We start from the raw sequence: 72089 nt of genomic DNA on the forward strand, positions 1-72089 counted from the left end.
CTGCCGGGATGTGTCCGCCCCAGTAAACACATGCACTGGGAAGCTCCTGAGCCAACCCAAATAAACACTGAGGAACAGCCTGCAAAGTCCTGACCCATGGAAACTTCCTGGGTCCAAGGGTCTCTGCAGCTGGAGAGGACGTCCTCGCTCGCAGCTGCGGTGCCTGCTCCTTCCCAGAGGCAGCCCTTCCCTTTCCCTGCCCACCCTGACCCCATGTAAAGCCGCAGGGCTCTGGGAAGTGGCCTGGGAGACCCGGTGTGCCTCCTTCCCAGGGTCTAGTGCTGGGCTGCTCCACTTGCTGGCTGGAGTTCAGCAGGCAGAGCCTTCCCTGGAGCAGGGTTTCCAGCCGAGCCCACACACTTGCGCTGTGAGAAGAGCTGAGACCTCTGTGGTTGGTTCGTGTTTCAGAAGCCACTTGTGTGTGGAAGCCTCTTGGCTGGGCACTACTGGCTTTGCAAAAAACCCTTTTTTTTCTTTTTAATTTTTTCCTTCGTTGATCCTCTAACCAGGCCAAGAGGAACCCTGCGAGCCACCAGCCTGCTCAGGACTGAGCAGATCCTGACACCTTTTGTGCAGGGTGAGGATGAACAGAGTTAACAACTGAACCACCTTGGCTTGCCACATCAACTGGTTTGGAGATCTGGTTTGAGCCCCCATAAAAAGCCTCTGGCTTGTAAAAGAAAAGCCACAGGCAGTCCCTGAAGCTCAAACATTTCTCTGCTCCTCAGGTCCACAGCTTCTTTGGAACTACACCACCAGCCTTGGATAGAGGCAGGGCAGGGCAGCCACTTCTGCTCTGCCATCTTCACCCTGGTAACCCCCAGGGCAGCCTTTCCTTGGTGCCCCACTTTTGGCTGCATCACCCACCGTGGCCATGAGCTGGTGGAGAGGGGTTTTCCCGGAGCAGCCAAGGAGCAGTAGCCTGTTTTCCGTGGCAGGAACCTGCTGGCACGGCCGTGCCTGGGGTTAGACCGGATTACAGCCGCCCTTAAAACTCCCGCTTCATCCTCTGACTGCTCCTGGTCAGAATCTTTCATCTGTTTTGGGAAAGTTTGGTTAACTTTCATGTGGTTTCCAAAAAAGAAAATCATCCACCAGAATTTCCTGTTATGCCATCAGCCTCCAGCCCAGCCAAAAGGAGCCGTTTACTGTTGTTTACATAGCTGCAAAAATGTACTAGGACCTTCCCAGCCCAAGGTGCCTGCTTATTCTTAAAGCCTGGCCTCCCGAGGCTCCAAGTGCCATTTGCAGCTGTGTTTTGCTCTGCAGGCTCTCGTTTCTGGGGAGGGAATTTCTCCGAGGCAGGAAACCATGTCTTCACATGCCTCCACTCTGTGCCTCGTGCCAAGGGGCCCTGGTTCTGACGGGGGATGCAGGATGCTCCTGCAGTTGCAGATGTGTACCAGAGTAGGGAAACTGCTCTGAAAGCTCCTGCTGCCAGTGTGAGTGCTGTTAAATTGTGGCATCTCCTGGCTGGGCATGCAGAGAGGGGAATGGCTCGAGGTGCAGCAGCCAGGGCGGGTGGAGAGAGGAAACGCAAGGCAGGAGGAGGGAGAGCAGCAGGAAAGTGTGGAGCTTTCCAAGAAATCCTGCTGCTCTTTGGGGAATGATGCTGAGTCCTTGCCAGGCAGGAGCCAGGCTGGGACCCCATGTAAAAGACCTCTGAGATCTGTGGGAAGGTGAGCAAACAGCCTCTATCACAGGGGCTCTCTTGGAAGACATGTGGTCTTCTATATTTTTGTGTTAATTGGCCTCTTTTCCAGGTGCTGGGGTTTGGCATATGGAAAAGTGGTACTTGCAGAGGAAAATAAACCTGTTTTTTGAAGTAGGCCTGGAAGGATCTAGGGAGCACGGGGGAGGCTGTTAGACCCATCTGCTCCCTGCACCTCTGCCATGGGGCACCTCTGGAGTCCTTCAAACACCACGATGAAAAACAACCTCTCAGCAAATGCTGCATTAATTTTGAGCATTATACAAACCATCTGTCCTTGGGGTCTGCTGTGTGGGGAGACAGCTTTGGCAAAGCCTGGCTCTTGCTAATCACCCAAAAGCATACTGTGAGAATGTATCTATGGGGAAAACCCCAGCAGAGAAAATTGGGGGGTCAGTGGAGGAGAGGAACCATTTGAATTTGTACCTTCTAAGTGCTGTAGGTATCACTTAAGTGCTGAGTGGCCAATAACTCCAGTTAATTTCCCAGCTGTCTAATGATATGCAACCATGCATTTAATCAAGGGCTATGGAGATGCTCTGAGGGCTGGAGCCCCTCTGAAGCCAGGCTGGGAGAGCTGGGGGTGTCCACCTGGAGAAGAGAAGGCTCCAGGGAGAGCTCAGAGCCCCTTCCAGGGCCTGAAGGGGCTCCAGGAGAGCTGCAGAGGGACTGGGGACACGGACCTGGAATGACTGAACAAGGGGGAATGGCTTCCCACTGCTAGAGGACAGGGTTAGATGGGATATTGGGAAGGAATTTCTGGCTGGGAGGGTGGGGAGGCCCTGGCACAGGGTGCCCAGAGAAGCTGTGGCTGCCCCTGGATCCCTGGAAGTGTCCAAGGCCAGGCTGGACGGGGCTTGGGGCAGCCTGGGATAGTGAGAGGTGTTCCTGTCCATGGCAGGGGTGGAACAAGATTATCTCTATGTTCCCTTCCAACCCAAACCATTCTCTTGTTTATGTCTCTATTCCCATGATTTGTTTCCGCACTGAGACCTAAGGGATTCACTGCAGTGGGGTTATGCTCCTGTTTGTTGGCAGAGCAAAAAATGCTTAACAGAAAGCATCGAAACCTCCATATAGAGATGATATCTGAGTGATACCTGAGTGATTTCAAAGTGTCTGGTCTTTGAATACCTCTGACAGACCTGCCATGAAGATAACCCCATTTCCCACTGAGTTGCTTTCACCTGCAGGGTTTTCACTTCTCAGTAGAAAGAGCTGAATCACTGAGCTTCCCCCAGGGCACCGATCACAACCCATAAAGTGCACCGAGGTTTATGGAAGGAAAAGCCAAGTTATGTTGGTCACACATCCTATCTGAAGTTTATAAAGGGTTAATAAAAATTTAACAGGCAGTTTTGCAAATGGTTACTCACTTTGGTGCCTGATGTGGTCCTTCACAGCCATCATTTGCTCATTAAGATCAATCTGTAACACAGAACAGTCAGACCTGTGCTCTGCTTCTGGACAGAAATAATTTGGTTTCATTTTTCTGATGAGGAAGATATTGTAACAAAAACCACAGTTCTTTGAAATACACAAATTAAAGGCTTGAAATGGCCAGTTCTGTAAGGAACAAAGTAAACTTTTAAACATATATTTTGTTTTTATCAGAAAAAAATTTCAGTTTGTCTTATTTCCTCTCTTTTTCCTTTTGAAATAAGGAAAATAAACCCTGCAACCCTTTTCATAGTATACTCTTTTTTTTTTGCCACACTGACTTTAAAAAGCAATTCAAGAACAAACCCTTAACTAAGACCCTGTGCTTTTATGTTTATATAGCTATTGATTTACAGTATTTTTAAAATTAAACCTTTGTTTTTCCATTAATGGAAATTCACGTAAATAACGAATGAAAAAGAAGTCACTTTTGATCTAAGTAAACTTGTAAGATTTTTGCCCAGCTCAGAAGTGATGAGGATTTCAAAATATAGTCTTAGGAACATCTCTCTGCAAGGTAAAATAACTATGCAACCAGCAGAGGAAATGTTATTTTTTCAGAATATTTATCAGTTTTAAAAACCATTCTCCTGCATGTTTTTCAGTGGATTATAGAAAATGTTTCTCTTGCAGGAGCAGGGCAAGAAAAGTGGAGACTTGGGGTTGCCTCGTTAATGGAAACCAGCATCACATAATGCTTTCCAATAAAAGGAATGTTCTACCCGACTGGAGCTCCAGTCCTACAATAATCAGTCAGAATACAATTATCCATCCTGGAATTAGATCAGTAGAGCTGGTGAAAAAAAAGACACAAAACTTTTTTTTTTTTCTTTTTTGTTTCCCTAACTGAAAAGTTATTTTCAAAATTTGTTTAAATGGAAATATGCTTGCCTGAACATCAAACACTGGAAAAGACCTCTCATCGTAGAATTGTAGAATCATGGAATGGTTTGTGTTGGAAGGGATCTTTAGAGACCATCCAGTTCCACTCCCTGCCATGGGCAGGGACAGCTTCCACTATCCCAGGTTGCTCCAAGCCCCGTCCAGCCTGGCCTTGGACACTTCCAGGGATCCAGGGGCAGCCACAGCTTCTCTGGGCACCCTGTGCCAGGGCCTCCCCACCCTCCCAGCCAGGAGTTCCTTCCCCATATTCCCTATTAACCTCCCCTTTTATTTTAAAACCATTCCCCCTTGTCCTGTCCCTCCATCCCTTGTCCCCAGTCCCTCTGCAGCTCTCCTGGAGCCCCTTTAGGCCCTGGAAGGACTCTCAGGTCTCTCTGGAGCCTTCTCTTCTCCAGGCTGAACACTCCCAGCTCTCCCAGCCTGTCTCCAGAGCAGAGTGGCCCCAGCACTCTGATAATTTTTTGATAAAAATGATATTTTTTTTGCCCCCTTTCTCTAATTTAAATTTGGCAAAATAAAAATATTCCTATCAACATTTTTTATTCACTTTCTCCATGGGAAAAAAAAAATCTCTATTTCCTGACTTGGCTGGTGTTAACAACGAAGTTATACCCAACAGTGGATGCCCTGGGAAGGGAAATCCAACAGTTGCAGAAAAAATCCTGCACATTTATGTGTTGGTGGAGGGACAGACCCTCATCTTCTGCACAAGGGTGTAGGACCTTCAGTGGGAATGTGGTTGGGATGGTCTTGGGTTCCCTTTTCAGCTGCAAGGCTGCATTTTAGGCATGACATGTTCTGAACATGGTCCATTCAGCCCAGGTTCTGTCTCCAACAGCAAGAAGACACAAAGGCAGATGTGCATATGGTGTTTCTCCCAAATATCCCACTACCTCCACCTTGGAGAATTTCCATAGCCTGATGTGACCCGTTTTCCTAATGATTCCACTGGAGTGCTCCTCCAAGTAATTGTCCAGTCCCTCTGGGATCCCAGGTAAACTTTTCACACTCAGAGCTCCCATTAGCAAAGATTTTCAGTGGTCTCTTCCCCACGGTGGGGGAAATGCCTCCTTTTGTTTATTTGGAGCATGGCTCCTTTGCATGGAGCTGCTCCTTTCCCACATCCTGCACAGAAATCCAGCTTGGGGGGAAGGTTTCCCACATATGAATCATCTGCAATGCTCCCCAGAGCGTTTCTTGATGCCCTCTGCTCATGTTCAGTAACCAATAAATTTCAACAGCGTTCAGCTTGTGAGGGCTGATAAGCTCACACTGAGAAAGGGGACAGTGCCAAAAATATCCAGCTTTTTAAAGGATGTGCCACATAATGCTTTTAACATTTGGAGTCCCCGAGGCCAAGGGGATCATTAGATCATCTACTGTGACCTGTATAATGCAGGCTGGAGAGTTTTGCCTGCTTAGCCCCGTGCTGAACCTAGGAATAACTGGTGTTTAAGTGAATGGGTAACACTGAAGGTATTAAAAGCAACAGCACATGAAACTGTGGCTTCAGTGGCAAGGAAACGTAATGAATCTATCAACTGGAAGCCACTGCCCTGGGACTGGAGAAGGAAAAACTCATGCCTAAACTCACACAAGTGAGGTAAGGAGGGCAGGATGCTCATGGCCACCACATGCCCATTGTCTGACCTCATTTTTATGGAGGGTCTGAGAGCAGAGTTTGATGCAAGGGGGGAGTGGGAGCATGGGAGGGGGTGAAAATCACAAGTGGTTTTGTTAAGGACAGATTGTGTTGCTCTAACTCAATATATAATCATAGATATTCATTAAGATAACTGACTTCTCTGGCAAGGGGAACTCATGTTCCAAATCTGGGCCCCAGCAATTTAATATTGGGTTTGAATAAAAAATGAGTGGGGATTACACTAGAAACACCTTGTACCTTCAAGAGAGCAACAAGTCAAAGAAAAATGTTCTTTCTTTTTGGACACTGACCTGACACCTGAGGAACCTGTTCAAGGAATGAGAAATAAAAGTAACACAACTTTGGGTGATACTGTCAAACCTGAGCAATACCAAAGAGGCAGCCAAAGTAGTCTGGTGGAGTGGCAGACACTTGGCCACATGAATGCAAGGTCAAGTGCAAGCCAGAACCATTCCCTGGGCTGGACAGCAGTGGTTTGGAAGGAAGAAGATGGGACAGAAGGATACACTCCTTCTTTGTGGGCTGACCAGGGACCACCAGCATGAAAATAGCTGATATGTTGGTCACAGACATGTTTAGGCTGAAAACTGGGAGAAATTAGATCCTGAGAGACATAGGAGTCTGGATACCTCACCAAACTCAAGGCACGAAGAGCCCAGAGCTTCTTGTGTCACGCCAGTAGGCACAATCCTGGGACTGGAAATGAAAGCTTGTGGTATGATGAGCTGGGTGTCTGACTGTCTGGAATTTCCAAGGGGGATTAGAAGAACAGCTGATGCCCATGTTTGTCATAGAGCATTTACAGCACATTAAATTAATCACAGGCTTTGGAACTTCCTGGCTGTTGCAGGGGATGAGCATTATTTCCTCACCACAGCTCCTTTCCTGCTCCTTGTGCAATCTCACTCCTGGATTTGTTTTCTTGCCTTTCCCTAAAGCCTAGTGACTGGTCCCAGGCAGAGCTGGTGACCACAACACCAAGATGCTCCTCAGATGGGCCTTGCCCACTGCCTGTCATAAAAGCATCAGTAGATCTGTGCTCAAGCACAAATTTTCTTCCCACTTAATCAGTCAGTTATGGTTGGGACTCCTCCCACAGGATGTATCATGGGCCACTTCCATTTTCCCCTGGCACAATTTATACTCCGAGTTTGATGTCTCCTCTTTTCTTCCTGTGCCACACTACAGTTTTTGAGGCTTTTTGAACTCACGTCTGGAGAGCTCAGCTGTGAGGTTTTTCCCCTTCCCCTGGGCTGGAAGAAGTACCACACTGTATCACACTGTTGAGTCAGTAGATAAAAATTGCTCACCTGTCCACAAGGTAAGCCATGACTTGTGCACTTACTTTGGGTGATTTTTTGCTGCACTTGCTGCATTACTTAGAGGAGGAGTTTATTCACCTGTGTTCACTGTAGCAGCTGTGAGCGAAACAAAGCTCTAACAATGTCAAGGTATTGAACACTCTTTTTGATGAGGTGCTGTCAGTGAGAACAGGAGAAGAATAAGCCAGATAAACACACTCTTTCTCCCTCCCAGGAGATACCTTTGATTGATCCATTGGGTCAATGATTAATTGATCAACCCATTTTGGCAAAGATTCCTTCTCAGGATGTCAAAATAAAGGAACACAAGTGCTCCTTATCTTTCTCTACATGGCCATCTCTTTCATCTCCTGTTAACACCTTTTCTGCTGAGGCTGAGGGCTCCAGCTGCCACTCTGGAGCTGTGTTTTCACCCCAGGTCTAACTAGGTTCTTGCACAGACCTTTCAGATAGAGCCAATGTGAGTGTAGGGACAGGTGGGTGTCTCGGAGCACCTGCAGAACCACATGGCACAGCGTGACCACCACTGGTGAGTGTGGTCACCCTGCAGGGATGTGTCAGCCAGAGCCCACACTCGTGCTTGGCAATGGGAAGTGCTGTGCCCCATCCTACTACTCCTTCAGCCTAAAATAAGGCAGGAATGTGATGGGTTTCACCAGCCCTACAAATCAGGCTCAGTCCTTGTGTCGCCCTCCATAGAAGGAATGAGAAGAAAAGCATAGTTTGACATTCAGGGAGCTCTGGGCAGGCACCATTTGTCTGTAGGAGAGCTTGGTCAGGCCTGTTTCACCGCTGGGCACTGGGGACAGCAGCCTTCTCCCACCATCTGTGTATAATAAATGAAGAATTTGGGTCATAAAAATTTCTACCCTGTTTAAGATGCACGGTATTGCTTTGCTCAAGCTAACTGCCCCTGGCAGTTCCAGTTAATACTTCCGTTTGAAATAAAAACCTTAAAAGCCTTTTAAGTTGACATTTAAAGTAATTTGGGAAACAATGTGAAAACATAATCTCTCTTCCAGGGTCTTTTTTGCAAGGTATGGAGTGGAGCAGCTCTGCAAAGCCTTTGCCCATGGCAGACAGGCTCCGTGAAGCCTCGGGAAGGAATGTTTATCCAGGTTGTGCAGTATCATCCCTGGCTCCCAGCCTGGCCTTGCACTGCTGTGATCATTGCCAATGCATCTTTTCTCCAAGGGTTTGTACCAGCTCATGGGAAAGTCCTATTAAAAGAGTGCTGGAGCGGGTAAAGGTGCTTAAGGAAGCCTTGGCTCTCGCCAGGAGCGTGTGGCACATCCCAGCCTTCCTGAGTAGGCCGGACCCATCCATGCCTGGCAAGGGTGAGCAGAGCTGCCTGGCATGGCCTCATGGATCCTGTTCCACCATCTGCACAGGGCCTGACCCCAACATCCCACCCGCCTGCAGGGCAAGGGCCTGGATCTCCTCGTTTTCCCAAGGGAACCATGAGTCACCCCTTCCCAGACAAATCCCTCTGCACCTGCACCAACCCTTGGCAAAGGAAGTGGGAAGATGGTTTTGTGCAAAATACCCCAAATGTTTTCACTTTGCAAGGGCTGGTTGGGCCTGTTTTCCTGGCAATTATTTTTAGCCCTTTTTCCACAAACATTTTTTCCCTCAAAAATGCACAGAAGTTTTTGGGTTTGTTCTTTTTTTTTTTTTATTTTCAATTATCATGTGCTTGGAATCCTGTCTTTAGCAAGTGCATAGCTGAACAGCTGTCTGTGACATGGAGAATTACAAACATCATTTCAGCTCATGATTTTGTTTACATAGTTTGTGGAAAAATGGTAGAGTTTCAGAGATGTCTCAGTGATGTTAGAAATTTTTTTCTCAGGAATTTTGTTGTAGAAACAAGGCTTTTCTGGTGAAGGGAAATCTTTAAGTGCACCACACCAGACTCAGGCAACTTTGAACTTCAATAGTACTCAGAGTTTTACTGTAAAACAAATGAATAGAATTTCTAGAATTTCTCAAGGGAAACGTTTATCACCAAAAAAAAAAAGCCAGCATGGAGGGGGAATTGTTTTGAAATTGCTTCCAAATTTTCCTTTCTAGTTAATCTGCAGCTGTATGAGTGTTACTCCAAGACACTTCAGCTTTGGCCAGTCCCAAGAAGAACATGGTAAGAGATTTCCCAAGGGCACTAACCAGAGATATCATGGAGAGAAAGTAAAATATGTATGTACTGGAAGCACCAGGACAGAGTTCACCTGATGGTTCAACAAATCAAAGTCTCCATCTGAGCTACCCACCCTACATTCCTCTATAGGCAACAGAAGTCTGATCAATATGGGGTTTAGGCCACATGGATGGCCATGAGGAATATCCATCTTCCTCAACCTGAAGTAAATGCCTACATTTTGCCAGGAAAATCCCATGTGAAAGGTGATCTTTTTTCCCAGCCAATATAAAGAAAATCCTGGGATGAATTGCTCACGTGAAGATACCCATAGCATTGACAACAAAATGAAAAGATAACACTTCTTAAGTTGATCAAGTGCCTCCAGGGCAGAAGGACAGGTGGCTGTGAGTGCAGCAGTGACACCCCTTAATTAATTCCATCACTTCATGAGTTTTAAAAGATGATTCTGGAGTACCAACCACCAGGCATATGTTCAATACTGGCCAGGAGCAGGAATTTCTATTCTGCCAGGGCTTCCATTGTTTTGTAAAATGAGAATCATTCCCATTTAGAACTATAAGCTAAAAGTCACAATTGCCTCCAGGATAAAAATACTGAAAGAGGGCATGGGGATGTTTTGTTAGACTGTGTTGAAGGAGGTAATTTGTTTTGACTTTTACATTATATCAACTGTTAAGTGTAGCTGAACATGTAGAACTACATAATCTGCTCTAATAGAACAGGATTGTATTATGATAGAAAAGTCAAAATGTCACAAATTGGAACTACACTATCAAAATGTAATGTTTTGACTTGTTCCTGACCAAAGAGTGTCATTGACATTTGAACAAGCTCCTTCTTGATTTCAGAACAAACAGCATTTTCCAGTGGAAAACCTCTTGGTCAAAAATATTTTGACTGGCTGTGCCAAGGACGGAAATGGAGGGTGAGTGCAGGAGAAGGAACTGTTGTGGATTTCTGCTCGAGCCATTCTTCTCAGTCCTACTCCATCTATCTCAGGGTCTATGGGACTGAAGTGGAGCTGGGAATGGGACATGAACAGCCACACAGCCAGGAACACCCTCTTACAGAGTTACAGGGTCCCACTGACCTGCTCTGCTTTTCACTCTGCTGTGGGATTAACCCTGACAGGAACCCAGAGATTCTCTGGGATTATCCCACCTCTCTGGGAAAAGGAGTCCTGGTGGTCTCCTGCTCTGCTTGGCTTAGGGGCAGCAGATCTTGAACTCCAATGTGTCCCTGCCCATTTCATGTCCTATAGGAGAAATATTTAGGATCTGGCATGTTGACCAATAGATCAATGTTATCACCACAGCCAGAACATTGGGATTTAGCCAATAGTGATAAACAAATGACTCTTTCTCAAATTTTGGGGTTTTTTCCCATGAAAGTTCTGTGGAGCAAGAGGGGAAGTTTCCATTCTGTAGTTTTCACCCGAAAAATCCAAGGTTTTTTGACTCTTCGTTTTCTTGCCACCCAGTAGGTCCAGCACTGAACAGCCTCATTATCCCCAGAGATGAGTTATTGCTGATGGAAAACTGAGCAGCAGATATTGTCACCAAGGTCCCTTTTAGATCATGGCTCAGGGCAGTGTATCTTCTCAGCTTCACTGATGCCTGTCCCTGCAGAAGTAGATGAAGGCTGTGGTTGAACTGAGTCCCTGATATTTGGGAACTTCTGGTCTAGGAAAAAAAAAGTGATTTTTTAAAAATTCTGGTACTCTTGATGTACACAGAATTTCCAGAGTTTTCCTTCCATGGCACATTTTCAACAGCCTGACTTTCCATTTCAGGGCCCAACTCTCCTGAGTCCCAGCTCAGTGTTTAGTTGTTAACTTGGAGTAGCACTGTCCTGAAGACAGAAACTTCCCTTATTTAGAGCCTACAGAATTTACAGAGTAGATAAAATAACTCACTGTTGAGACCAAGAGGGCTCTTGGCCCAGGCAGTCTACAGTCAAAGCCTTGTTGCAGTGAGGACTCGTGGCCAATGTCTGACCTGTGGAGGCTCCACTGACGTGTGTTTCCAGCTCCTTAACACATGCTCTAGAACCACCAGAAATATGTTTTCCATCTAGGCCCTTCCTAAGCCATACTGAAAGTGATGGCCTGAGTAAAATTTTACGCCACACTTGAAGGTTTATGAGTTTGCAACGCGTAATTTACCCCTGGTGAGGGACGCAGTGGTGGTTTCGTGCTCTCTGTAATGCTCAGCCAACATTGGCCCTAAAGATAGATCATCAGTGTTTAAGTTGTGAAAAGAATGTTGATGACATTTTCTTTTCTTTACTCCGCTCTAGACAAGAGAGGTTCATGTAAAACATAAGCTCTGGCCCCTTTCCAAGGTTAATGCAATTTACTGCAAAAGTGCTCACTTTTTAAATTAAGCTGGAATGCTGCTACTCTTCCTAGGAATGCAAAGCCAATGGGTTACTGACAGAGGGAAGGGCTAATGACTGTGTCTACAATTAACTGAGCAGGGAAAGGCTTTGCCACCTCTGCTGGGCTTTGTTCAGGAGTAAAATTTACTCAAGGAGCAGCTTTGGGTCCTGGCAAGCAGAGAGGCTGTTCAACTGTCTGAGGAGTAATTCTGCAACCTCTTCCCTCTTCGGTGAAGTCACTGTGATCAAGTGGCTGGGATGTGAATTTCATAGGCTGATCTAGTTTCTGAATAAATAAAAGTCTGGAATTTTTATTTTTTTTTAACTTCAAATGGCTCAAAATGAAGAATCTACACTCCCTCCACATGTGTCCATAGAAAGCTGTTTATGAAAGGAGAGCATAAAATATTTGATCATGGTTTTGATCCAGAACATGCAAACATTTGTCCTCTTGTGCCGGCTTCACCTGGTGGCTTTCATTTTCTTCGACATAAAGACAGGGTGAAGCAAAGTAATAGAAAAATAGAAAACATCTTTGTCGAAAATGAGATTGCAGCTGTGTAACTGGAGCGCACAACCATAAATCAGAATGTCAAATCCAAAGCACATGACTTTTTGCGAGTTCTCCATGTGTGCTATAATGTGATTACAGCCTGGTTACTATTATGATTTAAAACAAAGTCTTTCATGCTAGAAACAAAATGCGGAATGTGAGCAGCCTGGGGGAGAGAGACAGGAGACTTAGCCCTGCCTGTCAGAGGTGGGCTAGAGGGTTTCAAGTGCTTCTCCGTCAGGTGTGAGGGAAGGACTCAACCCCAGCTTTGGCTTCAGTCTCAACATCAGGGACAAATTAGCCAGTGCTGCTCAGCTCTGTCTCACAATCCTCAGTTAGGGATGGGGTAGGTTTCTGTCTCCCCATGTCATAGAAAATCCTAAAGCCAAATACACAGATTACAGAAGTCATTCTTTTCTGTCTATCATATAAACAAATGGTCCAGCTGTTATTGCTAAGATTCCAGTTTGAAAACTTGGACTTTCTTGTATAAACTTCAATGTAATGGTATTTAAAGTGTCATAGACAATAAGCATCTAATCCTAGTCAATAAATTGCAGACTAGTTGCATGAGCTTCGAGAGCTGTTAAAGACAGCTGTGCTTTTTTTGTAATTCAAGTCATTTCCAAATCGGGCAGCCCTCCTGGTGTATTTTCAGACAAACACAGTGTGCTCAGAAAATGTGTTGTTTGGAGCAGCACGAGCATGAAGGCAAGGGCGTCACAATCACCCAGAGACAGAGGGGGGATCACATTCTCCATTTCTAAGAAGCTCAGGTTGACAAGGGGGAATTGTTGAGAAGTCTGTGAAATTAGTAAATGGCCCTGCAGATCTCCCGAGGGAAAAATGTGGCCCCTGTGGAGAAGAAGGGGAATATTCCTATTAACTTCAGTTGAGCCAGCAATATAAATGGGTCCGTAGAGACGCCCATTCCTTTCAGAGAGAGGGGAAAGAGGGCAAGCATTTTTTAACTATCACTCAGCTGTTTTGGAGAAACAGCAGCCTGCAAGGTCTGAAGAGAGTGGACAAAGCAATATTTTCCAGGAGTCAGCCTGCTGCCGTGCCCCTGAGGAAGGCTGGTTGGAGCCACATGGGCTCCACCAACATGAGGTGTCTGGGACACATCTCAATGCACATGACTTCTCCTGCTGGGATCAAACACGAGGGGTCAGAGCAGGGCTCCCTGGGTAGCGAATTTTGGGATCACGATCAGGGTTTTGCAGAAAGAGCGGCAACCACCAGCCCCTCTAATTCCTCTTGTTGACCTCAGTAGGAGATCAATGCTTCTGAAGACCAGACAGGTGCTTGCAATAAGCTTTCAGAGCCTCCCCACCAGGCTCAGGGTGGAAACCTTGGCTCAGATGTGTACTTGCAAGGTATTTCAAACGTTACAGTTGAAACCAGTTAGCACAGGGTCACTGCCCGGTATCGGGGGTGCCCTGCAGGATTTGGTGGAGTTGAAAGGTGTTGGCACACTTGCCACTGGGCTGTCACTCTCCCTCCGTGGCAGCTGCGGTGACAAACATCCAGTTGAGCTGTTTTAAGGGTATTTTTCCACATCTGTGAGCACCAGGCATATTAATCTATTTCTTTCCCTCCCACCCCCCCGTAAGTCGTTTTATGGCCATCAGAAGGTTTACACCTGAGGAGCAGCTCTGCCTCCTGCTCTGCGGTGCTCAACATCTGCCCCTCAGCACGGATCAAATATCCCTCTCCTTGTCAGCAGCATGAGTAAAACAGACAAGCTGGTGGAGAAAACATAAATCAAAAGCCTCCACTGCAGGGCAGGATTTTTCCGGACCTTTTCATGGGGCCAAGTCCTCGGCGCGCTCACCTGGGGGTGCATAAATCCCTCTGAGCACCTGCTGCAAGGGCATCCCGGTGCCGGGCTGGGTTTAAATATGTGCAGGCAAGGTGCTTTTGTCCAACCCATCTCCCTGTGTTGCCCCAGCACTGCGTGGGGAAGGGTCCCAGGATGGGCAGCCAAGCCCCGATCCTGGAGTCTGGAGCCTTGGGCTCAAGTTCCAGCTTGGCCACAGGCTTCCTGTGTGGTCTTGGGCAAATCATACAGTGCACGGCCCGCTCTCAGCGTGCTGATATTTTGAGAGAGCCGTGGTTTGGCAGGTGAACGAGGGGAGAGGAGGGTTTATTATTAGCGCTGGTCAAAGCTCAAGCGCCGGCTCCGTTGCAGTTTTGCAACTCTCTCGGAGCAGGGTTGGGAGGGGAAGTCTCATCCAAACTTGTTCCCCCCAGGGTTTCATCCCTGCCTTGTGTGCAAGTGGCAGCATCTCCGGGAAAGCAACCCTTGCTGCTCCAAGCAGCCGAGAAACCAGCCCACCATCACGTACGTCCTCAGGAATGTGCGCCTGTGTGGGTCTCTGTAGACAACCCTGATTCATCACCTCCAGAGCAATTAATAAAAACTCGGGCTGGCCCTTCCCCAATATATTGAAAATGATTTGCAATTTGAGAGTGAGAGTCAGTGTTGTTTTTCACATGGAATCAGTTTAATTAATCACACTGTTTGAACAGCTGGGTCCACCATGCACTTCTACTCAAGTTCAGCATTCCTAGAAAACTTGTCAAGTATGAATCAAAATAATACCATCTCCCTGCTTCCAGTGATTAATCGTATATCTCTCCTCCTCATTCACACCTAAACATCAGCTAAATCAAAAGCAGCCTCTTTCCCCACCATGGAGTTTGTGGCTACTCGCCAGTCTAGGATAAATTATCTAGAGAAGGCTTTGAAAAGCTGTTGGGTTACCCTCAAACTTTTGTTATCAATGTCTGTTGCAATTTCACATGTATTTGTAGTCTCTAGGAGCCAGGGACCGCACAGGAAAAGTGCACATTCCAAAATTAAGGATTTGTGGCACAGAATTAAAAAAATAAAATTAATTTCTTGCATCTGGAAGTCCAAGTGAGGTATTTGCGGGAGGTCTCCAAAGGGCGTCTGAACAAAGGGTCAGAGTTTTGAAGAATATGGCTCTGATTTCCAGCAAGGAGTCTGGTATGTCCTGCACATTTCTGTTTGCTTAAAACAAGGCTCTGACTCCGGCTTTGCGGCACTCTGCCGACGCAGATGGTGGATCCTGGTCACCAACACCATGTGTGAGCTGTGAGCTTGGGATATCAGTGATCAGGCATGGAATGGTGGCTCTGCAAGCCAGGATGAGCATGGAGGAGGTGGATACATGTGGGATTTGTCCAAAGTCTGAGGAACTTCTGGCAAGGGGGTACAAGTTACGGCCCCACTGGCCCAGCAAACAACAGATTTTGAGAGAAGTGAAGATGTTTGAGAAAACAAGGGAGAGCTTCAGGCAGACATGAGAATTTTGGCTTTTAGAGGGCAAAGAAGAGCCCTTGAGGCTGTTGGGATTGCCCACCTCAATGGAGTCACAGGTTAGCACAGGAGAGCAATTTTACTCACCAAATCCCCTCTGCAGAAATCTGCCCCCAGCCCTGGGAGGGGTGAAGGCTTGCTTTCCTCCTGCCATGACATCGGGCATGGGAAATCAAAAAGAGGGTAAGAAATAGCTGAGCCTTCCCCAAGGACCATCCAAGAGGAGCTAAATAAATACGGGGTTTGTTTAAGTAAAGTTGAGGTCAAAGAAGGAAGGAGATTAGAGCCAATAGGGAGCTAAAAGGTAACACCTGGTCCTTTTCAGGGATCACCAGTAGAAAGAGGCTTTCTCTGGGTAAAGAAAGTGTTCAGAGGAGCCTTTCCTTCAGCACAACTGGAGATGCAAGTGGGGAAGTGAGGTTTGGAGACATTGCTTTGATGCCTCCTTCTGGTCCCAGCATCTCCACACTGCAGGAGAAAGGCATCAGGCCTGAAGATGTGGCCTTGATCACCCTAGAGGACACTCAATCCATCTGTGCTCCACAGGGAAGTACCACATGGAGGCCCTTGAGCTGCCTTCAAGTGACAAAGTGCTGTCAAAAAGGGACAAATATTGTCCTGGTGCTGCCACAGCATTACAGGGCCAGGACAAGGCAGTGAGCCCAATCTCCAGGCAGCACAGTGACATCCAGGGATGGACACAGGAACAGAGAAGCTTGAAGCTGCTCTCCCACCCCCCTTCACAGCACTCAGCCTTGACGTTAGTGCCATTCCACCCATCCACTCCCCACGAGTGAGTCCTTCCTGTGCATTTCCATGGGAAACACGGTAAAAGATGAGTAGGCAGGGACGAGGAGAAGCTTTGTGTCCTGCTGGGATGGCTGTGGAAGGCCTGATGGGAGTCCATCAATCCGCCCTGTCACCAGGGGTGCCAATTAACCTGAGTAAAGTGCCTCTGGGAGATAAGCAAAGCCAATCGTTGACCTTCTGAGGGCTGAGCGATAGCAGGACAAGCCTTTAAGTTGACAGCTGAGTGGGCAGCACATGACATGTCCCTGGTTCTAGAGGCAAGCTGGCTTTTCCCAGAGGTTCCCTGTCTGCTTTTTAAGCCCGTGATCCTGTATTTTGGTGGTGATTTTGTGAATTCTTTAAGACAGGAAAAGGGCGGGTGTCGTTTTCTCAGGATCGTTGTATTTTTCCATCCCCGCCGTCCGCTGACCCATCTGCCAGAGCCCTGCCAGGATGTCTGGCAGATCCAATGTCCTGCAGGCTCCTCAAGAGTGACACACAAGTGTGTCTGCCAGAGGATGTGTGTCAGAGTGCCTGCCAGGGGTTTGTCCTTAAATGTGCTGGTGGTGACATCCCCTACTCTGCTGAGAATGTATAAAATACCAGACTGCTGCAAAAATCAGCCTTCGAAATGAATCACACCTCACTGTCCCGTTCAGAGTGTTCAGGCCGACCTGGTTTGCTCTGCAAACCCTTCAGGAGTTCCCTACCATGCTCTCCATCTCCCTGGGGTCATACATGGCAGCAAAGGGAGGGAATAATCTGTCCCTACATCCATCATTGACAGGAAAAACCATCCTGGATGTATCTTGCAGCAAACTCAAGGAACTTTCTAACAGGCAGGATAACAAAGTCAGGATGGGAGTACCTGGGGGAGATGTGGTGTCCCCATCACCAGGTCGAGCTGGTTCTGCCACGGGGCAGGAGGATGGAGGAGGAGACCTCTGGAGTGCTCCCAGCCCTGGGACCCACACATCTGTGCATGCAAAAGATGTGATGATGAAATAATTTTGCTGCTCCCTGAGGCTTCTCAGCCACAAATTCCCCTCATCAGATCCCACTTCTTCTGTATGATTCTGGCAAGAAAATGCATACTTTGAAAAACTAAAAAGAAAAAAAAAAAAAGAAAAGAAAAGAAAAGAAAAACCCTGGGTTTGCTCTCCATAATGATACCAGATATCCTGCCAACAAAAATACAAACCCTGAAATGGATCTAGTTCTTTTCCCACATTTTTCTAAATATAAGGTCTGAATAGCAGCTCCAAACTCTCACTTGGAAGGAAAACTGCAGCCCAGGGCTGGGGTTTAGCTCAGCAGGGGGATGATTGCCTCCGGCAGTGCCTCAGGATTGCATCCCGGATGGAGGGTTTCCTGGGAAGCTGAGCTGCTCCATCAGGGCTGAAGCACGTGGGCAACGGTGTGGGGCCAGCCCAGGCTTCCAGCAACACCTTTTGCTGCATCCAAGCTAGAGGGAGCCTTTTGTTGGGATAACAAATGGAGCAAAACAAGCCAGGAGCTGGGATCCTTGTCTGGGTGGACTGGGGCACCGAGGGGATTTGCAGCTAGGTGAGCAACTACTGCTGAGCTCAGATCCATCCTTGAGGGTTCCTCACCTGGCTGTATTTTGATCAGATCCCAAAGATGCCAACCTGCAATCCTTCTCAATTTTCTTCAAGACAGCTCTAAATCAGCAGTGAAGGGACCAGTGTTACTGCCTACATTGGGCATTTCTAGTTTCCTTTTCCACTGCTTGAATTGAAACAACAATTTAAAAAAAATTCATTAAAGACAGATGAAAAGTACAACCTTGAGAGCAGAAGTGGGTTTTTTTTCCCATTTGTCCACACACAGTTCCCCTCCCTCAGGTCTTGCCATAGGGTCCAGGATGGAAACCACAGGGATTACAGCCCAGCCGTGCACAGGTATCAGAAGAATATAAAGGTCTTGGTGAGTTCAGCAGCAGTTGGGGCCAGTGCAATTCAGTGAATGCTGTATGTGGCCAGGGTACACTCACTTCTGATTGCTTCAGCTCTCTCTGGACGCTGTGAAATTGCTTATGGCCTGCCTGGGATATGCTGGGGCAGGGATATCACTCACGGGAAGTACAGCTGAACCTGGGAGCATCACAGGCAAATTAAAGGCCAGGTGGGGAATCTACTGAAATAGCAGCCTTCTTAGTGGGTTGGGGTCCCCATTAAAATCTGAATATTTGTGTCTTTTCAGCTGGACTGTCCCATGGACTGCAAGGTCAGGTTTTCTTCCACTAACAATTTAATCATCAGATCCTTTTCAGGGTCTTTTCCAGGTCTTGGACTGCATTAGGTTTACAGGACCGTCCACCACCTCCCTTTCAGGTTGTTCCCATGGAGTAATTTTTGCTCCTTTCACCCTCCATTTTGCCTTGGCAAGAGCCGGGGATGTTGGAGATGCCAATGGAAACACAGACGGCCCTGGAGGACAAGGGTGCTCTGAGGAAGCCTGAAGGAATGCTGGAGGTGGGAGTGACCAACACCTGGGGACCCTGCTGGACCTTCCCCTAAGCCAGTGCCACCTTCCCAGCAGCTTTTTCAAGCCACACCTGTCAAACAAAGTATTCATTAAATTACCTTTTTTCCAAACAGCCTTTTGGAAAAGATCACTGTTTTGGAAACAGTGCTTTTTTGGTTTTTTTTTTTTCCTTCATAAGGACATCGGAAAACGCTGATTTTTACTTTATTTTTTCCCCTCCATTTTCATTTTTTCCTCTCATTCTCTCTCTTTTTTCTTTTCCATTTCCAAAGTCTGGATCCTCCAGTCCTCCTATTAAACGAAAATATTCCTTTGAGTGGGAAGCTGCAGGGATGTGTCTGGGTGAAGCCTCCTAGGGATGTCTGGCCCTGAGCTTGGTGGGAACGGGCGTTCATTCACTCAGAGCAGACTTTTTTTGTGTGGCAGTCTCTGAGCAGTCCCTGGTATCAGCCTGCACTGTTTCAAATGTAAGTCATTCAAAACATTCCCTGTGTTTTTTTGCTCATAAAACTGCTGAAGTACATCCTGTACAGTGAGCGAATTACTCAGCTTTAAGCAGATATTTATGCTAATTATCCATGGGAAACTCTTTCTGCCATTGTAGTTTTTCATCTGCTGGCATAATATTCCAAAGGTTTTATGTGGCGTTAACTATCAGCAGTAAAATCCCCCGAAAGTAACATGAGAAGGAAGAATCTGCTCTGCATACATTTATTTTCTTTAAATGTTCTTGATTTGCCATCTATGAGATGAAAGTGTTTACACTCAGCACTCCCTCCCCATCACTGCAGCAGCCTCCTCTCCCTGCCTGCTCTTACTTCAGTTTATTTACCGAAGAATATTCATATTTTGTAAATCCCAGGTATTTATTCCCTTGATTATTTTGGCATGGTGCATTTTGAGGATGTTTGCTTTGTTTTAAGCAAATCCTTTTTCTGCCTTTGAAAAGAGGAGCACTAGTAAAAACAAAGGCAACAGCAATATTTGTTAATGTAAGTCCACGCTCCTAAAATATTTATTCTTTTTTCATATGAAGAAGATTAAATGCTTGCAAAATTCTACAGACACATGCGCATATTTGACCCAGAAGGATGTCTCTTGGGATTTGTAACAGCAAATGTGTGTTGAACAAAACGTCTTGGCCCTGTACAAACTTACTTTGTGTTCTGAAAGCCAAAAACTTCATTTTAGCATGACCTTAGAAGAATAGTGATACTTTTAGTATTTCCTGGTATTTGGTGCAAGGAATGTTTTTATTTGAATGCAGATGTCATTTGGTTTACAGGAAGGATTTGGTAACATGTCCATGCCAGTACTGCACTTATCCCAAATTTCCTGCTATGGAGGAAGAACATATGTCAAAGCTCACTGTTTGTTAAATTGAAAAGATTCAGTACACCAGAAGCTTCTCTTCTAAACATTGTGACTTTGTGCAATTTACAGAATGTTCTATCTCCATTAAACAATAAACCCTTGACCCCTGGAGCTGGCTTTCAAGATCCTGCTATTTGAGAAGGTAGACATAATGGATGGCAATAATAAATGAAAAGTTCAAGAGGTTAAGAAAAACTGTTTAATTATTTCTCTAGAGCGTGGGCTGCAGAAGAACTGCATATCTGCCTTCTCTCCTGCAGGAACCCTGCAAGGAATGGCTGGGGCAGTGCAGCTCAGGCAGGGGATAAAGCAGGTTGCTGGCCCTCAGCTGTGTTTATGAACAAACAGTCTCTGGATACTCTTCCATCGCTGAACCTTTCAGCTTTCTGTGAGTTAACTCCCTGCCAGCAGCGAGCCTGTGCCAGCCCCACAAACCTCAGCATCTGTTTTGCAAGGCTCTTTTATTTGTTAGCATGTGAAAGCTATTGCTCATGTGTGCTTCCCAGCTGTGGTGTGCTTGGGCTTGGTATCTTTAAAGAAGTCTTTGCTTTATTCGCTTGTTAAACCCAGACACACACAAAGCAGAGAGTTCTCCCCTCCCTGTGTGAGCCAGTAATGCAACCTCTGCTGACAGGTCACCCTTCCCTGCCTTTCCTCTAAGAGAACCCAGGACAAACTTCACAACAAGAAAATCAGGAGGCTTTTCCTTCCTCCCTTGAACATGCAGCTCTCCTTTCTTACACTCCTGTTTGGTTTCTGTCACAGCACTTGCTGCATTCAATTACCATGGGCTGCATCATGGGACTGAGAGCCCTGAGCTAAAATCATCATCCTCCAGTTATGCAAGTCACTGTACAAACACCCAGCCAGGGAAAGGCTGCTCCAAAAACATCCACAGCAGGGCAAGGGGTGAGGGAGACACAGGGATCAGGAGTCATCGCATCCAAGCTCAAAGCACATCCAGGGCAGAGCCTCAGATAGGAGCCTGCTCGAGGTCTGGCCTGTGGCCACCTGCTGATGAATGTTTCCTTCTCTTGGACATACAGAATCATGGAATGGTTTGGTTTGGAAGGGACCTTGAAGATCACTTAATTCTAACCCCCTGCCATGGACAGGGACACCTTGCGCTATACCAGGTTGCTCCAAGCTTCATCCAACCTGGATTTAAACACTTCCAGGGATGGGGCAGCCGCAGCTTTTCTGGGCAACCTGTGCCAGGGCCTCCCCACCCTCACAGCCAAGAATTTTTTCTATGCCTTTTTTTGTGGTGTCTCTTGGGAGGTCTTCCATGCTGTGGCAGGACACAGGTATGGGTTGGATGCAGTGGTGGGGTCACCCAAGGAGGAGCTGGAGCATCTCTGTCACTGGGACACAGCCCTGTACTGCAATGGGAACACCCCAGTGAATCTCCACCATCTAATTCCGAGGGCAAATGCTCTGCTTTGGGATCACAGCTTGCTGTGCAAGACCTGGTTGCTGGCATGGTTTAGTGGTGGGCTTGGCAGTCCTTCTTTAAGTCTTCGGACTCAATGACCTCAAAGGTGTTTTTCCAACCTAAGTGATTCTACGAGTCCATGTTTGGCCCCCTTTTTTATGTGTCTTGCATAGCTCAAGGCTTCCTCTGTGGGTGCTGCGGGAAAGGAAATTCATCATTTAATGCTGGGGCCAGGAGATGGAGCAGACCCTCCTTTGGGGTAAATCAGCTTGTACATGTGACCTCCAAGACCCTAGATCACTCTGTGTTGGCTAGAATGTTGGCCAAGGGCTTTTCATGACTATTTTATTACAGGTTTTGAAAGGTTTTTAATAGCTTTTCACACTCACTTTCTCCATCTCAGTGCCTTGATCTGCAGCTTATACCATCAGGAGTCATTTTCCCAAGATGGGCCTGATGTACGAAGAATGGCTTGACTTTGCTCCTTCTAAATAACCCTCTTTCAATCAGCTTTCCCTCTCTCCCTACTGTGTGGGATGTGAAAGCATCCCAAACACAATCCCTCTGCTCTCCCCACAGCTCCATCAGGTGGGTGGGAAACACGACGTCACTTTGTGACCCTGGTGAGACTCTCTCTGTTTAAATAAACAGCCCAGGTTTCATGTAATGTTACACTCCAGCATGAGCCCTGGAACAATAACAGAGCAGGAACCACTCACATGACTCCTCTGGGATGGATTGACAAAACAGAAGGAGCGTTGGGCACTGGTGGCTCGTGCTGCAGGTTGGATGGGACTTGTCCTCAGCCTGCCACCAGATGAGCAAAAGGGCTTTCCACAGCCACCACCTGTGAAGCACCAAATAAAAGAGCTTTGCGTGGCCGAGTCTTCAGGCCCAAAGTAAGTTCTGAGAAAAGGTACAGGTGAACATTGTTTCCAAGCATGGATTTGAGGTAAAAGGGTCTAATGCTTGTTGCTAAGGCAATGGAGGGGGTCATCCCCAAAAAATGTGATTGCAAGCACTCTCCTTTTGCACCCCTGAGGTTGTGATGCAGCCTCCTGCCCAGGTTTGGTTTCTTTCCACAAGGGAGATGATTTTGGTCCATCAGCCATAGTGAGAGACTTCAGCCAAGGCCTGCAGGTGACGAGAAAAAAAAAGTCCAGAGAGTGGGAACACAATCTGTTTATGGGACATGGGAGCTCATCCTGGCAGAATCTCCAAAGCAGAGGGATTTCTCCTCTCTGTCCCAGTCCTGGAGTACGTGACATTTTCCTCACACTGGCTACTTCTACAACGAGAAAACCGTGGGATTTTGAGGTCAGTCTTCCTTGGTAAATTCCCCATCAGCTAATGACTAAAATAACGATTCCCCACCCTGTCCCCTCCCTTCCCCTCGTGGGTGTGGTGGGAGAACAGTCTCATTTCCACTCAAGAAGGTGCAAGGAGGAGCTTTGGCTCCTGGTAAAAGCTGTCCCCACTTGACCTGGCTGCCAGTGGTATCTGTCCCTTTGGCCTGGGGAGGTTCAAGGAGACCGAATGGGATCATGACCAGGTCCCTCCCTTGGATGCTGCTGGCCACACAACCTGGCAAGCCTCAGGCTGGGAAGCCTTCACTGCATCCCTCTCTGGGCACACTGAGTGTCCCTTGGCTCCACGCCACCGGGACAGCTCCACAGCCAACCGGAATCCCGGCAGCTCCCGTCCAACCGCAGCACAGAGCAGGCTTTGGGCCACGTTCAAACCACTCACTGCGGCCCCAGAGGGAGATTTAGGCACTTGGACTTGCAAATGACCCCAGGTTTTTCCACCTTTCCCTGTGGGTGATGTGTCCCATACCCTTGTTGCTCCCCTCCGGAGTGCCTTCAAGTGCTTCCATTTTTCTGGAGCCAAATGTGACCCTCTCATGCGTGGTTCCCCTTCTACCTAAACACAAAACCTCATCCAAAAAAGACTCTTTGCTCCTCATGGCAATGTCACCAACTGCAGGGTCTCTGTCTCCAGAGTTCCCCATTGCCAGAGGCCGACAGGTACGAGCAAAACCAAGGCAGACAAAGCCCTGAAGTCACCGGTCCACCCTGAAATCAAATGGAATATGGGCAGCCTCCTCTCGGGAGATTTTGGTTTTACCTTCTTTTGGGGGAGGGCACCCTGGAGCACACAAGACACATGGCTGAGGTGGGATATGATTAAATCCCAGGGGTTTTTTTGCTTCACATCACATGTCAGCAATGATTTCTCACTTCTTCAAAGCCACCCTTCAGCCCAGCCAGGACAGATACAGACCCACTATCATCTTGGTTTTCTTTTTTAAAGCAACTCAGGTATCATTGAGGGTCCCAGTTTCTAAGAAATAGGTGACACTGTGTCTTGGCAACTTGGTGATTGACCAAACCAACCACGATGGCAAATTTTCTGCTCCTGTTCCTTCATCCAGAGGAGACTGGCACTGCTGGAGTCCCCCCCCGCTCCTGGAAATGTCCCTCATCATCTTTGCACAGCAGCATCAGAGGGAGTTCCTCAGCTCTGCCAAAGGAGCAAGGGGAACCTCGTACAAATGTCTTAGGGACACCCTGGCCAGGGGAAAGCCAACGAAAATAATGACTCACTTGATCCCTCACAAGGAAGCCAGCACCCAAAACTTTTCCACACAGTGTTAAAAACACCATGCACTGGCCTCAAATCATGCTGGCCATGCCAGACTCCCACCTGTTTATGTGGAAAACTTTATGCACCCAAAGCATGAAGTTTTTCAACATAATGTGTTGGGTGGATCAAGGTTTCCATGTGCTCCAGTGCTGTCAAAAAGCAGTGTCTCGGCCAACACGGGACGATGCAAGGAGGGCACAGAAAGTTTGAGTCTTCAGGAATTCATTTGCAGCAGCTCCCTCATTCCTTAGGCACTCAGAGAGCTCTCACCTCCTGCCCTTTAATGCACAGAGCGCAGATTGAAGCCAGCTCTGGAGGATGAAAGAAAAGCCCCAGTCCTGTACTGCTTTGCAGCTGTGCCCTGGGAGAGGGCCTGGACAGAGGTACCCCCCAACAACAGCTAAAACTGGGAGGATGGTGGGTACAAAATGTGACAAAATAGAGAATGGGCTTAGGTAAAGCAGTGGGAGAGGCGGGGCCTAAAAGCAGAAGAGCGGATGATCAGAAAGCCTTGTTAGGAAAGGTGTGTGGACTCACATGGTGACTCTTGGACCATCCTATGCAGGGCTGAGAGTTGGACTCAATGATCCTTGTGGGTCCCTTCCAACTCAGAATATTCTCTCATTCTGTGACTCTGCACAAAACATTTGTGGCAAAGAGTGAAGTGCAAATATCCTCTCTCAGGAGAACTGCCCTTGTCCAGCAGCAGTGTCAGTGCTGGCTGGCCTTAATCTAGGATGAGGGACTTGTCTAAAAAACTGGGGAAGGTACCTGGACAAAGGCAACAGCACTCCCAGATTCTCTGGAGCCCATGAATGAGACATGGTGCAGCCTCCCAGCCAGGTCTCGGGCAAAGGTGTTGCAAAGTTCAGTTGTCCGTGCTACTTGAACACTTGCCCCATGTGTCGCCTCCTGGAAGTGTGGAGAACAGAGCGTTTTTCCTTCAGCCACGGAACTGCAACACTGTTGGTGCTGGGAGGGACTTGGCAGGTTTGGAGGTCAGGATCAGAACTAAAGTCAGATCAGTTTGCTCAGGGCTTTTCCAGTCACATCTAGAAAACCTCCAGTTTTTCACTCTCCAAACTCCTGACTGTCCCCTTATGAACTTCCACTTCCCAGGCTGAACAAGATCTGATCCTTCTGCACCTCCCTATAGGACCATCCAGCCCATCTTGGTGCCCATCTGCTAAACTCAGTCCAGTTTATTGGCATTTCACTTGTGCTGGTGACACAAACCTGGACACTGCATGCCAGACAAGATCTAATGGTCCCTAGGAAATGGGAATAACCACAACCTCTCATCTACTTGCTGGGCTCCTGCTGTACATTTCTCACATGTCACAATTTGCTATGGGTGTCTCAGCAAGCAGTTAGAAAAGCTCCTGGTTGGAATAATTTCCAATAGCAGAATGCAGTTGCATTTCTCAAACCCAGAGTGAGAAAACATCAAATAGCGATAATCAAAAGCAACGTTGTTTGACTGAAAAATACACAACCCAATTATTACAAATTCTGGCGATGATTTCTCTTGCTTCTTCCCTGGAGAAACCACGCTGCCAAGGGCTGGGTGTCCTGGGGACAGTCACACTGAGGCAATGCCATTCTCCCTTGCTGAGTTCTGCTCTTGGAGACTGATGAGTTGAACTCTGAGTTGATCGAGGTCCCAGGACTGCAGCGGTGAGTGACAGCTTTGTTAAGCTGTGATTGATGACTTTGCTACCAAATTCTGATTAATGTTTCCTTCCAAAGCCTCCTTGCCCTCGCAATATGCTGTCCATTAGCCCCTGCCAATATCTGCCTGGAATAACCTCCTGGCTGTGATGGGCGTTGTGTGATTATGGTTATCTAAATGTGTGAATAATTGGGAGGTTATGCCATATTACATGCTTCATCAAGTCCTCTATTCCAGTCTCAGGGAAACATTTGAAGTTCAACACTATGTCTCAATTATGCCTGAATTTCTGGCAAGGGGGAAAAAAAAAAGGGCCATTAACGAAGCTGTCAAAAACACATTCTGCTTTAAATTTCCTGGGACAATTGGACAATGAAACTTGCTCACTCAGTAAAGGGCTGCTTTCTTCTCACAGCATTAACAGACTCATGGATTTATTGGATTTCTTTCTTGCTTAGGCTCTGAAATGAGATCTTGATAAAAGGGAGTTGCACAGTAAATGAGTAAGCTCTGTAAACAATAAATTCTGTGATGAAACATTTATCTCCAGACAGTCTATATAGAAAGCAATGCTGTTCCGGTGGGATATGGAATGAGTTTGCACTGTGGTGATATTTGTAAATTATAAAAGAAATAAAATAGGTCTGTTGTTGCAGTTCTGGGACAACATTGTTACTGAAAGCAAGACTTTATTCTCATGTGTCTGGCCTGCAACTCTGCCCCAGGCAGGTTTACACTTCAGGACTTTAATGGGGAACAAACCTTTCAATACTCTGACAAATTCCTTTGAAATTTCAGGAGCAAAGAGCAAAATGCTATTGTAGAGTTACAGATGTCAGCGCTGGACATCGTGACAGGCTCTCCAAAGCAGAGCTGGGCTTCTAACTGGGAAGCCAGACCTCCAGCTGTTTGTTCTCCCAGTGCTCATGTTCTGTGTACTGGCAGCATGTTCTGCCAGGACAAGGGACATTGGTACAGACTGAGTTCAGTGTTAGCAGACACAGATCAAGAGGTGGCTGGAAAAGTCCAAGAGGTGTTCAAGAAGAGGTAGGAGAATAGCAATATCCATCACCTCTTCAGCTTGTTCTGCCACTGCTCCCAGTGTCAGACTGGTTTGGGACTGGGAGTCACCACTGAACTTGTTGCGGTAGAGGTAAGTGACATCATCAGAAAAAAACCTTTCTTTTTTTTTTTTTTAATACAGTATAAAGAGCTTTTTCCCTGCACATCTTCTCCATGGAGTGAAGCCCATCTGCATCTCGGCTTCCTGCTCAGTTGTCATTGTGTGGAGAGGAGGGATTGGTACAGGGACTGCACAAGGTACCACAGGGCAGTCAGTGGTGCCAGAGAAAGGCTGGGGATTATGCTTTATGCTCTGTGTGTGCTGAGCAGGGGCCACCAGCTGTGGCAGCTCCTTAGTTCATGGCCCTGGAGGGATAAGTCACCCATGAGATGATGACAAAGCCAGTCCCACACCTTGGCTTGTCCAGTGTGTCACCCATGGTACCTGGACTGGCATGACCAGGGACATCTCCTCACAGCTGTGATTTCCTTGTGGTGGGAAAGCAGCTGGCAGGCTCAGTGACAAAGCTACAATGACATGAAATCACCTTTAATAGGGACAGTATCCACGTAGGTGGTAGCTCTTCCCCACCTTCCCCCCCTCTTTGGGTCCTTCCCTTCCTCTCTTGGGGTGCTCCCTGCTGCAAATCCCACAGGGAACATCCTTTCCCCAGCAAGGGGCTGGCCACAGTGAGTTCATAGTGCATAGTTCATGCAACAATAGTTTATGATGAGGCAGTGAAAGGCTGCAGGAAAATCTCAGCAAGGTGAATGCTGAGACAGACCAAGCTGTGTTTATATTTCCCAAAATATTGCAAAAGACATCCAGCCTTGGCCTACAGTGAAAGCACAAGCAGTGGAGGAATCTAAAGCGTGCAGATGCATTGCATAGCAGCAGGAAAAGTGACAGCAAGACAGGGCCAAAGCAGGCCAACCACACTCCCTTGGGAGTCTAGGAAATAAGTGAATCAAACAGGGCTTGGGGCCAAAACAGGCCAAAAAAAAAGGATCCCTTTAGGAGTCCAGGAAATAAAATGAATTAAAGTGTGTTTGGGGCTGATACAGGCCAACCACAATCCCTCTGGAGTCCAGAAAATTAGTTTAAGTCATGTCCAGGCCAAGACAGGCAATTAAGCTTCCCCCCACAGCGACAAGTCAGTTGTGAACAGCAGAAAGTGGGGCCATTCTGCCTTGCCATGGTCAGGACCCCAGAGCACAGGTCAGCAGCCTCCTGCTCGCCCAGTTTCCCTTGGGAAGCCCCAGAGTCCTGGGATGCATGTCAGGTGCTTTGGGATAGAGTCACCTCCTGGCCATGACCTTCCCTCCTTAAATTCTCTTTGACTTTCCACAGTCCCTTTAATCCCAAAATACCAGAAGCACTGAGGCAGAAAAAGACCTCCAGGATCATCGAGTCCAACCTGTGCCTGATCCCCACCTCATCACCCAGCCCAGAGCACTGAGTGCAACATCCAGGCCTTCCTTGGACACCTCAAGGGACGGACACTCCACCACTGCCCTGGGCAGCTCCTTCCAATGCTTAACCACCCTTTCAGGGAAGAAATTCTTCCTGATATCCAACCTGAACCTCCCCTGGGACAACTTGAAGCCGTTTCCCCTTGTCCCATCCCTGTTCCCTGGAAGCAGAGCCTGATCTGCCCCCAGCTGCCCCCTCCTGTCAGGGAGTTGTGCAGATCCACAGGGTCCCCCCTGAGCCTCCTTTGCTCCAGCCTGAGCCCCTTTCCCAGCTCCCTCAGCCGCTCATGGGGCTTCAGAGCCTTCCCCAGCTCCGTTGTCTTCTCTGGACACGCTCCAGCCCCTCAAAGTCTCTCTTGCACTGAGGAGCCCAGAACCGGACACAGCACTTGGTGGCCTCACCAGTGCCCAGTACAGAAGGACAATCACTTCCCTGGTCCTGCGGCCACACTATTCCTCATCCAGGCCAGGTGCCATTGGCCTTCTTGCCCACTTGGGCACACACTGGGCTCATATTCAGCTGCTCCTCTGCAATCTCCCTGCATTTCCTGGGAGGCCCAGCTGCACATGCCCAGGGCTGAGAATTGTCCTGGCCTCTCCGCTCATGGAGGTCGTGCCTGTGGCACTGTTGAACGTCCTCATGGAAGTGCTGGGCATGTTTGCAGCAGCCTTGCCCAAATTCATGGTGGTGTTGCCCATGTTTGTGGCTTCCAAAAGGATCAGGAATAAGCTGCTTCCACCATTCTAGGCTGACGTGGTTCTGGGCCCACAGATGCTGGGTGAGAAGCATATTCTGCATTTGGGCATCTCCACATGGGGATTTTTAAATCTCTTTTTTTTTTTGGCAAATGGTCACAAACTATGGTGAACCTCAGCACCTTCTCTCCAAGGCTGTCACTGCTGTCACTGAGGGGTCACCGAGGGAGCAGAACTGGTGGCTGCTCCATTTTATCCCTGAAGCAAATGGTGGGTAAATGGGGAATAAATCAGAGGAGGTACTGACAGTCCACACTCAGACCTGGGGATTAACTGCTGCAGAAGGTTTATTAATAGAGCTGTGGATGCTGCAGGCCTGTCTGTGATGGGCTGTGGGATAATTTAATGATCAGCAAGGGCAGAAAGCTGAGATAAGGATAACTGTAGTGTCTGTATTAGCAGTGTTCCCTCTCTGTGCTGGCTTACCTCCCTCTGAAGGGGCAGGCAGAGATGAAGTAAATCAGGTCTCCCTGTCCTGTGCCCCTCCATTAAGGCAAATTGCTCTTTACTTACACACCAGCACCCACCTGAGGGTGGCAGGCAGTGAATTGCCCCCTCAGGCTGAAGAACAGAGGAGGACCATGGAGTTCCATCAGGACAAACATCTCAGCATGGTCTTCAGAGGGACAGATGGCACCAGCACAGAGCTGCAGCTCTGGAAGGGGGAGTGTAGAGAGACAAGCACATCCAGACAATATCTAAAATGGGATTTTTAAGTAAGTGACCCAGTCTTAGTCACCCCTGAACAGCACTGGCAATGTCATGAGGAGTCTACCATGTTGCTAAAAATGCTGCTATCACTCATGGCACTTCTGGTGACCTCCAGAGAATACAGAATTCTTGGCTTTGTGACATCCTTTACCTTCTTAAAATGAACTGAGAACTCAGAGTTGGCACCACTGGGGTTTCTCTCAGCTTTTTAGCTTTGGGTCAAATTGCTATTGAGCAGGGGAATTTCTGTAGTAGGGGGCAGAGATTGAGACAGCAGCACAAGTGTCCACTCTGTCCCCAGCTCAGTGTCTGTTCCTGAGGGACACACTTAAACAAAGTGCAAAAATAATTTCCTTCCCTGTCTCTGTGATGCTGGAGTAAGTGAACTGACCTGCAGCAACACAGCCTGTTAAAATAAGTTTCTGGAATTAAACTAATTTCCTGGATTAAAAATGCAAACCCATCAAATGCAGCAAAATCACTGCAAATTCCTTCTTATTTGGTTTAGTGGTGGACACTCCCTCAAGTCTTCCTGGGGAAAGTCAAAAACCATGTGTGTCTTGTAATTAGATCTAAATGATTATGAAATTTTGGGAAATTGGTGTTTATGACACCTGCTGAGGTGAACTTCCTCCTCCTGCTGAGAGATGACAACGCAGGAAAAAGACCAAGCCTAACTTGTCTGACCTCCCTCTGACCTACGACAAAATCACTCAAGACAATTTAACTTGAAAAAGTGATGGGCTCCCGGTTGTTTGTTGAACTGAAAAAAATCCCTTTCACTTCCAAGTACTAATTTCATTATTTTGCATCTTCCTTCGGGGGAAAATCCAGAGTTATTTTGAAACCACAGGTGATATGACCCATTAAAGCTGGGATTTAAGCATTGGTTTTATGCAGCAGATGGATAAACTATCAGTCACTCGCCTGTAGGTGGAAAAATCTTTGCTTAAGCCATTAACACTCCCCAGTGTAATACTACCTGTGTTCAGCAAAGGGAAATCTGTTTTCTTACTGCGATTTGATAGTGGGAAATAACAGGAGGAGATAAGCTTTATAACAGCACTGGAAATGTGTCTGTGGTAAGAAATGAGCCACGCAGCAAAACCATCTTTGGCATGAGCCTGGCTCTTCCACAGGGGGCAAGGCAGCCCTGGCAGAGGCTACAGACAGAAGGGACAGAAGAAGAAGAGCATTCTGCCCCATCCTGTGGGCTCCCAACATCCCTGCTGGCATGTGGAGGGATGCCCCAATGAATGCAGCGACAGCGATAATGGAATTCCGGCTGCAGCTCTCGCACAGCACCCGCAGGTGCTCTCCCCTATCGCTGCAAAGAGCTCTGCTCCACTGCCCAAATGCTGTCCTTAGCTGCTCCCGCTCATTTCCGCACACTCCAAGTGTCCAGATCCAAGAGGGGGATGGCTTCCAAGGCGAGGAAGCACAGATGTTGGGAAATCCAGGAAGGAGGCTCATCTAGAGTATTTAAATATGTAGCTGCTTAAGTGCACAGCTTCTCCCTGGAAACTTGTGCCTCTGACAGGCCCCATCCAACAGTCACTGGAGGCAGTGGAAAGGTGTCCCTGGAGTCAGGTGAGGTTAAGCTGCACTTGCAGGATCTGGTATTTATGCTCCTTTGAAATGCAGGTACTTAAAAAGCCATTGCCCATCCATTCATCACAAGACACTTGACTTCCACATTTTCCCCTGAGTTACTGGTTTTCCATGATCCAAACACGTGCCTGTTTCAATGCTACTGCCTGATCTCTTGCTGGACGGGATCTCTGGCTAGTAACTAAGAGAAGGTTGAAGGCTGTGTGTGTGTGTTCAGCTCATTGTACCTTTCTTCCCTCGTGATTCTCTCTGTGATGGTTCCCGAAGCCTCACACGTGGATGCAAACAGCACAAGTTTCCATGGATGATAATGAATCTGGCCAAGGTTTCAGTCCTTCCCACTGTATGAAAGCCAGTGTAGTCCTATCCTGGATATTTGATATGCTAAGTAGTCATTGGCTATTTTCTATCTTACTCCCAAGAAATGTAGGGTTCCTTTTTTCCTCTTCCATGCCACAGGGAGTGAAGGACACATTGCACACCTTTATTGTCCCTTGCCTCTTGACATGACTGTAGCAAGGACTGCAGAGGCCTGGAACAACTTCCCATAGAACCAGGAAGGGATTTAAAACATAATCCCATCCACAGACTTAACAAGATCCTTCTTCAAACTCAAGAGGAGTTTTTTGCAGGTCTGGATAATCCAACCCATCACTGAGCATGAGTGCCTGGATCCCACAGGACTTCCAGCATTTCACAGCGCAAGGAATGGCCCAGCTGAGAGATGCCGATGCTCTGTGTGATTAAACTCTCTCACTGCTCACCAAGCACTGGGGAAGATGTACTTACCTTAACGGGTACCTTATTTCCTAAATGAGAGTGTACTCCTGCATTCCCTTTCTTGCCTTTTGCTCTTTTGCTCTTTTTCAGCCATGAAGGCCAAATCCACAACAGACATAAATCAGACGTGCAGAGCCCAGGCCAGTTTGTCCCAGCTGAAGATCCTTGAAGAGAGATTTAGAATCTCTGCATCTCATTTATGCAGGTCCTCAAAGCTCCTGACACAAGCACACTTTCCCAGCCCTTTTCTGTGGAAGCCAGGTGAATCTTTGTTTTTGCATGTGATCTGTCTCTACCATCCTTTTCTCTGATGCCACAAGTTGTTTATAAGGTGGCTGTAGAGAACACCCTGACTCTCATCTCAGTGTGACTTACATGCTGTGCCTCTTGGTGGCTTTTCCTGAAACAGTCTACAAGTGTGAAGTTTTTTCTCTATTTCCCCACTTTCCTCTTTTCTTCCTCTACTCCTGTTTTCAATCACGGACTGCCCAGGCAGCGTAGTGGTCAGGCTTAAAGACTTGCTAGAACTGGATTCAAGATTTATGAGAACTAGATGTAACCAGGCCTCTCCCAGAGGTTTGGGAAGAACAGCTGGAGTCTGGCACTTTCCGTCATGACAAGGACTATTAAAAACTAAGAGTTGAACTGCAAAAAGCGGGGGGGGGGAAATGTTTAGGCTTGAAATGCAAAACAAGCGCCTGCAGTATCCAGTCCGTCTGCACAGGGGCCAATTCTGACAGCAAACGCCTTTCGCAGCTGCCCAGACTTGGGCTTATTTTAGAAACCACTTTAGAAACAAGAGGTTAAAAGACGAGAGGGAGGGAGGGAGGGAGGGGGATCGGAGGCCGGGAGCTGTCTGTGTGCGATCCCAGGATGCAGAGCCTGGACTGGCGGAGTGGGTCACATCCTGCGCTGTCTGGAGGCCGTTCCGGCCGGACCACCCCACCCAGGGCTGATGTAATGGCCCGGCCGGCTGTGTTTGTGGAGATCACCAAGGCGTGCGTGTGTCCGGCCATCCCAACTGTGTCCGGCCATCCCAAGCCAGGACGGCAAAGCTCCTCCACAGCAAAGAGGGAGGGGACGTCGGCTGTGCAGGGAAATTTGAAGGCTCTGAGCTGCTGCTTCCACGCTGCTTTTCCGTGGCATTCCGACCCACTCCTTGCCTTCCATGCTCTCTGTCCCTGTGGGGCCATCTCGGCACACAACCTGTCCCCTGCCCAAAGACTGCCAAGGGTCAGCCCCAGCTGGGGCTGGGGGACTCATGGGCCTTCAGCTGCTCTCACCTGGCTGCAACCAGAAGTAGGATGGGAGACCTGGAAAGGGAATGGTGTCACTGCTGGAAAACTGGGAGGAGACCACTGGTGTTAATTCTCCTGGGCAGGTGATTTGTGCCTTCACTGATGGAAAGATGGGGGATGTGCCAGCACAGTCGGGTAATTATTATCAGGTTATCATGGTAATTATTCATTCTCTAACCATATGACTGTTTCAGACCTGAACTACCCACTGGCTGAGGCGGCAGTGCTGATTCAGAAGGGATCCCACACTCCTGACTCCTGTGTCCCACTTAAATACCAACAGCTCTATGGGATGATTCCATACCGGGGTGCCAGCAAACAATCCAGTTGGACTTACCTGTATTTTTACCTGCCTTTGATCAAAGCTGCTCCATGCTGTTAAATAATATGGTTCTAATTCACGAGGAAAATAAAAAACCTCCCTTTACCTGCTTTGCCTCTCCTGCTCCACAGCTTCATCTGACAGCCACTGACAGTGTGACATCCCCATGTGGCCAAGATTAGGGGGTCTGTGCCTTCTTTTTCTCTGGGGATTTTGCCCCCCTTTTCAATGGGAATTCTGACTAGGGAAAAACCCACCTTCATCACTGGCTTTGCCTCATGCTAAAGCTCTCTGTTAGTCCCAGACAAAAGCCATGAACACCCAAAAGGCTTCACAGGCTGACCTCGGCATCTGTCTGGGTGTCCACACCATGGGCGGGGCATCCCTGTCCCTTGTCCTGCAGTACTCACTGAGGTCCCACACCACCTCCTTGGACCCTTTTTCCTAAAACAGAGGTACCATGAAGTCCTTGAAATTCTGGGGCTCCTGTTTAAGCAAGAATAAATGACCCATAAATCACCAACTCCCAACACCATATTAAAAAAGAGGGATAGCTGCACAGAAGACACCCTCAAGCAGGGGCTGGATGGAAAAAGAAAGGGAATTCAGCCGTCAAGTGCCAAATATATTAAAAAGACAAATAAAACTGCCACTCTCTAATGAGTGGCAAGACTGGCTCCCAGCTGGTCTTCGGATGAAGCCAGATTGCCTCGGGAAAGTCTGGTGGATCTTTTGTGCACAAAGACACCCATTTGACCCATCAAATGTCCAGACATGGTGGTGGCACAGGCCAGGCCTCCTCAGGGATGGCAGCACAGCTGCCTCTCAGCAGAGAGGTTATTTGGGATCCACATCTGGCAGCACAGGGTAGTCCAAGACTAGGCTTCTCCTAAAATTAAGCTGAACTTGTTCCAGTAGCTCTACTCAGGAAGGGTATCTCAGGTGAAAAGCACTTTCTCACCTCTCCAGGTGAAACTGAGAAAAACTGAAAATATCAGTTTAAAAGTTCAATTTCCATTTCCTGCCTTTGGCTGTTCCCATCATAGCAGTGCTGGCCCCAGAGACTGTGAGACTGTGACAGCATCTCCTAAAACAGGAAGAGAAAAATACACATACCCATATTTCTGAAATGTACCTTTTCCTTTAAGAAATTTCCCTGGTCTTGGGGAGTCTGTGATATCAGTTCAACATAGCTCTTCATAGGATGTAAAGTAAGGCACAGGCTGGCAAACAATGGGAATATAATTATTATGAGTTTTCCCTAAAAATGTTTGTTTCTGATTTTTTTCCTTCTTCTTTCGTAATGTTAAAAAACCAGCATCTTTCCTTCAATTTTTTTGTTGTCTCTTAGCAACTGAGCAGTTTTGATCACACACTGCTTGGGTAAGGAGATAGGAAGTGATTTGGCAAACACAACATTCCAGAAAGGTGACCTTTTTCTGCTCTGGGTTTTCAGTTTGGGAAAATCTCTTGGGAAAAATTACAGCCAGCACTAGCCCCAACTGCCCCATAACGCTTCCACATACTGGCAACAATGTCCCATTAAAAACCTCGTTGTATTTATTGTTTCTCCTCCTCTTTGGGGCTGCCCTCTGTGTGAGATGGAGCAGAAAGAGGGTCTCCCAGAGCTCGTAACATCTGCAGGAGGGTGGGCACAGGTGTGTTCCTGCTCCACACTTGTTCCTGCTCCCTGTGAGACACAACAGGCGGAATTTGGCCCCATGGAATTTTGCAGGAGTGGGATGTTATCATACCAGGACTGCAGGCTCATAGCCCTGCCAAGACACAATAAAAAAGAGCTGTTTCATGGTAGAGCAATATGAGGAGCACATGTTTGGTCAAGCTGGTGGGCAACGTTGTTCCTTCACCTCCCAAGGCTGGCTGGGCTCTGGAATGCCCATAAAAACACCCTCCACTTCCTCCCCTTGCTGCAGGGGCAACAGAAAACCTTGATTTCATCCCATGCAATTAAAACAAACGGTTGCCACATGTAAATATTTGTGTTGTTACCCATCTCGCTTCATCTGTGGGGCTCTGAAAAACAAACAGCAAAACACAGCCCTGGCCATTAGAGCAGGGCCTGGGATGTGCAGCAGCCAAGCCAGCAAGGCCAGGAGGGCAACTAGAGCCTAGGATGGGCCACTGGCTGGATTTTGGATCAACACAGAGCTCATGGAATGGTGCTGGTGCTGCCCTCGGGGATGTCCCTTTGAGAACACCCTTTTCTCACAGCCTTCCATCTTCCCTGAGTGTGATGTCAAAGGGACTGTCATGCACGTCCATGGAAAATTCATGTTCCAGAGGTGGAAAACCCATGTTTGGTCTCTGAAACATCCTCCCTGGTGATGTATCCAGAGCCCTGGTCCTCAGCACGTGTCTGCCACCAGCAGTGGGGAATGATCCCTGTGGGTCCCTTCCAGTTCAGGGTATGCTGTGATTCTGTGATCCCATACAGGGATCCCCACAGCCAAGGACAAATCCCTCACCCCTGATAAGCACCACATTATTTTAACGCAGTTTGCACCCACAGGATTGGGTCCAGAGAGAGGAAAAACACAGCTAAAACCAACCCTGGCTGCTTGTGCCTGTAACCTGTGTGACACCTATGCATGAGCTTGTGCACAACCCAGGTTTGGTTCAGCTCAGCACAAATATTACAAAATCAGGCCTTTGCCACGTTTGTCTCCACGGTTCTGCCTTTTGGCATTTGGGAGCGAGGTGGATAATTATGCAGGATTTTTCCTTCCCTTGAGAAAAGACAAGCAACCTGGATCATTTCTGGCTTTCCTTGGTGTCTGTCCAAGCAGAAGTTAAAGCTCTCACAGCAATTTTGAAAATCCCCTTTCAGATAACACAGCAGCCGGGTTTCAAGGTTATTCTCAAGGGTGTAATAGCAGTATTTCTTCTTTACTGCAATACCATGATCTTATGCACAGTTTCAAGAAGCTTTAGGACAACTTTAAAACTGGAAAGTGTTTTGTTAAAAAAAAAAAAAAAAAAGGGGAAAAGAGAAAAAAAAATCCAAACCACCCTGTTAATTCCAGTCTGCTTTCTTTGTGCTGTTTTGAATAAGTTAGAAAGCAAACTGGGAAAATTTAATTTACACCAGGAAAAAAAATAATACTGCATTCAAGAGAAAAAGAAAATCTACACTGATACTGTTCCACTTCAACAATTATTTGTAGCATATCCTATATATATGTACAGGGTATATATACACATATTTAGATATAGAAATGTTTTTCCCCTCGGGGTTTTCCTTTTAAAGATTTTTGCCTTTTCACATGTGAACTGTAAACAGACTGACAGATGGAATTCTTTTGTATAAACTGTTTCAGATACACTATTCTTCCATGCCTATGTCAGTTGTTTACAGTATCAAAAAGCCACAGATACGCCTAAAAGTAAGGAAAGTTGGAATTCCTGCCAAACATTTGGATACCATCCATCCTCAGAGGCTGTACCCTCAGTGCACCGGGTGGTGCTGAGGAACCTCTCACTTAGAGGCATCTCCACAAGATGTGTGTCAGCAGGAGGCTGGGGATCTTCAAAGCAAGGGCTGGGGAGGGAAGAGAGGGGCACTTTTGCAGACTGCAGGCCCCCAAATTCGCTGCTGCCAGTGTCTACGCTTGTTAACGAGCGTCTAATGGGCTGGTGGCTGCTGGGCTGGTGCTGGGAACATCTGGAGCTCTCCATGTGGGTGGTGCACGGTCCCCATGGCACAATTTTTTTCTTCTTCTTTTTTTTTTTTTCTTATGTGTTTTCCTTCCTTGTTTTTGTGCCCCGAGTGCCAGGCCAAGAGTCTGACCAGCATAACCAGCACAGAGTGGTACTCAGGGCTCTCCATGACTCTGTGTGAGTTTTTATCAGCCTAGTTTGGGCATTTAAAGTGTGAAAAAAAGCCCAGAGGCTTTGAACAGTCATCCCAAGGAGTCTTCTTCCTGATTTATGCTGTCTCAGCCAGCAAAATTCCCAATGCTGTCCTGGGTGATCCCCTGCCCTGTGTAAAAGCCATGTAGACAAAACTTTTATTTTCTTTGACCTCCATCTCTGGCACTTACCCTTAGAAAGGCTTCACCTGTGTGGTCCTCAGTCAGTGAAAACGTCTCCAAATCCTTTGTGCTGCTTTTTTTTTTCTCCCCAAACCATGCCACAGGGAAGAAGGGAAATGGCCACACATCCCCATCACCACCAGAGCCTGGGCTGTCATGCACCAGAGTTAAACACCTTGAAAAGTCCAGTCGTGGTCCATCAGGAAGACCACTGTGCCTTCAGGTCTGAGGGATTGGGAGACCCTGAGAAGTCCTATGAGCTTTCAGATGAAAAATCCTCTCCCAACAAGATAAAAAAGAGGCCCCATGACACAGAGGAAGGTTCTGTGAGATTCTGAGTTTAGGGAAATTAGAGAAAAGGGCCTCTTGAATGCCAGCATGTACAACTTGTCCCCATAAGGCTCCCCAGGGATTGTCTGAAGGGCCGACCCCCTTCTTTCCCAGAAGATGTGGTTTGGCAAAGAGTTGGGGTTTGTTCACCAGGACATTTATTCATCCAAATTTGGAGCTCAAAAAGGTACCAGCAGTAAACGCTTTGAGAAAAATCTTCACGAAATACCCAGAAACAAACAAACCAAAGAAAACAACTTCCAACTGGTCAACACACCCTACCCCCATGTTTGCCATCAGAAGTTGTTCTACATCAGGTCAAGCCCATCATCTCCACTGGAACAAGATCAGTCAGGAGTTTGTCTGCACGAACACTAGTGATGCTCTGACTGGGGAGTTTGGATACAGCTCTGTCCTTTTCCTGGATGGAATGCCCAAGCTTGTGGGCACCAGCACAGACTGTCAGCTCAGCAGCTGCCCAGGCATGGCTGGATGTGCAGCTTGGTCTGCCTGGACAACCAGGAAAGCTGCCCTCAGCATTTACTTCCCAGGCCCATCACCTTCTGAAAGCTACCTCTTCATGACACCTTATCCATACAGAGCCACGTTTCCTCATTCCCAATGGGAATAACACATTGCAATGTTGGAGATATGATGGCTGGCAATAAGGATGGGATCAACAAATGCATGGAAAATTCAAGAACAGACCTAAGAAGCTGCTGTTCAGGCCTCCATCCTCCAAGGAATCAGGTTTCTCCAGGCTCCCTCTGCACCGCAAGTGCTTCAGCTCTGGCTCATCCTTTGCAAAGCCTGGATCTACTCTCCTTTTCCTTATAAATCCTCAGCTGGGAGTCCAACTGACCTGTCTCAAAGATTGTCCCCTGTGGACTGTAAGCAGGGTGGTTGGATGCATCTTAAAGCATTCCTGCATCACCACTGTGCCATCTTGCTGAGAGAAACTGGAAAAGGCTGACTGCAAAGAGGGGAACTCAGAGGATGGGGAGGGAGCAAAAGCAGCTCAATAAGCAGGTGGGGGAAGTATATTAATGGATCTGTGCTTTGCTGGAGTATGGAGGAGGGACATGACTGTGCCAAGAGCAAGGTGGACTCTGGAGCTGAGCAAGGACCCCATAGGGCTGTCCCTTAAAGCCCTGAACCCACACTGGCATGGGTTACCCAGAGCAGCTGTGGCTGCCCCATCCCTGGAAGTGTCCAAGGCCAGGTTAGACACAGCTTGGAGTAACCTGGGATAGTGGGAGGTGTCCCTGCCCATGGAAAGGGGGTTGGAATGAGATGATCTTTAAGGTCCCTTCCAACCCAAACCACATCACAATTCTGTGAATGATTCCCACCCTGTGTAATTGAAGTGTTCCTTTGCGATGCTCTGCAGAGTGTTTGAACCTTTTGCACCTGCCATTTGCAGGTGGCCACATCAGCAGGTCCTGTCCCTCCTCCTCTGCTCGCTGCTGGGGCTGCTGTGAAGCAGAGAGCTCAGAGAACATGCACACCCCAAAATACAACTGGAATGAGAGGCAGGGATCTGGGGGAAGGATGAAGCCATTGCAGAAACTCCAGTTGTACAAACAACCCCTTTGGAAGTTGTGGCTCTGAGATGGAGAACACCAACAACAGGGTGTGTGAGACTTTTCCTGCTCCCCCTGCAGCACTCAGCTCCTTGTCCAGGCCAGCACAGGCTCCTCCAGCTCCAGGGGAGTCGGGCTGTTCTCCTGTGAGTCTCCTCTGAAGCTGGAGCTGCTGTTCCTGAGGTCTCTGTAGCCATGGCGAGCTCTGTGCTCATGTAAACATTGCACAACCACGAGCCCCCACTGTCTGAGGGCAGCAGAGGCACCACTGGGCTCCTCCTCTTTGGATTGCTCTTCCTGGGGGAGGGCAGCACTTTGTGGAGTCACGGCAGCAATCCCCAGAGCTGCCGGTGAGCCCGCGGCACGCTCTGAATTACGCTCACATTGCTGAGAGGAGGGGTCACATTTTGGGAACCCGCCCTGACCTCCTCTGGTGATGCTCTGGCTTCCTGAGGATGGAGACACGGAACAAATTCTTGCCCAGACTTGAGGAACTTTAAGACACTGGGTGATGAAAAAGCTCCCAAATAATTGCAAAGGGGGCCTTGCCTGGTGGACACCCCTCCTGGAGGTGGGATGGGGACAAGGCGATGGTGTGAGCAGCACATCCTGGGGTAAATGGGGCACAAAGCAGGAGGAGAAAGTGCTCTGGATCTCCCCCATCACTTCTGAAGGTCTGCCTCAGGGGCACAGCAGGACCTCTCCAGCACAAACCCTTGGTGTGCTCCTTGCCTCAGGGGCAACAGGGTTTGCAGGTAAGAGCACAGCCTTGTCTGTGATGGGGAGAAACCTGTGGATGTGTTGTTTTCTGCACAAACCCACCTCCTCTGCTTGGAGAAAGGTGCAATCCTGTCCTGTAGCTGAATTTAAGACAGACTGGCTGGTGGTCCCTGAACTACTTTGCCACCTGCAAGTACCAAGTTACTGATTTGCACACTGGAGTGTTCTTTGGAATTTCAGATTTAGAAATGCAGGGAGAAAAGATTGCTCGTGGGCAGCTTGAGACCTTCCCAAGGACCTGCTGGGTGAGCTAGTGGGAAACTTCAGCTTCCCAAATGAGGCAAAGCAAGGTGGAAGCAACTCGATTTGTCCATCTCCATCCCTGACAGCTCCTGGGAGGAGAGGGGGAGCCACAGGAAGAGCTGGCTGGGTCAAGAGGGGCAGAGCACGGTGCTGATGGACAAATCCTTTCCACAGGCTGGGGTCGGGCCACACTGGGCATTCCAGACCTGGCACAGCTCTGGAGATGGTGGAACACTGTGAGACGCCCTGTGAGGCTCTACCAGTGCAGGGCTGGGAGTGTTCTGTGTGAAACAGGAGCACGATGCACAGACCTTCCACGCCTATTGGAAACAGATTTTTCCTTGACACACAAGCGCAGAAGATTCCTCTGGAATGAGAGCCCTGACCAAGGCTGGGCGGCAGAGAAGGGTTTCCAGCTCCTTGCAGAGAGGAAGGAAATCCGCCCGTGGGACAGACGATATTGTCTTTTGTTTGACTCTGCAACGCTGATTAATGAATGCTTTTTTGGATTTCACAAGAATTTCTGGGGTTTGTAAACTTTCTTCAGAGATTTTTCTGGGAAAAAATCGAAACTGTGCTCGGGGTTCTCCTTTTGCAAACAAACCACTCAATATTTTCATTCAAATAAAAATTTTCCATGGATAGTAATGGGGATTTCTCAACCAGTGTCGTAAACATGGTAGGCACCGCATTATGATCCAGATAAAATTTGTGTTTCAGCAGCAGGAATTCAGGTCAGAGCCCTCTTCTGATGGACCTTGTGTAGTAAGAGATAACCTTGCTCTGAGGACTTCAGAACAGAAAAGGCAAAGGGCAAGAGAAAAAAGAAAAATACTAAAAATACGCTTTAACAGATGGGGCAGTGAGGTGGCAAAAGATGAAGTGATTTGTTTGACGTCAGGATCATGGGAACATCAAGCCAAAAAGGGGAACTAAATCCATCCCTCTTGGAAGGCTCAGTACATATCTTTAACCACAGACCATCCTTTCCCTCTGGTGTTACCGACTTTTGGCCGAGCCTTTGCTCTTCACTCGGGGATGGCACTTGGTGCAGGATTATTTGCTGAGGATCAGGCCCCTTATTGGAGTGGGTTTTGGCTGATTCATCCAGTTCATCACCTGGGCATAATGCACAATGCCTTCTTTTCCCATCAGTCCCTCCTGGAGAGACCCAGAGTCCTGGCGAAACTTTTAGCTATGTCATTGAGTGCAGGCAATGCTGGCAGAGATCTTAGGCTTGGCCACTGACACAGAAATAATAATAATATTAATGATAAAAACAACAATGCCAAAGCCAGACCTGGACCTCAGTGGTTTTCCTTGGATGCCTGGCACCTGCACCCAGGATTGCACAGATCCTGCAATGGATCAAAACAGAGTGCAGAGACAGAAGGACAACAAGGAGTTTATCCATCATCTGGTAGCTGGGGAAGATATTTGGGCTTGGTTTCATCCCACCTGGCATGCTGGTAGAACGCTGGCAGCACTCATTTGACCATAATGGAAAGCATGTCCAACACATGACCGAAATCTGGAGATTTCCATTCACTTTGCTTCCTGTGGCAGCACAAATCACAGGATGGCCAAGGGAGCTGACCCTGTTCTTTGTCCTCCTGTGGTTCTTGCAGCTGCTGGACGAGGTCAGAGGTCAAATGCACAGCCTGGTGATGGGGACAAGCCCCTTGCTGTGACCCCAGGAAGAAGGGACGCCTGTGGGAGGGACGGGCCTGGGAAGCAGGATGGCAGTGGGGCACTTTGCCGAGCCCTGCTGGGCCTGGCGTGCGGAGCAGGCTGGGATTAGGGCTGGAACTCGCAGCATTTGGGCCATTGTGCAATGCTGGGCAGCTGGAGGGTTTCACTTTTCAGAGGGGAAAAGAAAATGTGAAAAACTAGAACCAGAAAACTCTTTTCTTCCCTCCCCTTTTTTTTTTTTTTTTTTTTTTTTTGGACCTATCCAGAGCTTTCCACAACGCTGGTGATTTAAACCAGGCCTGGAATATGAATGCAACTCTAATATTTCTACCTTCCTCAGTTACATTGATGAATCAAGGAGCTGGCTGAGGCTGAAATGCAGCAATGCATATGCACAGGCTATGGATGAAACCTCCCCTTGCATGGAAACCTTGTCAGCCAGGGCTGGATCCAGGAGGTTAATAATGTTCTGTCCTTCATGGGAAAGAGAATATGAATTTAATTTAAAATCTAGACATGCCTTCAGCTCTGGAACAGAGAACACAAAGCTAATTTCACCAACAGGCAGAGGGAGATGGAAGCAGGGCACATCCTGGACTCTGCATCCAGGCTGAGTCTGGCCTTGGAGCAGATTTCTTGGGACATTTGAGCCCATAGGTGTAAGAAAGCAGGGCCATTTTGAGGGGAGGAAGGGGCTGAGAAGAGAAGCAGGTGCCTGGGGTGCAGGTGAAGCACTCGAGTGCCAGCATCCTTCACTGTCTGGACTTGGAGGCAGCAGCAGGGAGAGCTGCAGGTGACTCTTCACAGGGACAAGAGGACAGAGGTGGCCTCAGTGTGAAACCAAAGCAGGGAGCAGAGGAGTCCCAAAGCCAAATGACTGCCTGGTGCTGGGGGCAGGAACTGGGCTTTGCTCTCTGCAGCCCAGCCAGAAACCCTTAAAACGGCCTCCTGTCCCTTTTCAACCCTCATCTACATCCTCAGCCTCTCCTCCTCCATCCCCCATGCCAAATAAATCTCCTTAGAGTTTAAATAAATGCCGTAGTGTCCTAAAAGTCTTGCAGCCTTGGAGAGGAAAAAAAAAAAAAAAGAAAAAAAGAAAAGGTATTAAACCTGAAAGAGAAATAGTAGATGTGCATCTTCTTCCCTTTGGTCTCTCTGAAGGCTATTAAGTGATGCAGTGTGACTGTGGACAGGTACATGCAAATAATAGGATCAAGGCAGCAGTACAAAGGTTTGTCTCCCAATCTTAATGCAGGTGTGGGAGACACAAACCAGGTGGCTAAAAGGCTCCTTTGTTTGAAGCTGTCAGGAGGAGAAGCTGATAATCTCATGCCTCATCCCTAAACTCTCTTTCAGCCGTGTCAAGGCATCTCCTCACATCAGGAAGTCTGCAATGACATGGCTATGTGCTAAGCTCTGTTAATGTGGTCCGAGGTTTAAACACTTCAGGTTGAAAGTGGATAATTGGTGGCAGTGGATTTTAAAAGCTCACACAGGTGCCTTTGAAAAGAGGTCAGGAGTCAAGTGCATCTCTCCTATGAGAAATGGTGAGCCTTTCCTAAGGAGATCAAAATTCTTCCACGGAGAGCCCCAGGGCCTTGTAGGAACTGTTATTAATTTAGTCCTGTATGTTCCAAATAATGGAAAAACGATACCACATGTGTACAACGCCGAGGAATCGGGGCACGCTCTCTCTGGATAGATAAGCTTTCACCTGGCACTCCTGCATCGTTAATTAAGTAATCCCCTCTCAGCCTCAGCAGGAGCAGCACGGGAGCTGCCATCCGTCAGGGTTCTTGGCAAGTGCGGGCGGGGACAGCACGACCTCAGCTCGGATGGTACCCGTGGGGGTGAGGACAGAACCCCTCAAGCACCTCCCCGGGGGGCTGTGATGTCTCCCACTCGGGTTTTCCAAGGAATTTGGGCACCCTGGCCGCACTGCTGCTCCCACGGGTCCCTGCACAGCCACCCCCGCAGGTACCCAAGCAAAGCGCACCTTTAAAGGACAACCGCTCTCTCCTGGCGCGGTGCTATTTTCTCAAATTGTGCTTAATGAAGGCAAAGCTGGAGGAAATTAACATCCAATTATTCTCTTAGGGCGGATTTCTTTGTGCCGGCCGCGGGACACGGACCTGCCCAAACACGCAGCACATGAAAGCGGCTCCTGCCCGCGGCAGGATCGGGTTGCAAAGGCACCGAGCTCTCCCCGGCGGAGCCCTGCACCTGCCCGGAGTTTGATGGGGATGCGAGAAAAGACAGCGGATCAGGGCCAGGAGAAGCTGCTTTTCCCCCACCTTCGCCATGTGTTCGAGTTTGCCGTCTGAGCACCCAAGATGACAAGCGCCAAAAAAGATGAAATAGCATCGTTATCACCCAAATTCGCATTAAAAGTGCGGTTTGGTCTCTGTCTGGGCGTGGTGGCTGTAACCAGCTCCTAATTCCGCTGCTTCAGGTGCCTCCAATTTCTCCTGTGCCAGTAGATCCTTTGATTTTGGGACCTTATTCTTTGCCGTTTTGGTGAGTGCAGCCCAAATACGCCCAGAAGTGCCTTGTGAGAACAAGCTTATTCCAATTGTGAGAGAACACAAGGAATTTGCTCCTTGAAAATATTCAGATGAATTTGTTGATATATTCTGAACGGGTTGATAGAGCATTTTTAGTGATAAGGCACCTCCCAGTCTTGCTGGATTCTTTGTGAGCAGGTGCTCATTTTGTCAATTGTTCAAGTAAAATAGCTGTTTCTGTCCTCCTTATGTTTTTTTTCTCTGTTTGTGACTGGCGACAATTTGGGAAAGATTGCCACTGGTGAAAATATGTTATGTATTTTTTGTTATTATTATTATTTGCTACAAATTTATTTGTGTGACTGTAGCAAGTCAGAGGGTCTGAAGTGACACAAAGCAAAAAATATGGTCCCTGCTCCAAAAGCTTTAAATTATCCCAACTCCCCAAGCGTTGAATGGTGGCTCAGAGTCCATCCATTTCATTGAATTTTACATTACATAGAAACTGAACTTTGGGAGGGGCAAAAAAACCCTAAACGAAGCCTTGACCTTTGCAGTACAGTCCATGGGATTTATGGAAACACTTCTTTTGGATTTATTTTGTTACCTGAGAACCTGAGAAACCAATGCTTTAATAGAATGGTTTGAGTTGGAAGAGACCTTAAAGACCAATTTATTTCAAACCCCTGCCATGGGCAGGGACACCTTCCACTATCCCAGGTTGCTCCAAGCCCTGTCCAACCTGGCCTGGAATATTCCAGGGATGAGGCAGCCACAGCTTCTCTGGGCACCTTGTGCCAGGGTCTGCCTGCCCTCACAGCCAGGAATTCCTTCCCAAAATCCCATCTGACCCTGCCCTGTGGCAGTGGGAAGCCATTCCCCCTTGTCCTGTCCCTCCAGGCCCTTGTCTAAAGTCCCTCTTCCAGCTCTCTTGTAAAAAGTTTCACTTTTGACAAAATGATCTTTCCTGAAAGGAACAAATACCTCATTCAAAGACATTTCCCAAGCTCTGGTTATAAGGAAGTTAAGAACAGCACTTTCCCTTTTTTTATTAATATTGTTTGTTGGTGAAGTGGCTTAATGGCTGCAGGGTCAGTTGACAGATAGGAGGTAACATTGTTCTTCTCCTCCAGCGAATGTAGTGCTTGGCATGACTTCAAAATAACCCTATTGTTTGTCATCTTCTCAAAATACACTATAAAACCCCTGTTAAAAGGGAAGATAACGTTTTCTAAGCATAAGTCAAGTGCCGGGTTGCCTTTTTTTAAAGCTGCTTGATGAGAATTAATGGTGTTGGATCTCCTGTTTTAAACACATTCGGCCAGGTTTTCTGGAGGCACCTAATTTATCTTGAGGCTCTTTCATCTATTATCTAACTGTGAGCTTGTTCGTAGCTCATCAGCCATCCTGGTTTTGACAGGGGGCCTTGTGATGAGCAGCCAACAGCGGAGAGTGTCGGGCCCGGGCGTATCTCTGGCAGGAAGGTGATGGGAAAAGCCTAACCTTCTGCCACTCCTCCCAGCACTCACCAAACCCAAAAATAGAGTCTTGGATCGTCACACAAAGCCCCTCAGCATGGTTCCTGCATCCCAGTGTCAAAGCAGATCCTTGCCAGATCAGGTCCATTTAATGGGGAAATGGTGCCATCGGCTCCTTGGGAGAGCTTGGGGTGGTGTTTGGGGAGATCCCCCTTGTTGGGGGGACGGTCTGTGATTGTAAAGCAAAGAGAATTGCTTTGGCCAAGGCATGGTGTCCATGGAGCCATCAGGAAAGAGGAGAAAGCAGCAGAAATTTTGAAAAAAAAAAACCCCAAAACCTTATCTAATAAGGGTGGGAAATAAAGAGCTTATGTAAAAGAGCAATTTTTCCACAGTTCCCAAGCAGGAATTATCTGGTACATGATTCAGGACCTTCGCAGATGTGTAGATTTTGGGCGTGAGCTCCCAAAGCCATTCTGGAAGCAGCCAGAGGAGATTTGCAAAAATGAGGACGTCGCCTTTCCTTTTTTCTGCTTTCAGCATCGATGTACGCAAGCGCTCGGAGCGGCAGCTACGGAGCTGCTGGAAAGTTTGTCACCATAACACTGCCTGTTTATGCTTTGTGGGGATGAAAGAACAGCTTTCTTCAATTAGGCTTTGTACTTCAGCTGGCAGGCGGGTGCCGATTGTCTCAAACTCCACCTCTCCGCTCGGCCTGGCTCGGGGAGCCGGCGGCGGCCGCGCACAACAGCGCCCGGCCCTGCTGCGGATCACATCTGCTCACGATGGGCAAAGTGGGAGACATCCCACTGGGAACAGCAGCCACGTGGGCTCAGGTGGACTGACTACTCCGACCTGCTGGAATTTTCAAACCACAGGATCACAGAATGGGTTGGAAGGGGCCTTTAAAGACCTTCTCATCTGCAATGAGCAGGGACTTCTTCCACTAGACCAAGTTCCCCAGAGCCCCATCCAACCCGACATTAAATGTTTAGTTCCCAGCAATGGGGCATCCACCACCCCTCTCTGCCAGGGCCTCACCACCCTCATTGCATAAATTTTCTTTTTATACCTATCTGACTCTCCCCTCTTTCAGTTTAAAACCGTCCCTCCTCGTTCTATCCTTTCTCAATGCTTTTCCCCTTCAGTCCCTGCTCCATGCACCTGCAAGCGGCTGGCAAACCATGGAGAATCCTGCTGGTGCCTAATGAAGAGTTCAGCCTCCTTTTAAAGCCCACAATGGTGCAGGGACAGCAGACTCTTTCCATTGACTCGGGCAAGTTTTGAATAGGTTGCCTGGATACCTGGCTATGGAACGCAGCACGTGTGAGCAGCCAGTGGATATCTCTTTAATAAGAAACAGGGCATGGGCAGGGAGCTGCCTCAGTACCAGTGTGGATTTATAAGGCACTGACTGCTCTGTGTCAGGCAGATTTGCAGATTGAGGGAATTTGGAGGGGGTTTATGGCTCGCCAGAAGCTGATAGCAAAGCCGTGGCAAAAAGTCAAAACGCACCACCCATGGCAGCCCTTCACAGGGAAAACGGACTTATAAAATAGGATCTAGAGAATGCTGTGATTTTGCCTTGGAACTCCTGAAGGAGGAAATGCATTTCCTGGGTCAAACCATGAGAGGGAAAAAAATAGGTGGAGACTGAGATGAATGAATGACGATTTATAACAATTAAAATCAAACATACATCTTCACACTCAAGCAAGTGCACGTAAGACGCCAACAGCTCTGTGCTATTTGTCATCTCTGCTATTTGTCATCTGTCCTTTTACCATAGTCACCCTACAAAAGGAGGGATCACAGAGAATGTCCACCTGTCCTACCCCCTGCCAGGGGCCAGACCTGCAGAGACACGGTGTGACCCTGGGCTGTCACACAGCTGAAATTCCTCTGCTTAAGCCAGAACTGAACGTGGTGGCTTTTTGCATGTGCCAAATGGAGATTCACCGATGGAGAAAGAAGAATATGGCTTTTTGCACTTGTTCTCTCCTAGCAGGAGTCTACTGAGGTCTGGGGTGGGTGAGTAGTGAGTGGTGTTGGTGCATGAGGAGGCAGCAAAATCATGACCCAAGAGAGGATCTCTACCACTGCATGGCACTTGCACGTTAATTGTAAATCGTTTTCCTAGGAATAAACAAAAGCACCACCGCTGTGAGACCCTGCTCGGGCAGGAGAAAGAGCTGCTCTTCATGCTCTGAACTCAGACTCTGATTATTTATTTATTTCCTTTCGGCCTCAAAACGTTTCTCAACAATAATCAAGGGAGAAACAATGGCCCATTGATGGGGGCACTGAGCTCTCCCTTGTCCTAGGTCCAAGCGGGCATTGCTACTGAGAACTGCACTGACCCGGGGCTTGGCAGACCCAGGTGCAACATCCTTCTCTCCTGGGGATTTCCAGCCTAACCCTGAGCCAGGTAATTGGGCAGCTAAATCCCTTTAAAAGTCTGGGCCCTTTCCTCAGCTCCTTCACCGTAATTCCTCTTCTCACAGGTGGGTTGTGAGATTAAACACATGAAAGACTCGGAGGCACCGAATGCCGCGGTGATGAGACCCATCTGACAGAGAGATCAGCTAACCCAGGGCAGCCGAGCTGGAAAATGCCTTGGATTTTTCTCCCAGACAGCAGGATGGCCTTGTGGATAATTGATTTCCCCCTCGGAAGACTTGAAGTATATTTTTGGGGAATGCAAACATTTTTATTTTCGCTGCCTATTTTTCTTTCCTCCTCAAGAAATGGCTTTTCCTCCACACTCCTCCAGCTGCTCTGAAAATTCAAGGGAAAAAAAAAAAACCAACCAAACCTCATTAACTTTCCCAAAGCCTTAATTGTCCCATTTATTTCAGGGCAGTAGGAAAGCCCATCTTTCAGTGGCTCCCTCGCCCTGCTAACAACTCACCGTAATCCTTTCCATAATCCCCAGGAATGCCGATCACTCCGGCGGAGTTTGATTCTCCTCGCTGATGAATTGCAGGGTATTTTATATCCTCTTGTCACAACCCCCTTCTCCTGCCTTTGCTCTTTCAGTAAGGAAAGTCACTTTTATGTTACCCATCTGGGCTTCCCCCACCATCAGCGGCTTTTTTCTCCTCTTAGGTACACAAAAGCAAATGTTCTGGGAGCTCTTTAAAATACCTGAGCAACTGGTAGTAAATGAGTAATTTCCTGTTGTTCTAACCCTCCTTTTTTTTTTTTTCTTTTTTCAGCTGAGTAGTTATCTTAGCTTGGCATGTTAAGATAGTTGCACGATCTTCAGTATTTGTGTGGATAAATATTATCTCAGCTCATTCCTGAGCTGATCAAACCGATTTTATAAACAGCCTTTCCTAGTGGAAAAAGGGCTGGTTTGGTGGTTGGTTTTTTGGTTTTGGGTTTTTTTTTTTCCTTTCTTCTTTCTTTTTTTTTTTAATTCCACGAGTTTGGCGGATGCTGGCATGCAGGAAAACTACTGTATGTCTGCTTGCATTGCAGAAAGCACAAATGTGTCCATTTGAATCTTTTTTGAGTGAGCGCACTGGGCAAACTAGGTGGTTTTGGAATGACCTCATCCCAGGATCCCAGCAGAAAACAGCCCATGTACATAGCAGAATCTGGAATGTGAGCAGGACTTCATTCATAAACTTCCTTACCGTTTCTTTACACTCAAAGGCAGGAATAAAAAGCAGCCAAAACAAGCAGAAATGGTGTTCCGGAGTTAACCAAATGGGAAAATATATAGATACACTTTTAAATTTTATTGTATTATTGAATTGAGATACTTTTCACCATCTGCGGGAGGCTTGCTGTGCTGATACATTCATTCTTTCTCTTGGATCAGACTGGAAACTTTATTAAGCTTTTTTCTTTTCTTTGTTCTAAATCTATTTTTTTTTTTTTTTTTTGGTGATAACACCTCTGTTTTCCACCACCTGCCCTGTTTCAGTGAAAATACAGAGCTTGAAAAATGTGTTACAAGGGGTGCTATGAAAAGACTGGAGCTCAGAGGCCTAAACTCAGTTACAGAAGCTTTTTAATTAAAGCTGTTAAATAGCAAGCAGAGAAACACAATTAATTTTTGTGCTTTTTATGAGCAAAAGCACCTTAGGTCTTCATCCTCCTGAAGTGGGGAGGCAGTGAGCAGCAGGTATGAACACAGGAGGTCATCCTGCTGTGCTGGAGTGAGGTTGAAATAAACTCAGGCTGCAAAACCTGGCTGGGAGGCTCCTGGCCTCTCCACCTGGCTCCCTGGTGGCATTGGCCAGAGGCCACCAAACAAGGCACAGGCAAATCTGGGCTCCTCAGGCATTTCCCTGGTGAAACACAGTATTTTTTAGGCACATTTGGAGCTTCAGCCAGATGTGAGCTCCACCATGCTAAGCAACATTTTCACCGCTTTTAAGTCCTTTTTGTCAGCTTGGCAGTAAAAATTGGGCTGGATGATTGTTGCAGCCACTGGAAGAATTTTTCTGTGGTCTAATGTAAGTGCAACCAAGGAACTCTGGCATGTGCCTCCAGCAACTTGGATTTCCAAGTGGTCTTACTTTTCAGTGCTGGACACTCCCAGGAGGAACTGAGTTTCCAAGAGAAGATGACAGTGGGTGTATTCAGTCCAACACAGCTGTAGGTACGGTACAAACATGCAATTAGAGACAGTTCCTGCCCTGGAGAGCTTGGAGTCTAAATAGACAAACAGATCATCTCCAGATGGTAGGGGCTGAGGGTGAGTTGGTGGGAGAGCGAGTGAGTGCGTGGCACTTCTGCTGCTGCTGGATGCACACAGATGGTCAAAAGGCAGGGGAGAGAGAAGTGCCTCAGGCCTTGCACAGGGAGCAGGGAGCTCGGATTTCCTGCAAAAAGCCTGCAGGGGTGGGGCCGGTACGTGGCGATGGCTGTAGGGCTGCGTATTGCAAGGGATGGGGAGAGCTGGAGGAGGGAAGAGCAGGGAGAAGGAAGGAAGTCCATTTATAGCAGCTTCCTCTGAAATGCAGGGGGGCTGCCAATGCGTGTCGATGCCTGGTGGTGAAGAATGGATGTGATTTAACTTTATTAGACACATGGGAATTTGCTGTGGAAAGGAGGATTGATGGAGAGGGCACGAATTTTGGCCAGTCTGTAAATGAAGAGTGCAGCGGTGAAGAGCTTTTCCACCTCTCACCATCGCCAGCCTGGAGAGGGGGACTCCTGTCCCAAGACCAGGTTGCAGACAGGGTGCTGGAGGATCAGAGGAGCAGAAACCCTCCAAAGGGAACTACAGGCAGCCATGTCTGGCTCAGAAAGTCCCTGATCTGCAAATTTTTGGGAGCTGAGTAAAGTTCGACCTGGTCTAGAGAGAGGTGTCCCTGCCCATGGCAGGGAGGGATGACCTTTAAGTTGCCTTCCAACCCTTAACATTCTGTGATTCTTAGGGGAGGTTGTACAAACCTCATACTCTTCCTCAGGCCTGTAGAGGCTTTGGTCCCCTCCAGAGGCAGGATATTTGATGGCATGACCCACAGAATTGCTCTTGCAGTCCTGCTCTCTGTCATTTCCCTGCCTCGGTCACCTCAGCCTCCATTCTGAGGGAATGCAGCCAAAGTGAAGAACCCACCGGTTGCCTGGGAAAACATCTGAGGATTTATTTCATACCACAAGCACTGTAGGTGGCTGTAAGGTTTGGGAGGATGTAGATGAGTATTTGTGGGGAAGTATTGAATTTCCAGTGGCCAGAACAATAAAGAATAAGAAGAGAGAGGCACCTCTCCAAGTAGGGCTTCACCAGAGTGGGACAAGGAGCCAAGCATCCACCAGCCATCAAACGCCACATGGTTCTGTGCTAATTCCAGGAGTTCACCACCAAACATGGGAAAACTCTCATATTTAACTTGGCAAGAGGCGAGCTGATTTAACTGGTATAGCAGAGATGTGGTTGTGCAGAATAAATCAGTGGGCCACAAATTACACAGGAAATTTGGGTCTGGCGTTCGGGGTCGAGGAAGGTGGGAAGATGAAGGAATTAAAACCTGATACCTTTTAAATATTGCTTCAGGGTAGAGATGACCTTGCTGTAATTCTTTTAAATTCCCTATAAAAAGGTCAGGAATGCATGGCAAGCCACCCTTTTCCAACAGACATCTGGTGACACAGAGAGCAAAATTGGAGCAGGCAGGATGAAAGACATGGCAATAATCAGCCATTTGTAATAAGAGGAAATTATACTGAGATAGGATGATTTGGATATGATGCACTCTAGGCAATCACCTGCCCTTCAGATGGGCTAAATTTCTAGGAGAAATATTAATTGGAGGAGGGTTCTTATAAGCTCTAACTGGAGTGAGACCCATCAATGGTTTCATCTGACAAAGTGACTGGCTCCACTTGTGCCATGCCAAGGTCCTGCATGCACTTGGCTGCTACCAGGAAAGCTTTGGTCTTCTAGAAACAGGAGCTTTACCTGTTTGACACCCACTGTCTTCAGATTTTTGTAAGTTGAACATTTTAACCTAAAAAGAAATAATCATGATCAACTGAATACGACTGTGCAAATCAGAGGTCGCAAAGCCAGTAAGGATGAAATGAATGAGTGAAGGATGTTCTTTGAAAAGATATTCAGTGTCAAGTAAAAACTCTGCATAGCTGAAAATACATCACTTTAGGCAAATGGAAAAAATACACACCTGGTTTCTGGTCAGAAACTTGTTTAGTTGCACTTTCCAGCTAATGAATCTTCTTTTTTGTTTGTTTGTGTTTGCTTGTTTTTCTTCTAATGCATTTAGCTTTCCATCTAGCCCATAACCCTATTCCATCTAGTCTAGACTGAATTTCTCACTGCCTTGTGATTTGATTAAGTTGAGCTAATTCTCATCAGATGATTTGCAAACAACCTGATCCAGCTTCTTCAGATACCTTGGCAAGCTGATCTCTACCTACTTGCAACTGCCTGAGATCACTTCTGATAATTCAGATCGCGTGTGATGCCTTTAGGGACCGATCCAAATTCTGCTAAACCAGCATAAAGGTTTGCCCTGGTCTAATAGGCTTTGGACCAGCCTCCAGCCTCTCCAAAACAGCAGGTCATATATCTGACTGAAGGTAAAATGTTTGGCTAGGTGCCTACAAAATGCATTGTAATACAAGCTGTGGATAATCAGAAGACAAATTCTGTGTATGTGCAAAGTATTAGTGCCCTTAATGATAAAGTGCTCATGCTCAACATGATTTTTGGAAGAGGCTTGGAGATGGCAGGCTCGAGCTGCTTTCCACATGGGAATACCTTGCAGGCAGTAAAGAGCAGATGGAAAAGATCAGCATGAAGGGAATGAAGTGCTCTTCATGCTGCAAACCCCAGGATCCGTGGATGTGAGCTACTGACACTTTGTTATGAACTGTTTGCCCTGAACAGGTATCCTCCCAACCCCAGAAAAGCTTTTCCTACAGGGAGAGGCCATGCTCATTGTCAGCTGAACCTATTTAGGGAGTGTCTCTGGGCGATCTGCTGTTCTCCCTCAGGGGATGCTCCATTCCCTTTGCTCCCTGAAAACCAGAGAGCCCTGTGCTCCATTCTCCTGTGCAGCAGGACACAGCTGATGTCTCAGGGAGGTGATTGTCCCACCACCTCTGGCAAGATCACAGGCAGGCACCTGAGCACACGGGGAGAGGAATGGTTTTTGCGTCCCTACAGTCTGCCCAGCTCTGTCACACCCTGGGAACTCACATCTGGTGATGCTGCAGTGCAGTCTGCACCTTCCTGAGCTGCAGGACTGGAACCACCAAGTAATTCAATCAAGGGAGCTTTAGGACAGAAGGAAATTGTGGTGAAATTCAGGAAAGGTCTGTCCACACTGAGGCACTCGGTTCATGGTTTTGGCAGAGCTCTTTGTATCAGCAGCAATGCCTAATCCCTAAACAGATGGGCTGAAAAATCACTTTGTGATATGGATGGGCTGCGAGGAGAAGCATATTCCTAAAGCAAGGCACTGCATGTTCATTCAGCTTTTCCAGAGGGCTGCCTTGTCTGGGGCCCAGCTGAGCTAGCAAACAGGTCTGTCTCCCTGTTCCTGAAGTGCACACCCCTGAAAAGCTGTCACAAAATGCTCCAGTCCTCTCCTGCACCCCAGGAGAAGGTGCAAAACAGTTGGTGACTGCCTTACCTGTGGTGTCATCCCATAGAGAGGGGATGTTTTGGCAGCGACAGTGGTTCTACACCAGGGTTTTGCCCATTATTGGTTGTCCAGAGGTTTGATTTCTTTTTTTTCATGCACCCAACCAGCACAGACATGTTAAAGCGACCTGCTCAATGCACCAGCTCACACTTGGTGACACTGCAGGTTTCTGTCCTGTCTAATTTTATGGCACATTCCACCAGTCCCTTGAATTATTCTAATTCAAGGATAAAAAGTTCATGACCAATATGAGCTTTATCAACTGTTATTGCTTTCGATAGCAATGCCAATCTGAAAATCTTCAGTCGAGTGAGTATCTCTAAGTGCCCAAAGCCATGTCTGCTAAATTTCCCTTTCTTTCCCTCATGAGCTTATTTTCTTCTTTTATTTACTGTGTTCCCAGCGATAATCCAGCTCTTCACTGTGCAAAGTGCAGCAAAAAAACCCCTCAAAAACTTAGAGAAGCTGAAAAAATTCTATCTCTGCTCTACCAAGGAAAGACAAGGTCCTGAAGGATGTGGTGTCTCACCTTGAGTTGCTCCAGGACAGCAAAACACCTCTGAGCTTCTGCATCCTTCATCTACAAAGTCCTTTCCCTTGGACCAGTCCTGGAGTGATCTCATCTCCAAGGAATGCAACATCCTTCTTAGAGGCACAGTATGGATAAGTAGCTGGGAACATGATGCTTGGTAAAACAAGGAGACCAGGGAGTTCTCAGCAAAGCTGGAACAGATGTTGTTCCACAGTGACATTGTTCTCCCCTGGAGTCTATTTACTAATGTCTCAAAAAAGGAATTCTGATTTTTATACAGATTTTTATATTTTCCTGCAGCTTCTTATCCTACTTTGCAGCTTTTTCTGATCGTCCAGGCATCTCCACACACTCCCGTAGGAGCAGCCACACTGGACTGTGCATTTCACCTGCAGTGTCACAGCTCTCGCTGCAATTTGCCATCGTGGTGGTCCCATGGAAAATATAACAAAACTCTTGAGGAATAACGGCTCTGCCTGGGTTTTTTTTGCTATTCCATGTCCCATTTAGTGTTGTGCAGGTGCCTGCATGTCCAAATGCTCCTTGAGCTCTGTCCTGAGCTGTGACCACTTCCCTGGGGAGGCTGTTCCAGTGCCCAACCACCCTCTGGGAGAAGAGCCTTTTCCTAGTATTTCATTTTTTCCTAATATCAAAGCTAATCCCCATCCCCAACACAACTGTAGGCACCTCAGTTCAAGTGATTTGGGGTAGTTTTAGGCCAAAATGCTTTAATTTTGTGCAAGGAATCATGACACTGAGGCTTTGTGTGTTTCCATCACAGTCAGATTCCTTCACAACTCTGCCCATCCAGGGAAGGTGAGCTTCACGTGCCAGCAAAGAGAAGCACCCTGCTGGTGAAGGTCTGGCAAATGAATCCATTGCTGGTACATCCCAGCCCTTCCACGTGTCTGGGAGCACAGGAGACCTGAGTGGAGTCTTCCTCCTGGAGAGAAAATGAGCAATACCAAATCACCTCCTCTGCAAGGAGCAGACACTGTCGGCTTCAGAAGGGACTGCAAAAGATTTCTGAGATAGATCAGCAAAGCCTGAGCCCAGGCTGACCTTACCAACAATCAAACTCACTGCCTGTGGACTCTGATCCCCACTTCACCTTCTGCTCTGGTGTTTCACAGGCAAACCTTGGGAAAACCCAGTCCTGGAGAGGACACACAGGGATACTCAAACCTGCAGGGGTGTGTAGGAATAAAAAGAGGGGTAATGACTTCAAACTGCCAGAGGGCAGGGTTAGATGGGAGATTGGAGAGGAATTCTTCCCTGTGAGAGTGGGGAGGCCCTGGCACAGGGTACCCAGAGAAGCTGTGGCTGCCCCTGGATCCCTGGAAGTGTCCAAGGCCAGGTTGGACGGGGCTTGGAGCCACCTGGGCGAGTGGAAGGTGTCCCTGCCATGGCAAGGGGTGGGATGAGATGGGATTTAAGGTTCCTTCCAAACCAACCCATTCTGTGCATCTTCCATCAGTGGCTGATGTTGCAGCTCTCCTTGTTGGCTGAAGATCTTTTGGAGAGCCCACATGGACCCTCAGGGCCTGGCTGGCAGCTTTTCTCTTCCTGACATCAGGCAAATGATTTGGATTTTTCATAATTTCTGATTTCTAGAATAAGAATCCTACAGTTTTATGGAGCTGTTTTCCAACAGTTAACGTGTGTGAGGTATTCCTGTTAGGATTTTGGGTCAGGGAAGCGTCTTGACTCAGGGGAAGAGAAAGATCTCAGCTTTTGAAGTGTTGCTGGTGTGAATACACACAGTAAAGCAAAGGGGTCAGCAAAACCCAGGTGACAAACAACCAATAAATACCAGAGAGCAGCAGGTACTTGTGCAGGAGCAGAAACCAATCCAGAGGCAAGCAGACAGCTCAAATTCATGAGCTGAGATAAACCCAATGCAGAACTCGACCTGCCTTGATCACAGCCCAAGGAAGACTTTTATCAGATGTGTTTAAACAAATCCCTTCGGCGATTCCTGACTCATGTCAAGGGAAAAATATATTTTGTCCCTGAAAGAAAAATCTTACAGTTCCTTCTAAACTCACCAGTAAATCAAGACAAGCCAGAGATCTCAACTTGGCAGCTGCTGGTCTTCGTTCTCTTTGCTCAGATGAAGGGGGGTCTCAGCTTTTGGGGGGCCTGTGCTTGTGCAAAGCAGCAGGACCAGCTCTGCATAAAGCCCATGAAGTGCAGGGGCATTTTGAGGAGCAGACTGGCACTTCCCAAGGTCCCAAAGTGGGTGGCATTGCCAGGAGCCTCTCTCCCCACACTGCCTGTGGTCCCACTGTCTCCAGCAGGGCTGCACCAGCACCCACCAGCCAGGGACTAACCTTGCTCACCAGCAAAATTCAACGTGTTTTAAAATAAAATCAGTCCCAGGATAGACTCTGACACCCTCAGACACTGGCAGGGAGCCAGACCAGTTCCAGATCAAGCTCCATGCCAGAACAGAAGTTCTTTCAACTCAAGGAGTCCAAAAGTCAAGACCCAAACACAAACCCAAACTGTTACTCCTTGTCTTGCACTGGGGAGACTCACTCAATGGAGTGTCAGGAATGTGGAATGGAAGGGAATCATCTTTGCAGATGCAATTAATTTCTCCAGGCAGCAGAACTGGTGGCTGCAGAGAGGTTTTCAGATATGGCCACATGAATGGTTTGTATCACATCTGGCCTGGATCAAGAACAGTGTGGCAGCAGGGCCAGGGCAGTGACTGTCCCCCTGTGCTGGGCATTGGTGAGGAACCTCAAATCCTGGGGTCAGTTCTGGGCCCCTCAGTGCAAGAAAGAAATTACAGAATCATAGAATGTCATTCAAGGAGCTGGAGCGTGTTCAGAGAAGGGAACGGAGCTGGGAAGGGGCTGGAGCACCAGGAGAGGCTGAGGGAGCTGGGAAGGGGCTCAGGCTGGAGCAAAGGAGGCTCAGGGGGGACCTTGTGGCTCTGCACAAGTCCCTGACAGGAGGGGGCAGCCGGGGGGGTCGGGCTCTGCTCCCAGGGAACAGGGACAGGAGGAGAGGGAACGGCCTCAGGCTGGGCCAGGGGAGGTTTAGATTGGACAACAGGAATAATTTCTTCCCTGAAAGGGTGGTTAAGCACTGGAAGGGGCTGTTCAGGGAGGCATTGGAGTCTCCACCCCTGGAGGTGTCCAAGGAACAACTGAACATGCACTCAGTGCTCTGGTCTGGGTGAGAAGGTGGAGATTGTCCTCAAGGTGGACTCTGTGATCTTGGAGGCTTTTTCCAACCTCCATGATGCTGTGATTCCATGAAATAATCACCCCTGAAACACAGAAGTGGAAGAGCAACAGCACAAACCTGCCTTGTGTCAGCACAAAACCCCCACCTCAGTCACAACCCCGTGCCCTGACCTCCTGTGGGGCCACATCCATCCCACCCCTGCCACTCAGGGGCCACCCCTGGCCACTGACACTGATACTCTACCCCTCAGGCAGGATTTCATCTTTCCAAGATTATCCCAGACTCCCTTTTGCCCACCTCGTGGCTCTCATCCCCTGCTAGGTATGTCCAGCCTGTGTGATTTTACAAGGGTCAGGTGCTGTGCTCCGGCAAACTCCCGTAGCCTCTGTCTGGAGTTCACAGCTATAAATAGGGTCTTTCATAAGGCACTGCCTGCACAAGTCCTGGCACAAACAGTGTGGAACACTCTGAATGAGCAGGGTTTGATGGGAAGAGCCTGCTGCCCGCCTGGCTTGGCAAACCCCACAGCCCTGTTTGGGATTAAACACTCAGATATCCAGCAGAACGAGCTGTTAGCCTGGCTGAGGCCATTCCAGCTTATTTCATAAGTGACTTAGACAGATGTTTAAAGGATTTATGTAAGGTTGGCTGAAGTCAAACACAGGTGTAAGAGATGAAAGGGGAATGGGAAAAATGCACTGTGATGATCATTTTTCCATTTCTCTATTTTTTTCCCCCTGGCTGTTGATTTTAGTGCCCTTTCCATGCAATGTCTGCACTCTGAGTCACTGAGAAAAAAAAAAACAAAACTATTTTTATTTACTACTAGTGAGGAATGAGTTTTTACACAAAGCTGTGCTGTAGCTGTGCTCTCTTCTCTTGTTTCAGCTCTCCAGTTTATTTTTGCTCTACTTCAGCTGCTTTCTGCTCACAAGATGTGCTGAGCAGACATTGCCACTCTGAGGAAGGGGAGAAAATTAAAGATGTGGAAATTCATTGCAGCCTGCTCATTATTTGCCTTTACCAGCATGTAATACATGAGTCTCCTACCTGCCTGTGCCAGCCTGGACTCTGGATATCTCCAGTGGTTATGGAATAAGTCTTCACATCTTCTTGTGTGGTTCTGAGCTCACCGAGGTGGGTCAGCACAAAGGATCCACGTTGTGGTTCTTTAAGACCCTTCACACGTCACTTGCAGCCTTCCCCAGGGCACTGCACATGGATTTTGTCCATGGAGAGGAAATCCCACCTTGCACCAGGTTCTCTGTCCCAACCCAACTTGGCACCCACAAAGGGAAGCTCTGGCACAGATGGATAGAGTGGAAAGAGCTTATGGAGCCCTGGTGGACTGGAGTGGGTGTCTTGGAGCATCCCCCTCTGAGGAAATGTGTATCCCTACGCCTGTCTGAGCAGGGGTTGTGGGACAAACACAGCCCAGCTCACTGCTTTTCCAAACAACGTGGAGGATCTCATCCCAGCCTGCTAATGGGCTCTCTGTTGATTCTAAAAGTTGCCTTGGGATCAGGCCCTAAAATAGCACCCACAAATCGCCTGCAGGCACCTGTGATCCCATCCGGAAAACAATTACTGCCTCCCGCTTTCCAGGTGCATGAGCCAGTGCTCCTTGGCATGCTCTGGACACATCTTGGGCACACTTCAGGTCTGGAGCCCCGAAGTGGTGATGGGTATTTCTAGGGGATATTTTGGTGTCTCCTCCATCAAACGATACCTGGGAAGAAAAGGCAAATCCCTGGGATACACCCAGGGGGTGAGCCTGTGTTAGCATCAACCTGTGTTAGCTGGGAGCATCCAAAGGGTGGATGGCTGAGGGACAGTGTCTGCCTTGATCCACCCCCCACTTATGTGTCTCCCCGTTGCATTTTGTATTCTCACCTTTACAGAAAAACCCGTTCCGTGATGGTGCAAAGCTCAAGGAGGTGCAAAGTTCAAGGAGGAAGATGGAGAAGACTTTGGTCCCAGAAATTCTTACAAGACAAGCGAGGGGGAAGAAAACACAGCTCATGGGTAAATCCACAGGAATCATTCCCCCTCACTAATTATGGAGCCCAAAACCCACAGGTAAAGGCAGAGCATCCCCATCCTGCAGCTGGCAGGGAGTGCTGGAGGCACCGGCTCAGGCAGCCGGGGAAGGTCATCGGCGGAGGCGGCGGCAGCGCCAGGAGCTGAGCTCACATCTCCCGGCTCCCCAGCCAGTCCCCGACCCACGGGGCCATTTTTTCCTCTCCGTTCTGCCTCATTAGCACCAGTAAGCACTTCTGTCATCAGGGACACGCACACTCTGGTGGGGAGTGTAACAGAAATGCCTATTAATAAATGAAATAATACTTTCCAGTTTTCAAGGCTCTCGGTGGCGGCCGCTCAGCAGCCCTGGCTGAGTCAGGCTCTTTTATTTACACCCTCAGCCCTGCCAAACCTGTTGTTTGCCATGGCCTGGGCTTGTCCAGGGACATACCCGGCTGCTGAAGGATTGCCTGGAGCTGGCCACGCAGGCAGCCCCAGATGGGGAGCCGGGAGCCAGCGATGCCGGTGGTGCAGCAGGCAGGCATGGAAGAGCAGCCGGCAGGGAAGGGGCCCTGGGCTGGGCTGTTCCAATGGGAGGACAGGGGCAACTTCATAACAAATGTTCTGTGTTAGCCCTGAGAGCCTCCAGCCCCATGGTGGGGATCCCTGCGCAGGCACAGAGCTGGGGCTGGGGCAGAGTTATTGCTCCATTCTCCTCACAACAATGTCACACCACAGGACGTGTTTTATGGGGACATTAATCCACACAGCAATGGCCTGACTGCGTCTCACCACCCGAGGTGTGTATTAGCTGCCTCTATAACGTAGACTCCAGTGGGTTTTATTGCTATTCCAGCATAAATCCTGGGGTTTAGAGCCTTTTAAAACTCTCCTGTTAAGCTCTACTCTTCCAGGTCCCAATCTAGAGAGTGGCGGGAAAGCCCCAAACTTCCTCACCCTTATCCCATCTCTCAGTTGATGCCCAAGTCAGCTCAGGCTTTGCAGACATCGGAGCTGTTCTCCTGTATTTCCCGGAAGAAAGCAAGGATAACAAAGGGATTTGGTATGTTCCTCCTTCTCATCTATTCATTTTACAGCTATTCAGAGACTCAGTGCAGTGAGTTTATCTCGTTGGCCAGGACACCCATCACTGCATCCAAGACCTCTCTGCCACCAGCACCTGAGTTGCCATCACCTTTTGTATCCCTGAGAGTCATCTGGGAGCTGCTCCCCCTGTCTCTCTAGTCCTTGCTGAATCTATTACTACAAGAAGAAGGATTACCAGGAAGGGAAAGTGTTCTGTTCTTAGAAGGTATTTATATTGTCAAGACAGAAAGAAAAACAAACAAACAAACAAAACCAAAAAAACCCAAAAAAAAAAAAAAAAAGGAAGAAGCCCAAAGCAAATGTTCTGGCTGGTGAAACAGTGATGGAAAGCATCAGGAGCTCTCACCTGGCCTGTGTGCCATCTCTGAGGTACCTGTGGCATCACCATGCTCCAGGGCCACCCTGCCATAACACAGAGGGCCAAGCCACAACTCTGCTTTTTAGCTACAACTACAAAAGACCACCTGGGAACTGCCTCCCCAACCCGTTTCATTTCACTTTTCACCAAACTCCCTCCATCCACTGCACAAGGATCAGGTAGGCCCCCGTGTTTGCTTTGGGAAGGTGGCACACTGTGGCCATAGGGGATTGGTTTTCACCTGCCTCACACCCTTCCTGTGCTCTCCCACCCAGCTGGATCCATCCCCCTCTTTCTGGAGGAACAACCCAAAGCATTCCTCACACCAGAGACCTCCCCAGGGAGAAGTAATTTCCTTGCCGAGGACCAAATTGCATTAACTCATTAAGGCTGCACACCTTGACCCAGCTGCAAATCCTGAAAAGGTCCCCACTTAGCACTTGACAGGAATGTCAGCAATTCAGATGCTTAATAAAAGCAGGGAAAGGTTTGTCATTCTAACCGTGCCAAGGGCTAAATTCCCTGTACCTCTGCACTCCAGGGAATGCCAGGCCACAGGATGCTGCCCTCTCCCTGCGGTGGGGGGCACAAGTGGTACCAGCCATGGAATAATTTGTAGATAGGGAAAAAAGATTTGGTGTTGGGAACGTGATTTTGGAGAATTTGTTGTCACCCCATCCCTGGAAGTGTCCAAGGCCAGGTTGGACAGGGCTTGGAGCAACCTGGGCTAGTGGAAGGTGTCCCTGCCCATGGCAGGGCTTTGGAATGAGATTGGCTTTAAGGTCCCTTCCAACCCAAACCATTCTGGGATTCCATGATTTGACCATTCTGCCCTGGACCTCCCAGAGGAGCAGGACAGATTTTTTGGGATCCTGCCATCATCCCAACAACAGCAGTAGCAGAGATGGCCACAGGTGGCCTTGAGTCATCTCTGACAAACACTGACATTAATTCTTGGCAATTCCCTGTCATGCTGAAGGAAACCTTAAAGGAACAAAGTGGTCACCCATTAAACAAATCCCCTGGAGATCCCAAGAGCAGAGGCTTCTGCCTGGGACCAGAATTACTCTTATCCCAATATTCACCTTTAGGCTGACTCAGCTCAGAGAAACCAGATCAAATTGCCAGAAAACCATAAATTTTAGGACGATCTGTTTTTCATGTTTAGGAGAACACCACAGCGCCAGACTGAATCTCTGCTGGGCAGTGTCCACAGGGGCATATGGTTTTCCTCCTAGGACTTTCCATCCTCGATGATGGATTCAGTGACCACATGTGGAGTCTCCAGGAGAGTGGCTTTTGGACAGGTGACCAGCTTGGGTGGGGGATTATGTTTTGTGCCACCAGCCACAGCACTGGTGACCACTTCTAAAGTGGTGGCAAGAGATCCCAAAAAAGGACATTTTGGAGTAGGAACAAGAGGCAAGACAGACTCACCAGTTCCAGCTTGCGTGGCTGACCAAGAACAGAGTTTCCACTGGCATTTTATTTGAGATACCTCCTACATTAATGCAAGCACTTCTTCTCCATACAAACACACTGTGTTTGTAAAAGTCAGCCCATGAGGATCTTTCCTGAACATGGAAACTGGATTCGACCAAATCACGCCTCTCTGCTCCCCACCAGATTTAAGAGATGCTGTTTGAGGATCCCATTGCACAGAGGGAATGTGAAACACATCTGATGTCTGAAAGCTCTGTCAGCATTTCCTCCAGAGATCAATAAGCCCAGCTCTGTATTTAACTCTTATTTAACAATACTCCTGTGGAGAGGAGCAGCACAGATCTTTTCCCATCCATTCTTGGAGGAGGTGGAATTGCCAGCATCATGGAGAGATGTCCCACCAGCTTATGAGCACAGGCTGCAGAGGGAACCTCAGTACAATAGTATTCCAGGAATGAGAACATTTCTCCCACTGCTGCCCCTTGGGATGCAGAGGAGTCACCATACAAAATGCAATTCTTTTCTGGCTGGAAAAAAAAATCCTGAGCAACTGCAAGACAATAGCTGGGCCCCATCATCTCCCCTCGCTTTCAGGAGACATGTGTGGGAGATGTGTGAGGCTTCTCTTGCTGCACACTGAACTGGCAGTGTCACAGAGAGCTGGATTCTCCTCCACTTTGTGTCCAGAGATGATTTTAGAAGCTGAAATCTCACTTCAGCCATGAACAATCTGTGAAGGTCAGCTTGCTGTACTGCTGGGTGCTTATCCGGCTTGGTTATCAGAGTGACAGAATTTTTCTCCCTCATGGAAAAGTCTTTGACAAAGGAGAAAGGAAATGAAGCTTCTGTTAATGCTGAAGCTCTGCCTGTTTAGTGGTGGGTTTGGCAGTGCTGGACATGATGGACTCAGTCTCAGAGGTCTTTTCCAACCTTAACAGTTTTATAATTCTATCCTTTCCACCTTCTCAGTCTTGGTCACTGGCCTGGCACAATGACCACAAGATGACACTGTCCTGGCATCCAGATAGTCCCAGATGAGCCATTCCAGCTGGTTGCATACTTGCATCCCTCTCCCAAATGGCCACACCATGCACATTGTCCTTCAGCTTTTTGCCAAGTTTGCTTCATACAGGCCAGAAAAAATGAAGAGAAAAATAGCTCCCAAGAGCTTCATCCTGCTCTGCAAGTGTGTCTCTGGTTTCTAAAGTAAAGAAAACCTCCAAGAAGCAGGATAAAATGAGGAGAGTTACTTCTAAATTCTGCACAAAAAGAAACTTTAGGCCTTGAGGTACAATAAAAGCTGTTCCAGGATGTTTAACAAGGTGCAGACTTGTAGAAGACTACCAGCACCAGGGATGTGGGACTGAGAGCTGGGTTATCCCTGCAGAAACCTCTCCCAGCTGATCTCTTCAGTGTTCAATGAGGAGTACATCACAGTCCTGTTGATCTCCTTGGATAAAACCTTCTCCAGGCCTTGGACAGTGGAAGAAACAAGGATGAATCTTAATTAAGGAGATTTCTAACCTTCTGCAGCAGGGGAAAGGTCCCAGCTTGACCCTCACAGAGCAAATGATGTCACACCAGTGACCTTCTGACCCCACTAGAAAGCAGGGAAAGGAAGGTCACTTGAGTGCTGTGTTCTTGGAGCATGCTCAGCTCTGGTACTGGTGGGGTCTAATGAGAACCTAAATGTAGCAGAACCTAAATCTTTGCCAGAGAGAGAGGAAGACTTTCCTCAATGCCAAGATTTACAGGGTTTTCAAGCACAGCGCAAACCCAAGGCCATCCCAACACATCATCATTCTTTGGTGCAAGGAGTACCAAGAAGGGGTGGAATCACCCCTGCTCTGTTATTGACCTCTTGCCAAAGCCTGGCTTGGGACCAGGGAGTTGAGCCAGGGGATATTTAGCTTCAGGACTGGTTCTGACTGAAGTTCAAGCTCAAACCACTCTAATCAGAGTCCAGCATCATTTAAAGCCCAGGTTTGGCTGGGCTGTGGTTCAAAATAAAAAGACCCCGCTCTTCCTGTGGAATGTGGCTGCTCATGCAGTGCATGGGATCCATGGGATGTAGAGGTGGATTTGCAGGCCACTTGTCTGTGAAAGGAAGGACTGTGCAGTTTTTGTTTAGTCTGGTTATAAATGTCATACGTTATATATCCTTCACCATTTCCTCGCAAGACCACTTCGCTAATGGATATCTGCACCAGAAACTTCTGTGGCTAGACAGCCAAAATTTTACCTTCTTCACTTTCAGCCCTTCCTTATAACACTGTAATTCCTCAGGATTTATGTCATTCCAATATTTGTTTCATTCTCCCCCAGTTGCTGCTCGCCAAGCCAGTGATATTTCATTTATTTTAATCTTTCTTCCAGAAATTCCATTTTTCCAAGCTGAACCTTGGTGCCTTCTTTTTTCTCCCCTGATGTTCATCTCATTTGCCAAGGGAAGGCTAAGGCACTGTTGCATTATATTTCATGTGAAAATTATTCTATTAGTGCACTGCACTGGGCTAAGAGAAGGATTTGTCTTAACCAGAGCTGAGCACCCGCCTTGCCTTTTAACTTTGGTAGCTGTGACATAAGAACTGAAACTGCTGGATCTGGTTAGTTTCTAAAAAAAAAAAAAAAAGAAAAAATGATTAAATTGAGAGATTTGGGGTTTTTTGGTATTGCTGAAACTACTCATATATAAGCACCAGCAGTGTCATGTATCACAGACAAATCTATTTTTTGTGGAATAACCAGAAGGTCTTTTTTTCAGGAACACCTGGATCAGTTACATGCATTCTCTACTCGTTGCCATTTATAATTTTGTGTATAAGGAATTTAAACTCTGAGTTGTGCTGCCCTGTGTGGAGGGGAACACTTGGCTGAATAAACCTGACAAACTGTTACATCAGACCCGCAACAGGCAATTACTAATTATGGAGGGAAATTGCTTCATACATCAGTCAATACATCATGTTGTAATTATTTTAACATTAAAGGGGGAAAGATCAGTTTGGATAGGTGTGCAGCCATATTAATAAATTATTTTGGGGTGCTTCCTACTCAATTTGCATGAGCCTTTCCTCAGGGGATAAGATTTCTCTTTGAATTTTGCTGAAATACTGTCCAACACACCTATGCTTGCAAAGTATTTGATTGGTTTAAGGGAAGGGGGAAGTCAAGAACTGGTTATGCTTTTTAGCATTTTTAAAAATCACTTACAGCATTTTAAAAAACTACTTACAGGACTTGAAGAAATAAAGAGTTTGCAAACCTCCCCAGAAAACTGTGATTTTCTTTGCATGGCTAATTTTGCTCACTGGAAACTGAGTTTTCTGTAAGACCTAACTTTTCTCTTTAAGCAGAATATCGATTCTGTGACACTGTTGGGGAAATACCAAAACAGATAAAACAGCACCATGTAGGTCTACTTTAAGTCACAAAAAAATATGTCTTCTAACACTTTCTAAAAACAGGTTTTGGGTTTTTTGAGCAACTCTACAACCCACTTTTCTTTTTTTGTCAGAATGAGAGAACAGTCAGGAAAACTCATGTTGTGTTTTCAGAAGTTGGAGCAGCTTTCCAGGATGGATTCTCCTCAGAAAACTGTACTGACAAGAAAGGACATTAATGACCTTTACACTGTGATAAAATTAACTAAATGACCTTATCCTTTCTCCTGTAAATAAGATGTGACTTTGGGGCTCACACTTGGGAATAGTGTAACTCCACCAAGATGAATATCCCTGTTAAGGAGGAAGACCCGAAATTCCACAGCAGGCAAAGGAGATTCCTTGCCAGGGAGGTTCGTGGTTTGTGGCATCCTGGTGCAGCACAACTGGGATCCAGGTGTGATGAGGGACCTCAGAGTTTCCCCTGGTGGTGGCTCAGGGTGGGTGATGCCTGCTCAGCTCCCCAGCACTGCTTTCCATGCCTGCCCAGAGCCGTGTGTCTGATTTTCCATCTCTTTCACCCTTGGGAATGCAGCCATTTATCCTCCTGCTGCAGGAAACTCCACAGCCCTTCCCTCCTGGGGAGGGAGCCCTACACACAGCCCCAGCCCTGCACGCTCCCCCTGGCCCTGCACCCCACACCACAATTTCCCCCATCATCTTCCTGCCCCTCCCTTCAGCTCTGTTCCCCTTTCATCTCCCCTTTCTCCTCCCTCATGGGCTACCTATGATTTTCAAATGCTCATATTCCAGTCCCTCCTTCTCTGGTGGAAACTTTAACAAATGCACCAACATCTGCTACAGTTAGTCATCACACTTAATGTACAGGATATTCCAGCTGGCTTCACTCTCCTTTTATTATGTATTGGAAAGAGGTTTCATCTGTGCTCCTCTGGCTTGGCCAGACACACACCCAGACTCACCTCCACGTGGTGTGGACACAGCTGGGGTACCATGGGGTGTCCCTTGGCCACCTGCCCACGGCTTCCCCCAGTCCAGCACCCCACCCACTCTCCTGTTGCCCACAGTGGGAAGTGTTTGGGTTGTAAGGACCTTCTTTGAGGAGATGGGATGTCCCATGAAGGCAGCCTGAGTTTGAGCAGTGGTAGGGAGAGAGATACCCACTGCTCGAGCAATTCCTGATGGCTGGAGATGGCACCAGCCTGCATGGCAAGAACTCCTGGCTTGTGGTTGGGTATGGAAGCTCGTGATGAAAGCTCATGATGAAAGCTGCAGGCTTTCCAGGCAAATCATTAAAAGCTCACATTAGCAGGAAATTCATCTCTGAGGGCAGAACACTCACCCTCCATCCCTGACCCAGGGAAGATGCTCAGTGTCTTCACAAAAGGGACCTGAAATGGGAGAAAGCCCAGCCCAAAGGCCTCATTTCATGGAAAAAATGAGCCAGAATGACTTCAGACACCATCACAGGGACTTTATCCACAGCAAACTGAGAACACAAAAACTGCACAACTGCGTTGTTGGGAGCTGGAGCATCAGGCAGGTGAGGGCAGCTGGGAGGAGAGGAGAACAAATAAATATCTTCAATTACAAAAAAGAAAAATAAGAAAGAATTTATGAAAAATCTGCTGTTTGGGTAAAAAAAACCCCAACATATGCTCTCCTTTTTCTTCCAGCAAGTGTTCACCAGTTTTCTTACAGCACTGTGGTCAAGCACTGGCAGCCATGGAATGCTGCATGAATTTTGTTCAGAAAAATACATTACTAAAGGAAGCTGCCCTGAAATAAGAGCAGAAAGCAAAAATTAAAACACGAGAAGGGACTGAGGATTTAAAGACTTCAAGGTGCACGTCCTGACATGGGGGCCTGGCTGGAGAACAAGCGACTGCAGAGCGTTTGAATGACGTTGGTCCCATCAGGTGTGCGCTGAAGAAAAACACAACAGCAACACGCTGAGGCCACGAACACCCTGAAACGGGGCTTGCAGCTGACTTCACACATGATTTCTGTCCTCGGGAGTTTCCAGCTAATTCCCTTTGCAAGACGAGCGCTTTCTTTGCTTTCCTAGATAAATATGGACCCACGTCATGCACTTGTTCCCCCGACAACACTTTACAAAAGGAGCATTTTTCTCGAGTGTTTGATCGTCCTCAGAAAAGAAATAGCAGATGGTTAACACAGTTGTCGGCTTTCTCTAATTGCAGGTGAAATCCCCGGGTCAGGAGGATTTCCAGCTGCTAATGGATTTTCCTCATTTTGGTGTGAAATCAGTAAGCGTAGAATCTGTGCTGCCAAACTCCTCTCTGTGCCTCGGTTTGGGGTCTCTAAATGTTATTCTGGGTAAGTAAAAGCTGTGTTTTTCAGTAGATTTGATGGCAAATCTGTATGGTCCTGCTAAAAAACTTTTTTCAGCCATATTTCCTTTCATTGCCCCAATAATTTCCCATCTCCTCCAGAGACCAGCAGGTTACATATTCTTCCCTGTGAGGGTGGGGAGGCCCTGGTACAGGGTGCCCAGAGAAGCTGGGGCTGCCCCTGGATCCCTGGCAGTGTTCCAGTCCAGGTTGGATGGGGTTTGGAGCAGCCTGGGACAGTGGGAGGTGTCCCTGCCCATGGCAGGGGGTGGAGTGAGATGAGCTTCAAGGTCCTTTCCAACACGAACCATTCCAGGACTCCATGATATTAAAAATCAAAGACAAGGCTGTTCTAAAAGCAGCTTCTTTAGTTACCAGATACAATTAAACCTGCTGAAAATGAGCAGACAAGAGACAGAATCATAGAATTGTTAAGGCTGGAAAAGACCTTTAAGGTAATCAAGTCCAGCAATCAGTGCAGCACCAACCCCATGTTCACAATTAAACCATGTCCTCAAGTGCCACATCCACATGTGTTTTGAACGCTTCCAGGGATGGTGACTCCAACACTGCCCCATCTGTTTTAATCTTTTACAACCCTTTCCATGACAATTTTTTTCCTAATAACCAGCCTAAACTTCCCCTGGTACAACGTGAGGCCATTTCCTCTTGTCCTGTCCCTGCTCCCTGGGAAAGAGCCTGACCATCCCCCAGCTGCATCCTCCTGTCAGAGAGTTGTGGAGAGCCCAAAGGTCCCCCCTGAGCCTCCTTCGCTCCAGGCTAAAATGTGTGGTGGGGTCCCTGTGAAGTCTGGGCTCACATCCTGGATCTGTGCTGGAATTTGGGGTGCAACAGAGGGGTACAAAGGAAGAGTTTCATGGCTGAGCTCAGACTGAAATGTGCAGAACAGAGCTGGAAGAAATCCCATTTCTTTATTCCAGAAGACTGAGACTGTGGGATAACAAAATGATGGAGCTTATCTACATGATCGATGTGAAAGAAATCCAAGTGGAATCCATTTAAGGTTGAGCTTCCCATTTGAAATATTGACAATAAGTGGAGGAGTCATTCCATTTAGAGAGAGTGACATCATCACAAATGGAGCTTGGGATGCGCTCCATAAATTTCCCTGCTTGCTGCAGGTGACAGACATTGTCTTCGAGGAAATGGAGGGTGTTCAGGGAAGCCATAAATAACTCCTGCACTGCTATAACCACAAAGTTTGACATGACAAAATATAAAAGAATCCAGAGAAAATCATTGGGAAATGGCTGATTTACCCATGAAGAATTTTAGATACTCCTTCAAAAGAGTAAAAAGTATTTGAAACACATCGTGGCAAAGCAGATCTTCCAACACATTGAAATTCAAAAGTGAGAATAATTTCCATGTGGCTGAAAAGTTATGGGAAAATAAAGAGAATTCCACCAGAGGGAAGATTTATCTGTTCCTGAATTCATCTCTACTATGAACATTGTCTGACACTTGAAATTTGGTAAATGTTTGGCAATCATCCAGTTTATTTTGGAAAATTCAGGATAATCTTAATTCAGGTGTGGTGTAGTACACATCAGCCTCAGGTGTCCTGATGTGCTTCACTTAATTCCCTGCTTTAACTTGGTGCTGGAATATGCAAATAAATGCAGGGAGAGTTTTATTTTTACTTCATTGCACACGTGAAAATAGGTTGCTGACAATGCTGTGTAGCCAAAATTGATCTATTTTTAAAAAATCATCATAGTACGCTTAGTCTATACCACTACCTAAAGTCTGGTACCTGGTAGAGCAAATCACAAGTATATGAAGATTCCCAATTTCTTTTAAAAAATAGGAGGCTGATAAAATGCATGACAAGTGTTGATGTGAAACTGCCACTACACAGGTTGACTTCAGCCTTGCTCCTCTCTAAAAAGAAACATTAAATCTTTTATACAAGGAACCTGTGCTTATTTAAAAATATAAAAAGACTGCAAAACTTAGCACTGTAGCATGAGTTTCTTCTTTTAGTACAAACAAGCCAGTGAGGCCTGGGAGAATGACAAACCCACGCAGGTTTGGACCAGATGACCTCTAAAAGTGCCTCCCAACCCAAACCATTCTATTCCAGGTTTGGAGGGGCAGCAGCCGGAACGGGCTCAGTCATTTGCTGGTGTAAATCAGCTGCTGATCTGCACCAGCTCCTGCCTCCTCCCTGCACTGCCATTGTCTTCATGGACACGCTGTAATTTAAGCCAGCATGTTACTGTAATTAAAAAAATACACAAATGACAGAATTTGACTCAAACCCCACCATCCTTCATGGTTTACATTTCCTACAGAGGGAGTTAACTGGTAAGATGTACATGTTTATTGGTTTCCTTCTTTGTGCTTTTACAAGTATTTTTCTCTTTGATGATCTAAACCATATGTCGAGGTACTTTGGAGGATTATTTTATCAGTTTCTCTGCAATATGAGAGAAATACCAGGGCAGAGCCCATAGGTTTGCACACATCCAGGCCACTAAATCATGCCTCGTTCCTGAGCAGCCCGGCTGCCATATTGATAAATAGTCGGTGTCACATTAATTTAATTCTGAATCACTCTGAGACATCGTTTTGTTACAAATATAAATTTTGTGGTGTAATGGAATGTGTTAAGCCTTTAACAAATGAACATTTAATGGCCGCTCATGAAAAAACATAAATAATCAGGAATAAAATTAGCAGGGTTGGTAATGAGTGGATGGAGCAGCATGGCCTGGCCCTGGGAGCAAGGATAGGTGGGAGCAGCATCCATGTTTGCTCCTTCCCCTTGGAGGCCTTGACAGGGATATAAATGCTTGAACTTGACACACAAAGTTCTTTTAACAAACTAAAATCTAAAAAATAATCTCTTACACCATTTTTTGTGATGACTGAAAATACCTGTCTGTCCCTTGATTCATCTCTACCTTTATTATACTGTACATATTATTCTATA

The sequence above is a fragment of the Coloeus monedula genome (assembly GCF_965178545.1).
Source record: "Coloeus monedula genome assembly, chromosome: 6".
In the NCBI taxonomy this organism is placed as follows: Eukaryota; Metazoa; Chordata; class Aves; order Passeriformes; family Corvidae; genus Coloeus; species Coloeus monedula.